This window comes from Chrysoperla carnea (assembly GCF_905475395.1).
Source record: "Chrysoperla carnea chromosome X unlocalized genomic scaffold, inChrCarn1.1 SUPER_X_unloc_4, whole genome shotgun sequence".
NCBI lineage: Eukaryota > Metazoa > Arthropoda > Insecta > Neuroptera > Chrysopidae > Chrysoperla > Chrysoperla carnea.
Window position 1 is genome coordinate 131,490 of NW_025408167.1, and position 72,089 is coordinate 203,578.

Consider the following 72,089-nt stretch of genomic DNA (forward strand, 5'->3'; position numbering starts at 1 on the left):
TTAGAAAATTTATAATATTATTTATATAATTGACATAAAATCTTATAAATTGAAATTTTATTAATATGTATCAAAAGAAGAGAGTAACGTATTGATATAATATCAAAGGATACTGATTATTTAAATAACGAATACGTCATATATTGTTTGTGTAACGAAGTTCACTTGGCCATCTAGTTTAAAATAACATTTTCAATAGAAAGTTTATATGCTTTGTTTTTTTTTTTTTTTTAATTATTAAAAAAATAAATTGAAATTTAATTCAATCAAATTTTATAATAATTTTAAAAAAATTTTTCCTTTTAAAAAATATTTTGTGATGTTGTGATAATATGTATTAATACAAGTGCATCCTGATACTTTTATCTCTAGTAAAGGTATGAGTATCATGAACAGTTTTGTTATCTAATGATATTATTTTGATAATATTTTGTGTATATTCTTATAATATTTTGTCTAAATATCATCATAATACAATATTATTTTGATAATATTTTATGAATATTCTTATAATATGTTACCTAAATGTCATCATAATATGATGAATTATTTCCATAATAACATATAAAAAAAGAAAAAAAAAAAAAGAATCATTAATTTATAATTATTTAAATTGATTCTTTAAAAAAATATTATAATATATTATTTATAAAAATAATTTTTACTCTTATTTTAAATAAATTTGTGGCCTTTTATTAAAAGGCCTATGATCGATGTATTATTATTATAAAAATTAATGCAATGTTTTTAATTTATGCTTTCTTTTCAGTTTTCTTTGGTAATAACACTGCTTGAATGTTTGGTAATACACCACCTTGAGCAATTGTTACACCAGATAATAATTTATTTAATTCTTCATCATTACGAATTGCCAATTGTAAATGACGTGGAATGATACGTGTTTTTTTGTTATCACGGGCAGCATTACCAGCTAACTCGAGAACTTCTGCAGCCAAATATTCCATAACAGCAGCCAAATATACTGGGGCACCAGCACCTACTCGTTCAGCATAATTTCCTTTTCGTAATAATCTGTGAATTCTTCCAACAGGAAATTGTAATCCTGCTCGGCTTGATCTTGACTTTGCCTTTCCCTTTACTTTACCACCTTTACCTCGTCCAGACATAGCGAATAAATTTATTTAATTAATATTTTTTTTTGTAAATATAATCACACAGATGTGTACGTTACGGGGATTGTAACATAAATGTTTAAAATGTTATTTGGGTATTTTAATTTATAATATTTATAAAATATAAAACTTTAAAAATAAACCAATCACCTTATAGTATTATTTTTAGCCAATCAGAGAGTAGTATTCATTTTTATTGTTATATCCATCTTCGCGTATATAATACGCTAGTTGTATACACGACACGCTCATACATATACTGACTGGTGTTCTGTAACTATCTGTGTATATTAATTGTTTGTAACAATGCCACCAAAAACAAGTGGAAAAGCAGCAAAAAAAGCTGGCAAAGCTCAAAAAAATATATCAAAGAGTGATAAGAAAAAGAAGAGGAAGCGCAAGGAATCATATGCAATTTACATTTACAAAGTATTAAAACAAGTGCATCCTGATACTGGTATCTCTAGTAAAGCTATGAGTATCATGAACAGTTTTGTTAATGATATTTTTGAACGTATTGCTGCTGAAGCATCACGTTTAGCACATTATAATAAACGTTCAACAATCACAAGTCGGGAAATTCAAACCGCAGTTCGATTATTATTACCTGGTGAATTGGCAAAGCACGCTGTTAGTGAAGGTACTAAAGCTGTTACAAAATATACAAGTTCAAAATAAATAAATCGAAAATATTATTTAATTGATAACATAAAAATACATCAACATATAAAAACGGCTCTCTTTTTAAGAGAGCCATCAAATTTTTTAAATAAGAGTAAATTATTTTTATATATACAAAAAAATAAAATAAACAATTATTAATATCATATTTAATATAAAATTTTATATATTAATAGCTTGAATATATCTATTATTAGTATATCAATATTATTAATTTTAAATATAATAAAGGATATCGCGGAATATATATCGTAAATCAGTGTAATGCAAATGCATTACATTACCTTTATTATTTTCATTTTACATTTACTACTTGTTTATGTACGCTTATAATTATTAGAAAAATATTTTTAATAATTTTAAAAAATAAATGAAATAATAAAAATTTAATAATAAATTATTTATTGAAAGTATAAAAAATGGTATAGCAAAATCTTTATTTTCTTTGATTAAGGCGAAATGTTTTATTAGTTATAAATTCGATAATCTCCTATCGATACTTGTTACTCTTAACTTGTATATATAAAAAATATAATAGTATATTAATTTATAATAAAATTTTTTCAAAAATTCAATAAGTTATTGTAAAATAAAATAGATAATATACAAATTATAATTTATTATTGCAGATATATTACAATAAAAAAAAAAAAAATAAATAAAAATATTTGGTAATGTATGTTATAAACAAAATAATTTGTTGTAAACAAATTATATAATATGTTATATTTATTAACAAATTTATTTACTCTTATATAAATAAAATTAGTGGCTTCCCAAAAAGGAAAGCCTGTTTAAATTTATCGGATGTATTAAATATTCTTTAATAAATTTACTAAATATTTTAAGTAAATTATTATATTTTCTTAACCTCCAAAACCATACAAAGTACGACCTTGTCGTTTTAATGCATATACAACATCCATAGCTGTAACTGTTTTACGTTTTGCGTGTTCAGTATATGTAACAGCATCCCGAATAACATTTTCCAGGAATACTTTAAGTACACCACGTGTTTCTTCATAAATTAAACCAGAGATACGTTTTACTCCACCTCGTCGTGCTAAACGACGAATTGCAGGTTTTGTAATACCTTGGATATTATCACGCAAAACTTTTCTATGACGTTTTGCACCCCCTTTTCCAAGACCCTTTCCACCTTTTCCTCTGCCAGTCATTTTAATAAAAAATTATTTACAATATTTTAACGAACGGATAACACGTGTGTTAACCTCACAAGTATTGTAATGTATGTGAGCGCCGGTACAATTGTGCCTTTTTATATAAAGCATTAAAGATTTTTTAAGCCATGCCTATACAATTTGATTAGTCCATACTCTGATAGCTATCCAATAGGATATGACAACAAAAATTTTGAAATTTCATATAAATATAAATACAACACATTTATTTCGCATTTAAACATTTGACTTTGTAGTATCAAATTGTCGAATATAATTTTAAAAATTGTGTGTTTTTTTGTAAAAACATTATTATTTGAAAATGGCTAGAACCAAGCAAACTGCACGTAAATCAACTGGTGGTAAAGCACCAAGAAAACAATTAGCAACGAAAGCTGCACGTAAAAGTGCACCAGCAACTGGTGGAGTAAAAAAACCACACAGATATCGTCCTGGTACAGTAGCTTTACGAGAAATTCGTCGTTATCAAAAAAGTACTGAATTGTTAATTCGTAAATTACCATTCCAACGTTTAGTACGTGAAATTGCACAAGATTTTAAAACCGATTTACGTTTCCAAAGTTCAGCTGTTATGGCATTACAAGAAGCTAGTGAAGCCTATTTAGTAGGTTTATTTGAAGATACCAATTTATGCGCAATTCATGCAAAGCGTGTTACAATTATGCCTAAGGATATACAATTGGCAAGACGTATTCGTGGAGAACGTGCATAAGCGTTTTAAATGACAATTTAAAAAAAAAAAAAACAAATAAGAAATATTTTCGGTCCTATATATAGGACCAACATATATTATTAAATAAGAGTATTATTTTTTATTAAAAAATATATATATATATATATATATAAATTATTGAAATAAAATTAAACATTATTAAAATTTTGTTATAATTATAAGCGATTGCTATTTCTAAAAATAAATAAATTTCATAAAATTTATATTATTTTATATTCATTTGAAATATTAAAAAAACTTCTCGCTTTAAAGTAACCATGATATGAGTTATAAATGCAATAAAATTTTATACAAAAAATAATATTTATTTGTTGACGAATAATATAAAAGGTTTACATTTCTAAATAACATATATTTATATATGGTGTGTAAAAAAAAAGAAAAGAAGAAAAATAATTTATATTTTTAATATAAAAAGGCAACCGCACACAGTGTTCCCAAGCGGTCACCCATCCAAGTACTGACTGTGCCCAATGTTGCTTAACTTCGGTGATCGGACGAGAACCAAATTTCAAAAACAGTTTATTAATCAACATTTAAAAATACAATACATTACATACATAACATATATTACAAAACTTTTATTTACTATTATAGGTTATTAGCCTTAAAAGGCTTTCATCCTAACTTATTTTTCTTTCATGCAGATTGCTGTGTCGCAATTATGCTTATGATATTTAATTTATTTGTTTGAGCAGGTATATGTTAAGTTAATTTTTGTTGATATGCTCTTTACAGGAAAATTTTTAAAAACCTGTTTTATGTTTTAGGCAATAGCTGTGGCAAACTTATATTGCCCATTGCCTATGTGTTTTTGCATGTAAAATTAGATTTAAAAAGAAAAGAAAAAAGAAAAAATTTAATGCCTTGCGTGGGACTTGAACGCCTGGGACGAGAACCGGTGTTTTCAACGTGGTATGGCTGTTGCCAGTAATAAATGAAAATTTTTACAAATATATATTTTTCATAAATATCATTAATATTAAAGTATATTATTAAAATTTTCAATGAAGTAATCAATTTAAATATATACTTATTTATTATACCATATATTTTAAATAAAAATGCAACCGCACACAGTATTCTCAAGTGGCCACCCATCCGTGGTACTGACTGTGGCAAATGTTTCTTAACTATTATTTTATAAAATATTTATACAAAAAATAATTTACTCTTATCAAATATTAATTTGTGGCCTGTATTAAGGCCTATGTTATTTTCATTTTTTAGCAAAAATAATGAAATATTTCAATATATTATTAAAGTAACAGATCATTTCTTTTTTGGTGCTGCTTTTTTAATTTTTGTAGGAGATGATTTGGCAACAGAAGCTTTCTTAGCTTTTGGTGCTTTCGGTTTACGAGCAGGGCTACTTTTGGCAGCGGATTTTGTACTTTTTGCTGGTTTTGCTTTAACTGGTGCTTTTTTTGATGCCGCTGATGATTTTGCAGTAACTTTTTTAGCAGCAGTTGATGATGATGGAGTCGCTTTTTTTGCTTTAGGCTTTTTGGCTGCCAATGATGTAGTTGTGGCTTTCTTTTCTTTTGGTGCCCGTTTACTTTTAGCACTCTTTGCTGAACCTTTTGCTCCACTTTCTTTTTTGGATACTTTTGATTTAGCTGAAGAATTAGATGAAGCGGAAGCAGCCAATTTGAATGAACCAGATGCACCTTTACCTTTAGTTTGTACCAAGGCTCCCTCAGTTACAGCAGCTTTTAAATATTTTTTAATAAATGGTGAAATTTTATCAGAATCCACTTTATAATTTGCAGCTAAATATTTTTTAATTGCTTGTAATGATGAACCACCACGTTCTTTTAAATTTTTAATTGCGTTAACAACCATTTCTGATGTACGTGGATGTGTTGGTTTTGAATGTTGTTTTGTACGTTTAGCACCAGAAGCTGTTGCTTTTTTTGTTGGTGTTGTAGAAGCAGCAGTAACCGCAGTTGCTGCAACAGCTGTAGAATTTTCTTCGGCCATATTTTTTTACTTTATAAAAATAATGTATTTATTATAAATATTTAAATGATAAAATATAATAATTCTATCAAATAAAAAATAAAGGTTTTCAATTATATCATTATTCACAATAATATAAGTCCCTATGTAAGTCAAAGTACCATGTAGAAAACACATAAAAATTAAATAGTATTTCTAATTTACTGTCGTAGTAAACATGATTTATTTTTTCAATTTCTATAATATATAAAATAATAAATTATAAATTTAATAATAATATTTATTTTATAAATTAAAATATATTTAATTTTTTTATTAACAATTATTAATAAACATAGTTTAATATTAATTATTTCAATCATACAAAACAATAATATTTTTAAGGTAAACTTAAAAAGTATATATTTTTATTTTTTATTTAATATCGATTTATTATAAATTATTAGTATATAAATAATTAAAAAATTTAATATATAAATATATATATTATAGTATAAGATTTCATTTTTAGAAAAACTTTTTTTGTCAATAATGAAAACGTATTATTATGAAATGTGTTAATCGAACATTGACAAAATATATTTCATTAGAAAATACTTTTATTTATGCATTAATATCAATAATTAACTATTAAATTAATTTTTTCATAATTATATAAAGAAATTTTATACTGATATAAGTATTTATATATTATAATATTTATTTTAAATATAAAAAAATTTATGACAAAATATATTATTAGAGTATTTGTTGAGATTAATATAAGATTATTTTAAATAAGAATTAATTTATATAATTATTAAAATATTATTAATTTTATGTTATGTAATTTTAATAAAAATAAATAATAATAATAATAAATATACAAATTTTTTAACAATTTAAATTTTATATGATCTAAATAATTTTGTTAAGTACGATATGAGAAATCATTGTAAGCTTCGTTAAGAAACTTTGTAATATAAAATAATAATAATAATATTAAATATATAAATAAATAAAATAAATTTGATATATATTTTTAGTTCATTCTGTGTATAAATCAAAGGATACCGAATAATTGGTAACGGATGCGATATATTATAGTATCGAGTATTAAAACATAATATATAAATTTATCTTGTTATTCAAATTTTTTGTTACTTAACTTATGTATTTAGAAAATTTATAATATTATTTATATAATTGACATAAAATCTTATAAATTGAAATTTTATTAATATGTATCAAAAGAAGAGAGTAACGTATTGATATAATATCAAAGGATACTGATTATTTAAATAACGAATACGTCATATATTGTTTGTGTAACGAAGTTCACTTGGCCATCTAGTTTAAAATAACATTTTCAATAGAAAGTTTATATGCTTTTTTTTTTTTTTTTCTTTAATTATTAAAAAAATAAATTGAAATTTAATTCAATCAAATTTTATAATAATTTTAAAAAAATTTTTCCTTTTAAAAAATATTTTGTGATGTTGTGATAATATGTATTAATACAAGTGCATCCTGATACTTTTATCTCTAGTAAAGGTATGAGTATCATGAACAGTTTTGTTATCTAATGATATTATTTTGATAATATTTTGTGTATATTCTTATAATATTTTGTCTAAATATCATCATAATACAATATTATTTTGATAATATTTTATGAATATTCTTATAATATGTTACCTAAATGTCATCATAATATGATGAATTATTTCCATAATAACATATAAAAAAAGAAAAAAAAAAAAAGAATCATTAATTTATAATTATTTAAATTGATTCTTTAAAAAAATATTATAATATATTATTTATAAAAATAATTTTTACTCTTATTTTAAATAAATTTGTGGCCTTTTATTAAAAGGCCTATGATCGATGTATTATTATTATAAAAATTAATGCAATGTTTTTAATTTATGCTTTCTTTTCAGTTTTCTTTGGTAATAACACTGCTTGAATGTTTGGTAATACACCACCTTGAGCAATTGTTACACCAGATAATAATTTATTTAATTCTTCATCATTACGAATTGCCAATTGTAAATGACGTGGAATGATACGTGTTTTTTTGTTATCACGGGCAGCATTACCAGCTAACTCGAGAACTTCTGCAGCCAAATATTCCATAACAGCAGCCAAATATACTGGGGCACCAGCACCTACTCGTTCAGCATAATTTCCTTTTCGTAATAATCTGTGAATTCTTCCAACAGGAAATTGTAATCCTGCTCGGCTTGATCTTGACTTTGCCTTTCCCTTTACTTTACCACCTTTACCTCGTCCAGACATAGCGAATAAATTTATTTAATTAATATTTTTTTTTGTAAATATAATCACACAGATGTGTACGTTACGGGGATTGTAACATAAATGTTTAAAATGTTATTTGGGTATTTTAATTTATAATATTTATAAAATATAAAACTTTAAAAATAAACCAATCACCTTATAGTATAATTTTTAGCCAATCAGAGAGTAGTATTCATTTTTATTGTTATATCCATCTTCGCGTATATAATACGCTAGTTGTATACACGACACGCTCATACATATACTGACTGGTGTTCTGTAACTATCTGTGTATATTAATTGTTTGTAACAATGCCACCAAAAACAAGTGGAAAAGCAGCAAAAAAAGCTGGCAAAGCTCAAAAAAATATATCAAAGAGTGATAAGAAAAAGAAGAGGAAGCGCAAGGAATCATATGCAATTTACATTTACAAAGTATTAAAACAAGTGCATCCTGATACTGGTATCTCTAGTAAAGCTATGAGTATCATGAACAGTTTTGTTAATGATATTTTTGAACGTATTGCTGCTGAAGCATCACGTTTAGCACATTATAATAAACGTTCAACAATCACAAGTCGGGAAATTCAAACCGCAGTTCGATTATTATTACCTGGTGAATTGGCAAAGCACGCTGTTAGTGAAGGTACTAAAGCTGTTACAAAATATACAAGTTCAAAATAAATAAATCGAAAATATTATTTAATTGATAACATAAAAATACATCAACATATAAAAATGGCTCTCTTTTTAAGAGAGCCATCAAATTTTTTAAATAAGAGTAAATTATTTTTATATATACAAAAAAATAAAATAAACAATTATTAATATCATATTTAATATAAAATTTTATATATTAATAGCTTGAATATATCTATTATTAGTATATCAATATTATTAATTTTAAATATAATAAAGGATATCGCGGAATATATATCGTAAATCAGTGTAATGCAAATGCATTACATTACCTTTATTATTTTCATTTTACATTTACTACTTGTTTATGTACGCTTATAATTATTAGAAAAATATTTTTAATAATTTTAAAAAATAAATGAAATAATAAAAATTTAATAATAAATTATTTATTGAAAGTATAAAAAATGGTATAGCAAAATCTTTATTTTCTTTGATTAAGGCGAAATGTTTTATTAGTTATAAATTCGATAATCTCCTATCGATACTTGTTACTCTTAACTTGTATATATAAAAAATATAATAGTATATTAATTTATAATAAAATTTTTTCAAAAATTCAATAAGTTATTGTAAAATAAAATAGATAATATACAAATTATAATTTATTATTGCAGATATATTACAATAAAAAAAAAAAAATAAATAAAAATATTTGGTAATGTATGTTATAAACAAAATAATTTGTTGTAAACAAATTATATAATATGTTATATTTATTAACAAATTTATTTACTCTTATATAAATAAAATTAGTGGCTTCCCAAAAAGGAAAGCCTGTTTAAATTTATCGGATGTATTAAATATTCTTTAATAAATTTACTAAATATTTTAAGTAAATTATTATATTTTCTTAACCTCCAAAACCATACAAAGTACGACCTTGTCGTTTTAATGCATATACAACATCCATAGCTGTAACTGTTTTACGTTTTGCGTGTTCAGTATATGTAACAGCATCCCGAATAACATTTTCAAGGAATACTTTAAGTACACCACGTGTTTCTTCATAAATTAAACCAGAGATACGTTTTACTCCACCTCGTCGTGCTAAACGACGAATTGCAGGTTTTGTAATACCTTGGATATTATCACGCAAAACTTTTCTATGACGTTTTGCACCCCCTTTTCCAAGACCCTTTCCACCTTTTCCTCTGCCAGTCATTTTAATAAAAAATTATTTACAATATTTTAACGAACGGATAACACGTGTGTTAACCTCACAAGTATTGTAATGTATGTGAGCGCCGGTACAATTGTGCCTTTTTATATAAAGCATTAAAGATTTTTTAAGCCACGCCTATACAATTTGATTAGTCCATACTCTGATAGCTATCCAATAGGATATGACAACAAAAATTTTGAAATTTCATATAAATATAAATACAACACATTTATTTCGCATTTAAACATTTGACTTTGTAGTATCAAATTGTCGAATATAATTTTTAAAATTGTGTGTTTTTTTGTAAAAACATTATTATTTGAAAATGGCTAGAACCAAGCAAACTGCACGTAAATCAACTGGTGGTAAAGCACCAAGAAAACAATTAGCAACGAAAGCTGCACGTAAAAGTGCACCAGCAACTGGTGGAGTAAAAAAACCACACAGATATCGTCCTGGTACAGTAGCTTTACGAGAAATTCGTCGTTATCAAAAAAGTACTGAATTGTTAATTCGTAAATTACCATTCCAACGTTTAGTACGTGAAATTGCACAAGATTTTAAAACCGATTTACGTTTCCAAAGTTCAGCTGTTATGGCATTACAAGAAGCTAGTGAAGCCTATTTAGTAGGTTTATTTGAAGATACCAATTTATGCGCAATTCATGCAAAGCGTGTTACAATTATGCCTAAGGATATACAATTGGCAAGACGTATTCGTGGAGAACGTGCATAAGCGTTTTAAATGACAATTTAAAAAAAAAAAAACAAATAAGAAATATTTTCGGTCCTATATATAGGACCAACATATATTATTAAATAAGAGTATATTATTTTTATTAAAAAATATATATATATATATATATATAAATTATTGAAATAAAATTAAACATTATTAAAATTTTGTTATAATTATAAGCGATTGCTATTTCTAAAAATAAATAAATTTCATAAAATTTATATTATTTTATATTCATTTGAAATATTAAAAAAACTTCTCGCTTTAAAGTAACCATGATATGAGTTATAAATGCAATAAAATTTTATACAAAAAATAATATTTATTTGTTGACGAATAATATAAAAGGTTTACATTTCTAAATAACATATATTTATATATGGTGTGTAAAAAAAAAGAAAAGAAGAAAAATAATTTATATTTTTAATATAAAAAGGCAACCGCACACAGTGTTCCCAAGCGGTCACCCATCCAAGTACTGACTGTGCCCAATGTTGCTTAACTTCGGTGATCGGACGAGAACCGGTGTTTTCAACGTGGTATGGCTGTTGCCAGTAATAAATGAAAATTTTTACAAATATATATTTTTCATAAATATCATTAATATTAAAGTATATTATTAAAATTTTCAATGAAGTAATCAATTTAAATATATACTTATTTATTATACCATATATTTTAAATAAAAATGCAACCGCACACAGTATTCTCAAGTGGCCACCCATCCGTGGTACTGACTGTGGCAAATGTTTCTTAACTATTATTTTATAAAATATTTATACAAAAAATAATTTACTCTTATCAAATATTAATTTGTGGCCTGTATTAAGGCCTATGTTATTTTCATTTTTTAGCAAAAATAATGAAATATTTCAATATATTATTAAAGTAACAGATCATTTCTTTTTTGGTGCTGCTTTTTTAATTTTTGTAGGAGATGATTTGGCAACAGAAGCTTTCTTAGCTTTTGGTGCTTTCGGTTTACGAGCAGGGCTACTTTTGGCAGCGGATTTTGTACTTTTTGCTGGTTTTGCTTTAACTGGTGCTTTTTTTGATGCCGCTGATGATTTTGCAGTAACTTTTTTAGCAGCAGTTGATGATGATGGAGTCGCTTTTTTTGCTTTAGGCTTTTTGGCTGCCAATGATGTAGTTGTGGCTTTCTTTTCTTTTGGTGCCCGTTTACTTTTAGCACTCTTTGCTGAACCTTTTGCTCCACTTTCTTTTTTGGATACTTTTGATTTAGCTGAAGAATTAGATGAAGCGGAAGCAGCCAATTTGAATGAACCAGATGCACCTTTACCTTTAGTTTGTACCAAGGCTCCCTCAGTTACAGCAGCTTTTAAATATTTTTTAATAAATGGTGAAATTTTATCAGAATCCACTTTATAATTTGCAGCTAAATATTTTTTAATTGCTTGTAATGATGAACCACCACGTTCTTTTAAATTTTTAATTGCGTTAACAACCATTTCTGATGTACGTGGATGTGTTGGTTTTGAATGTTGTTTTGTACGTTTAGCACCAGAAGCTGTTGCTTTTTTTGTTGGTGTTGTAGAAGCAGCAGTAACCGCAGTTGCTGCAACAGCTGTAGAATTTTCTTCGGCCATATTTTTTTACTTTATAAAAATAATGTATTTATTATAAATATTTAAATGATAAAATATAATAATTCTATCAAATAAAAAATAAAGGTTTTCAATTATATCATTATTCACAATAATATAAGTCCCTATGTAAGTCAAAGTACCATGTAGAAAACACATAAAAATTAAATAGTATTTCTAATTTACTGTCGTAGTAAACATGATTTATTTTTTCAATTTCTATAATATATAAAATAATAAATTATAAATTTAATAATAATATTTATTTTATAAATTAAAATATATTTAATTTTTTTATTAACAATTATTAATAAACATAGTTTAATATTAATTATTTCAATCATACAAAACAATAATATTTTTAAGGTAAACTTAAAAAGTATATATTTTTATTTTTTATTTAATATCGATTTATTATAAATTATTAGTATATAAATAATTAAAAAATTTAATATATAAATATATATATTATAGTATAAGATTTCATTTTTAGAAAAACTTTTTTTGTCAATAATGAAAACGTATTATTATGAAATGTGTTAATCGAACATTGACAAAATATATTTCATTAGAAAATACTTTTATTTATGCATTAATATCAATAATTAACTATTAAATTAATTTTTTCATAATTATATAAAGAAATTTTATACTGATATAAGTATTTATATATTATAATATTTATTTTAAATATAAAAAAATTTATGACAAAATATATTATTAGAGTATTTGTTGAGATTAATATAAGATTATTTTAAATAAGAATTAATTTATATAATTATTAAAATATTATTAATTTTATGTTATGTAATTTTAATAAAAATAAATAATAATAATAATAAATATACAAATTTTTTAACAATTTAAATTTTATATGATCTAAATAATTTTGTTAAGTACGATATGAGAAATCATTGTAAGCTTCGTTAAGAAACTTTGTAATATAAAATAATAATAATAATATTAAATATATAAATAAATAAAATAAATTTGATATATATTTTTAGTTCATTCTGTGTATAAATCAAAGGATACCGAATAATTGGTAACGGATGCGATATATTATAGTATCGAGTATTAAAACATAATATATAAATTTATCTTGTTATTCAAATTTTTTGTTACTTAACTTATGTATTTAGAAAATTTATAATATTATTTATATAATTGACATAAAATCTTATAAATTGAAATTTTATTAATATGTATCAAAAGAAGAGAGTAACGTATTGATATAATATCAAAGGATACTGATTATTTAAATAACGAATACGTCATATATTGTTTGTGTAACGAAGTTCACTTGGCCATCTAGTTTAAAATAACATTTTCAATAGAAAGTTTATATGCTTTTTTTTTTTTTTTTCTTTAATTATTAAAAAAATAAATTGAAATTTAATTCAATCAAATTTTATAATAATTTTAAAAAAATTTTTCCTTTTAAAAAATATTTTGTGATGTTGTGATAATATGTATTAATACAAGTGCATCCTGATACTTTTATCTCTAGTAAAGGTATGAGTATCATGAACAGTTTTGTTATCTAATGATATTATTTTGATAATATTTTGTGTATATTCTTATAATATTTTGTCTAAATATCATCATAATACAATATTATTTTGATAATATTTTATGAATATTCTTATAATATGTTACCTAAATGTCATCATAATATGATGAATTATTTCCATAATAACATATAAAAAAAGAAAAAAAAAAAAAGAATCATTAATTTATAATTATTTAAATTGATTCTTTAAAAAAATATTATAATATATTATTTATAAAAATAATTTTTACTCTTATTTTAAATAAATTTGTGGCCTTTTATTAAAAGGCCTATGATCGATGTATTATTATTATAAAAATTAATGCAATGTTTTTAATTTATGCTTTCTTTTCAGTTTTCTTTGGTAATAACACTGCTTGAATGTTTGGTAATACACCACCTTGAGCAATTGTTACACCAAATAATAATTTATTTAATTCTTCATCATTACGAATTGCCAATTGTAAATGACGTGGAATGATACGTGTTTTTTTGTTATCACGGGCAGCATTACCAGCTAACTCGAGAACTTCTGCAGCCAAATATTCCATAACAGCAGCCAAATATACTGGGGCACCAGCACCTACTCGTTCAGCATAATTTCCTTTTCGTAATAATCTGTGAATTCTTCCAACAGGAAATTGTAATCCTGCTCGGCTTGATCTTGACTTTGCCTTTCCCTTTACTTTACCACCTTTACCTCGTCCAGACATAGCGAATAAATTTATTTAATTAATATTTTTTTTTGTAAATATAATCACACAGATGTGTACGTTACGGGGATTGTAACATAAATGTTTAAAATGTTATTTGGGTATTTTAATTTATAATATTTATAAAATATAAAACTTTAAAAATAAACCAATCACCTTATAGTATTATTTTTAGCCAATCAGAGAGTAGTATTCATTTTTATTGTTATATCCATCTTCGCGTATATAATACGCTAGTTGTATACACGACACGCTCATACATATACTGACTGGTGTTCTGTAACTATCTGTGTATATTAATTGTTTGTAACAATGCCACCAAAAACAAGTGGAAAAGCAGCAAAAAAAGCTGGCAAAGCTCAAAAAAATATATCAAAGAGTGATAAGAAAAAGAAGAGGAAGCGCAAGGAATCATATGCAATTTACATTTACAAAGTATTAAAACAAGTGCATCCTGATACTGGTATCTCTAGTAAAGCTATGAGTATCATGAACAGTTTTGTTAATGATATTTTTGAACGTATTGCTGCTGAAGCATCACGTTTAGCACATTATAATAAACGTTCAACAATCACAAGTCGGGAAATTCAAACCGCAGTTCGATTATTATTACCTGGTGAATTGGCAAAGCACGCTGTTAGTGAAGGTACTAAAGCTGTTACAAAATATACAAGTTCAAAATAAATAAATCGAAAATATTATTTAATTGATAACATAAAAATACATCAACATATAAAAATGGCTCTCTTTTTAAGAGAGCCATCAAATTTTTTAAATAAGAGTAAATTATTTTTATATATACAAAAAAATAAAATAAACAATTATTAATATCATATTTAATATAAAATTTTATATATTAATAGCTTGAATATATCTATTATTAGTATATCAATATTATTAATTTTAAATATAATAAAGGATATCGCGGAATATATATCGTAAATCAATGTAATGCATTTGCATTACATTACCTTTATTATTTTCATTTTACATTTACTACTTGTTTATGTACGCTTATAATTATTAGAAAAATATTTTTAATAATTTTAAAAAATAAATGAAATAATAAAAATTTAATAATAAATTATTTATTGAAAGTATAAAAAATGGTATAGCAAAATCTTTATTTTCTTTGATTAAGGCGAAATGTTTTATTAGTTATAAATTCGATAATCTCCTATCGATACTTGTTACTCTTAACTTGTATATATAAAAAATATAATAGTATATTAATTTATAATAAAATTTTTTCAAAAATTCAATAAGTTATTGTAAAATAAAATAGATAATATACAAATTATAATTTATTATTGCAGATATATTACAATAAAAAAAAAAAAAATAAATAAAAATATTTGGTAATGTATGTTATAAACAAAATAATTTGTTGTAAACAAATTATATATATGTTATATTTATTAACAAATTTATTTACTCTTATATAAATAAAATTAGTGGCTTCCCAAAAAGGAAAGCCTGTTTAAATTTATCGGATGTATTAAATATTCTTTAATAAATTTACTAAATATTTTAAGTAAATTATTATATTTTCTTAACCTCCAAAACCATACAAAGTACGACCTTGTCGTTTTAATGCATATACAACATCCATAGCTGTAACTGTTTTACGTTTTGCGTGTTCAGTATATGTAACAGCATCCCGAATAACATTTTCAAGGAATACTTTAAGTACACCACGTGTTTCTTCATAAATTAAACCAGAGATACGTTTTACTCCACCTCGTCGTGCTAAACGACGAATTGCAGGTTTTGTAATACCTTGGATATTATCACGCAAAACTTTTCTATGACGTTTTGCACCCCCTTTTCCAAGACCCTTTCCACCTTTTCCTCTGCCAGTCATTTTAATAAAAAATTATTTACAATATTTTAACGAACGGATAACACGTGTGTTAACCTCACAAGTATTGTAATGTATGTGAGCGCCGGTACAATTGTGCCTTTTTATATAAAGCATTAAAGATTTTTTAAGCCACGCCTATACAATTTGATTAGTCCATACTCTGATAGCTATCCAATAGGATATGACAACAAAAATTTTGAAATTTCATATAAATATAAATACAACACATTTATTTCGCATTTAAACATTTGACTTTGTAGTATCAAATTGTCGAATATAATTTTAAAAATTGTGTGTTTTTTTGTAAAAACATTATTATTTGAAAATGGCTAGAACCAAGCAAACTGCACGTAAATCAACTGGTGGTAAAGCACCAAGAAAACAATTAGCAACGAAAGCTGCACGTAAAAGTGCACCAGCAACTGGTGGAGTAAAAAAACCACACAGATATCGTCCTGGTACAGTAGCTTTACGAGAAATTCGTCGTTATCAAAAAAGTACTGAATTGTTAATTCGTAAATTACCATTCCAACGTTTAGTACGTGAAATTGCACAAGATTTTAAAACCGATTTACGTTTCCAAAGTTCAGCTGTTATGGCATTACAAGAAGCTAGTGAAGCCTATTTAGTAGGTTTATTTGAAGATACCAATTTATGCGCAATTCATGCAAAGCGTGTTACAATTATGCCTAAGGATATACAATTGGCAAGACGTATTCGTGGAGAACGTGCATAAGCGTTTTAAATGACAATTTAAAAAAAAAAAAAACAAATAAGAAATATTTTCGGTCCTATATATAGGACCAACATATATTATTAAATAAGAGTATATTATTTTTATTAAAAAATATATATATATATATATATATATATATTATTGAAATAAAATTAAACATTATTAAAATTTTGTTATAATTATAAGCGATTGCTATTTCTAAAAATAAATAAATTTCATAAAATTTATATTATTTTATATTCATTTGAAATATTAAAAAAACTTCTCGCTTTAAAGTAACCATGATATGAGTTATAAATGCAATAAAATTTTATACAAAAAATAATATTTATTTGTTGACGAATAATATAAAAGGTTTACATTTCTAAATAACATATATTTATATATGGTGTGTAAAAAAAAAGAAAAGAAGAAAAATAATTTATATTTTTAATATAAAAAGGCAACCGCACACAGTGTTCCCAAGCGGTCACCCATCCAAGTACTGACTGTGCCCAATGTTGCTTAACTTCGGTGATCGGACGAGAACCGGTGTTTTCAACGTGGTATGGCTGTTGCCAGTAATAAATGAAAATTTTTACAAATATATATTTTTCATAAATATCATTAATATTAAAGTATATTATTAAAATTTTCAATGAAGTAATCAATTTAAATATATACTTATTTATTATACCATATATTTTAAATAAAAATGCAACCGCACACAGTATTCTCAAGTGGCCACCCATCCGTGGTACTGACTGTGGCAAATGTTTCTTAACTATTATTTTATAAAATATTTATACAAAAAATAATTTACTCTTATCAAATATTAATTTGTGGCCTGTATTAAGGCCTATGTTATTTTCATTTTTTAGCAAAAATAATGAAATATTTCAATATATTATTAAAGTAACAGATCATTTCTTTTTTGGTGCTGCTTTTTTAATTTTTGTAGGAGATGATTTGGCAACAGAAGCTTTCTTAGCTTTTGGTGCTTTCGGTTTACGAGCAGGGCTACTTTTGGCAGCGGATTTTGTACTTTTTGCTGGTTTTGCTTTAACTGGTGCTTTTTTTGATGCCGCTGATGATTTTGCAGTAACTTTTTTAGCAGCAGTTGATGATGATGGAGTCGCTTTTTTTGCTTTAGGCTTTTTGGCTGCCAATGATGTAGTTGTGGCTTTCTTTTCTTTTGGTGCCCGTTTACTTTTAGCACTCTTTGCTGAACCTTTTGCTCCACTTTCTTTTTTGGATACTTTTGATTTAGCTGAAGAATTAGATGAAGCGGAAGCAGCCAATTTGAATGAACCAGATGCACCTTTACCTTTAGTTTGTACCAAGGCTCCCTCAGTTACAGCAGCTTTTAAATATTTTTTAATAAATGGTGAAATTTTATCAGAATCCACTTTATAATTTGCAGCTAAATATTTTTTAATTGCTTGTAATGATGAACCACCACGTTCTTTTAAATTTTTAATTGCGTTAACAACCATTTCTGATGTACGTGGATGTGTTGGTTTTGAATGTTGTTTTGTACGTTTAGCACCAGAAGCTGTTGCTTTTTTTGTTGGTGTTGTAGAAGCAGCAGTAACCGCAGTTGCTGCAACAGCTGTAGAATTTTCTTCGGCCATATTTTTTTACTTTATAAAAATAATGTATTTATTATAAATATTTAAATGATAAAATATAATAATTCTATCAAATAAAAAATAAAGGTTTTCAATTATATCATTATTCACAATAATATAAGTCCCTATGTAAGTCAAAGTACCATGTAGAAAACACATAAAAATTAAATAGTATTTCTAATTTACTGTCGTAGTAAACATGATTTATTTTTTCAATTTCTATAATATATAAAATAATAAATTATAAATTTAATAATAATATTTATTTTATAAATTAAAATATATTTAATTTTTTTATTAACAATTATTAATAAACATAGTTTAATATTAATTATTTCAATCATACAAAACAATAATATTTTTAAGGTAAACTTAAAAAGTATATATTTTTATTTTTTATTTAATATCGATTTATTATAAATTATTAGTATATAAATAATTAAAAAATTTAATATATAAATATATATATTATAGTATAAGATTTCATTTTTAGAAAAACTTTTTTTGTCAATAATGAAAACGTATTATTATGAAATGTGTTAATCGAACATTGACAAAATATATTTCATTAGAAAATACTTTTATTTATGCATTAATATCAATAATTAACTATTAAATTAATTTTTTCATAATTATATAAAGAAATTTTATACTGATATAAGTATTTATATATTATAATATTTATTTTAAATATAAAAAAATTTATGACAAAATATATTATTAGAGTATTTGTTGAGATTAATATAAGATTATTTTAAATAAGAATTAATTTATATAATTATTAAAATATTATTAATTTTATGTTATGTAATTTTAATAAAAATAAATAATAATAATAATAAATATACAAATTTTTTAACAATTTAAATTTTATATGATCTAAATAATTTTGTTAAGTACGATATGAGAAATCATTGTAAGCTTCGTTAAGAAACTTTGTAATATAAAATAATAATAATAATATTAAATATATAAATAAATAAAATAAATTTGATATATATTTTTAGTTCATTCTGTGTATAAATCAAAGGATACCGAATAATTGGTAACGGATGCGATATATTATAGTATCGAGTATTAAAACATAATATATAAATTTATCTTGTTATTCAAATTTTTTGTTACTTAACTTATGTATTTAGAAAATTTATAATATTATTTATATAATTGACATAAAATCTTATAAATTGAAATTTTATTAATATGTTATCAAAAGAAGAGAGTAACGTATTGATATAATATCAAAGGATACTGATTATTTAAATAACGAATACGTCATATATTGTTTGTGTAACGAAGTTCACTTGGCCATCTAGTTTAAAATAACATTTTCAATAGAAAGTTTATATGCTTTGTTTTTTTTTTTTTTTTTAATTATTAAAAAAATAAATTGAAATTTAATTCAATCAAATTTTATAATAATTTTAAAAAAATTTTTCCTTTTAAAAAATATTTTGTGATGTTGTGATAATATGTATTAATACAAGTGCATCCTGATACTTTTATCTCTAGTAAAGGTATGAGTATCATGAACAGTTTTGTTATCTAATGATATTATTTTGATAATATTTTGTGTATATTCTTATAATATTTTGTCTAAATATCATCATAATACAATATTATTTTGATAATATTTTATGAATATTCTTATAATATGTTACCTAAATGTCATCATAATATGATGAATTATTTCCATAATAACATATAAAAAAAGAAAAAAAAAAAAAGAATCATTAATTTATAATTATTTAAATTGATTCTTTAAAAAAATATTATAATATATTATTTATAAAAATAATTTTTACTCTTATTTTAAATAAATTTGTGGCCTTTTATTAAAAGGCCTATGATCGATGTATTATTATTATAAAAATTAATGCAATGTTTTTAATTTATGCTTTCTTTTCAGTTTTCTTTGGTAATAACACTGCTTGAATGTTTGGTAATACACCACCTTGAGCAATTGTTACACCAGATAATAATTTATTTAATTCTTCATCATTACGAATTGCCAATTGTAAATGACGTGGAATGATACGTGTTTTTTTGTTATCACGGGCAGCATTACCAGCTAACTCGAGAACTTCTGCAGCCAAATATTCCATAACAGCAGCCAAATATACTGGGGCACCAGCACCTACTCGTTCAGCATAATTTCCTTTTCGTAATAATCTGTGAATTCTTCCAACAGGAAATTGTAATCCTGCTCGGCTTGATCTTGACTTTGCCTTTCCCTTTACTTTACCACCTTTACCTCGTCCAGACATAGCGAATAAATTTATTTAATTAATATTTTTTTTTGTAAATATAATCACACAGATGTGTACGTTACGGGGATTGTAACATAAATGTTTAAAATGTTATTTGGGTATTTTAATTTATAATATTTATAAAATATAAAACTTTAAAAATAAACCAATCACCTTATAGTATTATTTTTAGCCAATCAGAGAGTAGTATTCATTTTTATTGTTATATCCATCTTCGCGTATATAATACGCTAGTTGTATACACGACACGCTCATACATATACTGACTGGTGTTCTGTAACTATCTGTGTATATTAATTGTTTGTAACAATGCCACCAAAAACAAGTGGAAAAGCAGCAAAAAAAGCTGGCAAAGCTCAAAAAAATATATCAAAGAGTGATAAGAAAAAGAAGAGGAAGCGCAAGGAATCATATGCAATTTACATTTACAAAGTATTAAAACAAGTGCATCCTGATACTGGTATCTCTAGTAAAGCTATGAGTATCATGAACAGTTTTGTTAATGATATTTTTGAACGTATTGCTGCTGAAGCATCACGTTTAGCACATTATAATAAACGTTCAACAATCACAAGTCGGGAAATTCAAACCGCAGTTCGATTATTATTACCTGGTGAATTGGCAAAGCACGCTGTTAGTGAAGGTACTAAAGCTGTTACAAAATATACAAGTTCAAAATAAATAAATCGAAAATATTATTTAATTGATAACATAAAAATACATCAACATATAAAAACGGCTCTCTTTTTAAGAGAGCCATCAAATTTTTTAAATAAGAGTAAATTATTTTTATATATACAAAAAAATAAAATAAACAATTATTAATATCATATTTAATATAAAATTTTATATATTAATAGCTTGAATATATCTATTATTAGTATATCAATATTATTAATTTTAAATATAATAAAGGATATCGCGGAATATATATCGTAAATCAGTGTAATGCAAATGCATTACATTACCTTTATTATTTTCATTTTACATTTACTACTTGTTTATGTACGCTTATAATTATTAGAAAAATATTTTTAATAATTTTAAAAAATAAATGAAATAATAAAAATTTAATAATAAATTATTTATTAAAAGTATAAAAAATGGTATAGCAAAATCTTTATTTTCTTTGATTAAGGCGAAATGTTTTATTAGTTATAAATTCGATAATCTCCTATCGATACTTGTTACTCTTAACTTGTATATATAAAAAATATAATAGTATATTAATTTATAATAAAATTCTTTCAAAAATTCAATAAGTTATTGTAAAATAAAATAGATAATATACAAATTATAATTTATTATTGCAGATATATTACAATAAAAAAAAAAAAAATAAATAAAAATATTTGGTAATGTATGTTATAAACAAAATAATTTGTTGTAAACAAATTATATAATATGTTATATTTATTAACAAATTTATTTACTCTTATATAAATAAAATTAGTGGCTTCCCAAAAAGGAAAGCCTGTTTAAATTTATCGGATGTATTAAATATTCTTTAATAAATTTACTAAATATTTTAAGTAAATTATTATATTTTCTTAACCTCCAAAACCATACAAAGTACGACCTTGTCGTTTTAATGCATATACAACATCCATAGCTGTAACTGTTTTACGTTTTGCGTGTTCAGTATATGTAACAGCATCCCGAATAACATTTTCAAGGAATACTTTAAGTACACCACGTGTGTTTCTTCATAAATTAAACCAGAGATACGTTTTACTCCACCTCGTCGTGCTAAACGACGAATTGCAGGTTTTGTAATACCTTGGATATTATCACGCAAAACTTTTCTATGACGTTTTGCACCCCCTTTTCCAAGACCCTTTCCACCTTTTCCTCTGCCAGTCATTTTAATAAAAAATTATTTACAATATTTTAACGAACGGATAACACGTGTGTTAACCTCACAAGTATTGTAATGTATGTGAGCGCCGGTACAATTGTGCCTTTTTATATAAAGCATTAAAGATTTTTTAAGCCACGCCTATACAATTTGATTAGTCCATACTCTGATAGCTATCCAATAGGATATGACAACAAAAATTTTGAAATTTCATATAAATATAAATACAACACATTTATTTCGCATTTAAACATTTGACTTTGTAGTATCAAATTGTCGAATATAATTTTTAAAATTGTGTGTTTTTTTGTAAAAACATTATTATTTGAAAATGGCTAGAACCAAGCAAACTGCACGTAAATCAACTGGTGGTAAAGCACCAAGAAAACAATTAGCAACGAAAGCTGCACGTAAAAGTGCACCAGCAACTGGTGGAGTAAAAAAACCACACAGATATCGTCCTGGTACAGTAGCTTTACGAGAAATTCGTCGTTATCAAAAAAGTACTGAATTGTTAATTCGTAAATTACCATTCCAACGTTTAGTACGTGAAATTGCACAAGATTTTAAAACCGATTTACGTTTCCAAAGTTCAGCTGTTATGGCATTACAAGAAGCTAGTGAAGCCTATTTAGTAGGTTTATTTGAAGATACCAATTTATGCGCAATTCATGCAAAGCGTGTTACAATTATGCCTAAGGATATACAATTGGCAAGACGTATTCGTGGAGAACGTGCATAAGCGTTTTAAATGACAATTTAAAAAAAAAAAAAACAAATAAGAAATATTTTCGGTCCTATATATAGGACCAACATATATTATTAAATAAGAGTATATTATTTTTATTAAAAAATATATATATATATATATATATATATAAATTATTGAAATAAAATTAAACATTATTAAAATTTTGTTATAATTATAAGCGATTGCTATTTCTAAAAATAAATAAATTTCATAAAATTTATATTATTTTATATTCATTTGAAATATTAAAAAAACTTCTCGCTTTAAAGTAACCATGATATGAGTTATAAATGCAATAAAATTTTATACAAAAAATAATATTTATTTGTTGACGAATAATATAAAAGGTTTACATTTCTAAATAACATATATTTATATATGGTGTGTAAAAAAAAAGAAAAGAAGAAAAATAATTTATATTTTTAATATAAAAAGGCAACCGCACACAGTGTTCCCAAGCGGTCACCCATCCAAGTACTGACTGTGCCCAATGTTGCTTAACTTCGGTGATCGGACGAGAACCGGTGTTTTCAACGTGGTATGGCTGTTGCCAGTAATAAATGAAAATTTTTACAAATATATATTTTTCATAAATATCATTAATATTAAAGTATATTATTAAAATTTTCAATGAAGTAATCAATTTAAATATATACTTATTTATTATACCATATATTTTAAATAAAAATGCAACCGCACACAGTATTCTCAAGTGGCCACCCATCCGTGGTACTGACTGTGGCAAATGTTTCTTAACTATTATTTTATAAAATATTTATACAAAAAATAATTTACTCTTATCAAATATTAATTTGTGGCCTGTATTAAGGCCTATGTTATTTTCATTTTTTAGCAAAAATAATGAAATATTTCAATATATTATTAAAGTAACAGATCATTTCTTTTTTGGTGCTGCTTTTTTAATTTTTGTAGGAGATGATTTGGCAACAGAAGCTTTCTTAGCTTTTGGTGCTTTCGGTTTGAGCAGGGCTACTTTTGGCAGCGGATTTTGTACTTTTTGCTGGTTTTGCTTTAACTGGTGCTTTTTTTGATGCCGCTGATGATTTTGCAGTAACTTTTTTAGCAGCAGTTGATGATGATGGAGTCGCTTTTTTTGCTTTAGGCTTTTTGGCTGCCAATGATGTAGTTGTGGCTTTCTTTTCTTTTGGTGCCCGTTTACTTTTAGCACTCTTTGCTGAACCTTTTGCTCCACTTTCTTTTTTGGATACTTTTGATTTAGCTGAAGAATTAGATGAAGCGGAAGCAGCCAATTTGAATGAACCAGATGCACCTTTACCTTTAGTTTGTACCAAGGCTCCCTCAGTTACAGCAGCTTTTAAATATTTTTTAATAAATGGTGAAATTTTATCAGAATCCACTTTATAATTTGCAGCTAAATATTTTTTAATTGCTTGTAATGATGAACCACCACGTTCTTTTAAATTTTTAATTGCGTTAACAACCATTTCTGATGTACGTGGATGTGTTGGTTTTGAATGTTGTTTTGTACGTTTAGCACCAGAAGCTGTTGCTTTTTTTGTTGGTGTTGTAGAAGCAGCAGTAACCGCAGTTGCTGCAACAGCTGTAGAATTTTCTTCGGCCATATTTTTTTACTTTATAAAAATAATGTATTTATTATAAATATTTAAATGATAAAATATAATAATTCTATCAAATAAAAAATAAAGGTTTTCAATTATATCATTATTCACAATAATATAAGTCCCTATGTAAGTCAAAGTACCATGTAGAAAACACATAAAAATTAAATAGTATTTCTAATTTACTGTCGTAGTAAACATGATTTATTTTTTCAATTTCTATAATATATAAAATAATAAATTATAAATTTAATAATAATATTTATTTTATAAATTAAAATATATTTAATTTTTTTATTAACAATTATTAATAAACATAGTTTAATATTAATTATTTCAATCATACAAAACAATAATATTTTTAAGGTAAACTTAAAAAGTATATATTTTTATTTTTTATTTAATATCGATTTATTATAAATTATTAGTATATAAATAATTAAAAAATTTAATATATAAATATATATATTATAGTATAAGATTTCATTTTTAGAAAAACTTTTTTTGTCAATAATGAAAACGTATTATTATGAAATGTGTTAATCGAACATTGACAAAATATATTTCATTAGAAAATACTTTTATTTATGCATTAATATCAATAATTAACTATTAAATTAATTTTTTCATAATTATATAAAGAAATTTTATACTGATATAAGTATTTATATATTATAATATTTATTTTAAATATAAAAAAATTTATGACAAAATATATTATTAGAGTATTTGTTGAGATTAATATAAGATTATTTTAAATAAGAATTAATTTATATAATTATTAAAATATTATTAATTTTATGTTATGTAATTTTAATAAAAATAAATAATAATAATAATAAATATACAAATTTTTTAACAATTTAAATTTTATATGATCTAAATAATTTTGTTAAGTACGATATGAGAAATCATTGTAAGCTTCGTTAAGAAACTTTGTAATATAAAATAATAATAATAATATTAAATATATAAATAAATAAAATAAATTTGATATATATTTTTAGTTCATTCTGTGTATAAATCAAAGGATACCGAATAATTGGTAACGGATGCGATATATTATAGTATCGAGTATTAAAACATAATATATAAATTTATCTTGTTATTCAAATTTTTTGTTACTTAACTTATGTATTTAGAAAATTTATAATATTATTTATATAATTGACATAAAATCTTATAAATTGAAATTTTATTAATATGTATCAAAAGAAGAGAGTAACGTATTGATATAATATCAAAGGATACTGATTATTTAAATAACGAATACGTCATATATTGTTTGTGTAACGAAGTTCACTTGGCCATCTAGTTTAAAATAACATTTTCAATAGAAAGTTTATATGCTTTGTTTTTTTTTTTTTTTTAATTATTAAAAAAATAAATTGAAATTTAATTCAATCAAATTTTATAATAATTTTAAAAAAATTTTTCCTTTTAAAAAATATTTTGTGATGTTGTGATAATATGTATTAATACAAGTGCATCCTGATACTTTTATCTCTAGTAAAGGTATGAGTATCATGAACAGTTTTGTTATCTAATGATATTATTTTGATAATATTTTGTGTATATTCTTATAATATTTTGTCTAAATATCATCATAATACAATATTATTTTGATAATATTTTATGAATATTCTTATAATATGTTACCTAAATGTCATCATAATATGATGAATTATTTCCATAATAACATATAAAAAAAGAAAAAAAAAAAAAGAATCATTAATTTATAATTATTTAAATTGATTCTTTAAAAAAATATTATAATATATTATTTATAAAAATAATTTTTACTCTTATTTTAAATAAATTTGTGGCCTTTTATTAAAAGGCCTATGATCGATGTATTATTATTATAAAAATTAATGCAATGTTTTTAATTTATGCTTTCTTTTCAGTTTTCTTTGGTAATAACACTGCTTGAATGTTTGGTAATACACCACCTTGAGCAATTGTTACACCAGATAATAATTTATTTAATTCTTCATCATTACGAATTGCCAATTGTAAATGACGTGGAATGATACGTGTTTTTTTGTTATCACGGGCAGCATTACCAGCTAACTCGAGAACTTCTGCAGCCAAATATTCCATAACAGCAGCCAAATATACTGGGGCACCAGCACCTACTCGTTCAGCATAATTTCCTTTTCGTAATAATCTGTGAATTCTTCCAACAGGAAATTGTAATCCTGCTCGGCTTGATCTTGACTTTGCCTTTCCCTTTACTTTACCACCTTTACCTCGTCCAGACATAGCGCATAAATTTATTTAATTAATATTTTTTTTTGTAAATATAATCACACAGATGTGTACGTTACGGGGATTGTAACATAAATGTTTAAAATGTTATTTGGGTATTTTAATTTATAATATTTATAAAATATAAAACTTTAAAAATAAACCAATCACCTTATAGTATTATTTTTAGCCAATCAGAGAGTAGTATTCATTTTTATTGTTATATCCATCTTCGCGTATATAATACGCTAGTTGTATACACGACACGCTCATACATATACTGACTGGTGTTCTGTAACTATCTGTGTATATTAATTGTTTGTAACAATGCCACCAAAAACAAGTGGAAAAGCAGCAAAAAAAGCTGGCAAAGCTCAAAAAAATATATCAAAGAGTGATAAGAAAAAGAAGAGGAAGCGCAAGGAATCATATGCAATTTACATTTACAAAGTATTAAAACAAGTGCATCCTGATACTGGTATCTCTAGTAAAGCTATGAGTATCATGAACAGTTTTGTTAATGATATTTTTGAACGTATTGCTGCTGAAGCATCACGTTTAGCACATTATAATAAACGTTCAACAATCACAAGTCGGGAAATTCAAACCGCAGTTCGATTATTATTACCTGGTGAATTGGCAAAGCACGCTGTTAGTGAAGGTACTAAAGCTGTTACAAAATATACAAGTTCAAAATAAATAAATCGAAAATATTATTTAATTGATAACATAAAAATACATCAACATATAAAAACGGCTCTCTTTTTAAGAGAGCCATCAAATTTTTTAAATAAGAGTAAATTATTTTTATATATACAAAAAAATAAAATAAACAATTATTAATATCATATTTAATATAAAATTTTATATATTAATAGCTTGAATATATCTATTATTAGTATATCAATATTATTAATTTTAAATATAATAAAGGATATCGCGGAATATATATCGTAAATCAGTGTAATGCATTTGCATTACATTACCTTTATTATTTTCATTTTACATTTACTACTTGTTTATGTACGCTTATAATTATTAGAAAAATATTTTTAATAATTTTAAAAAATAAATGAAATAATAAAAATTTAATAATAAATTATTTATTGAAAGTATAAAAAATGGTATAGCAAAATCTTTATTTTCTTTGATTAAGGCGAAATGTTTTATTAGTTATAAATTCGATAATCTCCTATCGATACTTGTTACTCTTAACTTATATATATAAAAAATATAATAGTATATTAATTTATAATAAAATTTTTTCAAAAATTCAATAAGTTATTGTAAAATAAAATAGATAATATACAAATTATAATTTATTATTGCAGATATATTACAATAAAAAAAAAAAAAATAAATAAAAATATTTGGTAATGTATGTTATAAACAAAATAATTTGTTGTAAACAAATTATATAATATGTTATATTTATTAACAAATTTATTTACTCTTATATAAATAAAATTAGTGGCTTCCCAAAAAGGAAAGCCTGTTTAAATTTATCGGATGTATTAAATATTCTTTAATAAATTTACTAAATATTTTAAGTAAATTATTATATTTTCTTAACCTCCAAAACCATACAACGTACGACCTTGTCGTTTTAATGCATATACAACATCCATAGCTGTAACTGTTTTACGTTTTGCGTGTTCAGTATATGTAACAGCATCCCGAATAACATTTTCAAGGAATACTTTAAGTACACCACGTGTTTCTTCATAAATTAAACCAGAGATACGTTTTACTCCACCTCGTCGTGCTAAACGACGAATTGCAGGTTTTGTAATACCTTGGATATTATCACGCAAAACTTTTCTATGACGTTTTGCACCCCCTTTTCCAAGACCCTTTCCACCTTTTCCTCTGCCAGTCATTTTAATAAAAAATTATTTACAATATTTTAACGAACGGATAACACGTGTGTTAACCTCACAAGTATTGTAATGTATGTGAGCGCCGGTACAATTGTGCCTTTTTATATAAAGCATTAAAGATTTTTTAAGCCACGCCTATACAATTTGATTAGTCCATACTCTGATAGCTATCCAATAGGATATGACAACAAAAATTTTGAAATTTCATATAAATATAAATACAACACATTTATTTCGCATTTAAACATTTGACTTTGTAGTATCAAATTGTCGAATATAATTTTAAAAATTGTGTGTTTTTTTGTAAAAACATTATTATTTGAAAATGGCTAGAACCAAGCAAACTGCACGTAAATCAACTGGTGGTAAAGCACCAAGAAAACAATTAGCAACGAAAGCTGCACGTAAAAGTGCACCAGCAACTGGTGGAGTAAAAAAACCACACAGATATCGTCCTGGTACAGTAGCTTTACGAGAAATTCGTCGTTATCAAAAAAGTACTGAATTGTTAATTCGTAAATTACCATTCCAACGTTTAGTACGTGAAATTGCACAAGATTTTAAAACCGATTTACGTTTTCAAAGTTCAGCTGTTATGGCATTACAAGAAGCTAGTGAAGCCTATTTAGTAGGTTTATTTGAAGATACCAATTTATGCGCAATTCATGCAAAGCGTGTTACAATTATGCCTAAGGATATACAATTGGCAAGACGTATTCGTGGAGAACGTGCATAAGCGTTTTAAATGACAATTTAAAAAAAAAAAAAACAAATAAGAAATATTTTAGGTCCTATATATAGGACCAACATATATTATTAAATAAGAGTATATTATTTTTATTAAAAAATATATATATATATATATATATATAAATTATTGAAATAAAATTAAACATTATTAAAATTTTGTTATAATTATAAGCGATTGCTATTTCTAAAAATAAATAAATTTCATAAAATTTATATTATTTTATATTCATTTGAAATATTAAAAAAACTTCTCGCTTTAAAGTAACCATGATATGAGTTATAAATGCAATAAAATTTTATACAAAAAATAATATTTATTTGTTGACGAATAATATAAAAGGTTTACATTTCTAAATAACATATATTTATATATGGTGTGTAAAAAAAAAGAAAAGAAGAAAAATAATTTATATTTTTAATATAAAAAGGCAACCGCACACAGTGTTCCCAAGCGGTCACCCATCCAAGTACTGACTGTGCCCAATGTTGCTTAACTTCGGTGATCGGACGAGAACCGGTGTTTTCAACGTGGTATGGCTGTTGCCAGTAATAAATGAAAATTTTTACAAATATATATTTTTCATAAATATCATTAATATTAAAGTATATTATTAAAATTTTCAATGAAGTAATCAATTTAAATATATACTTATTTATTATACCATATATTTTAAATAAAAATGCAACCGCACACAGTATTCTCAAGTGGCCACCCATCCGTGGTACTGACTGTGGCAAATGTTTCTTAACTATTATTTTATAAAATATTTATACAAAAAATAATTTACTCTTATCAAATATTAATTTGTGGCCTGTATTAAGGCCTATGTTATTTTCATTTTTTAGCAAAAATAATGAAATATTTCAATATATTATTAAAGTAACAGATCATTTCTTTTTTGGTGCTGCTTTTTTAATTTTTGTAGGAGATGATTTGGCAACAGAAGCTTTCTTAGCTTTTGGTGCTTTCGGTTTACGAGCAGGGCTACTTTTGGCAGCGGATTTTGTACTTTTTGCTGGTTTTGCTTTAACTGGTGCTTTTTTTGATGCCGCTGATGATTTTGCAGTAACTTTTTTAGCAGCAGTTGATGATGATGGAGTCGCTTTTTTTGCTTTAGGCTTTTTGGCTGCCAATGATGTAGTTGTGGCTTTCTTTTCTTTTGGTGCCCGTTTACTTTTAGCACTCTTTGCTGAACCTTTTGCTCCACTTTCTTTTTTGGATACTTTTGATTTAGCTGAAGAATTAGATGAAGCGGAAGCAGCCAATTTGAATGAACCAGATGCACCTTTACCTTTAGTTTGTACCAAGGCTCCCTCAGTTACAGCAGCTTTTAAATATTTTTTAATAAATGGTGAAATTTTATCAGAATCCACTTTATAATTTGCAGCTAAATATTTTTTAATTGCTTGTAATGATGAACCACCACGTTCTTTTAAATTTTTAATTGCGTTAACAACCATTTCTGATGTACGTGGATGTGTTGGTTTTGAATGTTGTTTTGTACGTTTAGCACCAGAAGCTGTTGCTTTTTTTGTTGGTGTTGTAGAAGCAGCAGTAACCGCAGTTGCTGCAACAGCTGTAGAATTTTCTTCGGCCATATTTTTTTACTTTATAAAAATAATGTATTTATTATAAATATTTAAATGATAAAATATAATAATTCTATCAAATAAAAAATAAAGGTTTTCAATTATATCATTATTCACAATAATATAAGTCCCTATGTAAGTCAAAGTACCATGTAGAAAACACATAAAAATTAAATAGTATTTCTAATTTACTGTCGTAGTAAACATGATTTATTTTTTCAATTTCTATAATATATAAAATAATAAATTATAAATTTAATAATAATATTTATTTTATAAATTAAAATATATTTAATTTTTTTATTAACAATTATTAATAAACATAGTTTAATATTAATTATTTCAATCATACAAAACAATAATATTTTTAAGGTAAACTTAAAAAGTATATATTTTTATTTTTTATTTAATATCGATTTATTATAAATTATTAGTATATAAATAATTAAAAAATTTAATATATAAATATATATATTATAGTATAAGATTTCATTTTTAGAAAAACTTTTTTTGTCAATAATGAAAACGTATTATTATGAAATGTGTTAATCGAACATTGACAAAATATATTTCATTAGAAAATACTTTTATTTATGCATTAATATCAATAATTAACTATTAAATTAATTTTTTCATAATTATATAAAGAAATTTTATACTGATATAAGTATTTATATATTATAATATTTATTTTAAATATAAAAAAATTTATGACAAAATATATTATTAGAGTATTTGTTGAGATTAATATAAGATTATTTTAAATAAGAATTAATTTATATAATTATTAAAATATTATTAATTTTATGTTATGTAATTTTAATAAAAATAAATAATAATAATAATAAATATACAAATTTTTTAACAATTTAAATTTTATATGATCTAAATAATTTTGTTAAGTACGATATGAGAAATCATTGTAAGCTTCGTTAAGAAACTTTGTAATATAAAATAATAATAATAATATTAAATATATAAATAAATAAAATAAATTTGATATATATTTTTAGTTCATTCTGTGTATAAATCAAAGGATACCGAATAATTGGTAACGGATGCGATATATTATAGTATCGAGTATTAAAACATAATATATAAATTTATCTTGTTATTCAAATTTTTTGTTACTTAACTTATGTATTTAGAAAATTTATAATATTATTTATATAATTGACATAAAATCTTATAAATTGAAATTTTATTAATATGTATCAAAAGAAGAGAGTAACGTATTGATATAATATCAAAGGATACTGATTATTTAAATAACGAATACGTCATATATTGTTTGTGTAACGAAGTTCACTTGGCCATCTAGTTTAAAATAACATTTTCAATAGAAAGTTTATATGCTTTGTTTTTTTTTTTTTTTTAATTATTAAAAAAATAAATTGAAATTTAATTCAATCAAATTTTATAATAATTTTAAAAAAATTTTTCCTTTTAAAAAATATTTTGTGATGTTGTGATAATATGTATTAATACAAGTGCATCCTGATACTTTTATCTCTAGTAAAGGTATGAGTATCATGAACAGTTTTGTTATCTAATGATATTATTTTGATAATATTTTGTGTATATTCTTATAATATTTTGTCTAAATATCATCATAATACAATATTATTTTGATAATATTTTATGAATATTCTTATAATATGTTACCTAAATGTCATCATAATATGATGAATTATTTCCATAATAACATATAAAAAAAGAAAAAAAAAAAAAGAATCATTAATTTATAATTATTTAAATTGATTCTTTAAAAAAATATTATAATATATTATTTATAAAAATAATTTTTACTCTTATTTTAAATAAATTTGTGGCCTTTTAATAAAAGGCCTATGATCGATGTATTATTATTATAAAAATTAATGCAATGTTTTTAATTTATGCTTTCTTTTCAGTTTTCTTTGGTAATAACACTGCTTGAATGTTTGGTAATACACCACCTTGAGCAATTGTTACACCAGATAATAATTTATTTAATTCTTCATCATTACGAATTGCCAATTGTAAATGACGTGGAATGATACGTGTTTTTTTGTTATCACGGGCAGCATTACCAGCTAACTCGAGAACTTCTGCAGCCAAATATTCCATAACAGCAGCCAAATATAACTGGGGCACCAGCACCTACTCGTTCAGCATAATTTCCTTTTCGTAATAATCTGTGAATTCTTCCAACAGGAAATTGTAATCCTGCTCGGCTTGATCTTGACTTTGCCTTTCCCTTTACTTTACCACCTTTACCTCGTCCAGACATAGCGAATAAATTTATTTAATTAATATTTTTTTTTGTAAATATAATCACACAGATGTGTACGTTACGGGGATTGTAACATAAATGTTTAAAATGTTATTTGGGTATTTTAATTTATAATATTTATAAAATATAAAACTTTAAAAATAAACCAATCACCTTATAGTATTATTTTTAGCCAATCAGAGAGTAGTATTCATTTTTATTGTTATATCCATCTTCGCGTATATAATACGCTAGTTGTATACACGACACGCTCATACATATACTGACTGGTGTTCTGTAACTATCTGTGTATATTAATTGTTTGTAACAATGCCACCAAAAACAAGTGGAAAAGCAGCAAAAAAAGCTGGCAAAGCTCAAAAAAATATATCAAAGAGTGATAAGAAAAAGAAGAGGAAGCGCAAGGAATCATATGCAATTTACATTTACAAAGTATTAAAACAAGTGCATCCTGATACTGGTATCTCTAGTAAAGCTATGAGTATCATGAACAGTTTTGTTAATGATATTTTTGAACGTATTGCTGCTGAAGCATCACGTTTAGCACATTATAATAAACGTTCAACAATCACAAGTCGGGAAATTCAAACCGCAGTTCGATTATTATTACCTGGTGAATTGGCAAAGCACGCTGTTAGTGAAGGTACTAAAGCTGTTACAAAATATACAAGTTCAAAATAAATAAATCGAAAATATTATTTAATTGATAACATAAAAATACATCAACATATAAAAATGGCTCTCTTTTTAAGAGAGCCATCAAATTTTTTAAATAAGAGTAAATTATTTTTATATATACAAAAAAATAAAATAAACAATTATTAATATCATATTTAATATAAAATTTTATATATTAATAGCTTGAATATATCTATTATTAGTATATCAATATTATTAATTTTAAATATAATAAAGGATATCGCGGCATATATATCGTAAATCAGTGTAATGCAAATGCATTACATTACCTTTATTATTTTCATTTTACATTTACTACTTGTTTTTGTACGCTTATAATTATTAGAAAAATATTTTTAATAATTTTAAAAAATAAATGAAATAATAAAAATTTAATAATAAATTATTTATTGAAAGTATAAAAAATGGTATAGCAAAATCTTTATTTTCTTTGATTAAGGCGAAATGTTTTATTAGTTATAAATTCGATAATCTCCTATCGATACTTGTTACTCTTAACTTGTATATATAAAAAATATAATAGTATATTAATTTATAATAAAATTTTTTCAAAAATTCAATAAGTTATTGTAAAATAAAATAGATAATATACAAATTATAATTTATTATTGCAGATATATTACAATAAAAAAAAAAAAAATAAATAAAAATATTTGGTAATGTATGTTATAAACAAAATAATTTGTTGTAAACAAATTATATAATATGTTATATTTATTAACAAATTTATTTACTCTTATATAAATAAAATTAGTGGCTTCCCAAAAAGGAAAGCCTGTTTAAATTTATCGGATGTATTAAATATTCTTTAATAAATTTACTAAATATTTTAAGTAAATTATTATATTTTCTTAACCTCCAAAACCATACAAAGTACGACCTTGTCGTTTTAATGCATATACAACATCCATAGCTGTAACTGTTTTACGTTTTGCGTGTTCAGTATATGTAACAGCATCCCGAATAACATTTTCAAGGAATACTTTAAGTACACCACGTGTTTCTTCATAAATTAAACCAGAGATACGTTTTACTCCACCTCGTCGTGCTAAACGACGAATTGCAGGTTTTGTAATACCTTGGATATTATCACGCAAAACTTTTCTATGACGTTTTGCACCCCCTTTTCCAAGACCCTTTCCACCTTTTCCTCTGCCAGTCATTTTAATAAAAAATTATTTACAATATTTTAACGAACGGATAACACGTGTGTTAACCTCACAAGTATTGTAATGTATGTGAGCGCCGGTACAATTGTGCCTTTTTATATAAAGCATTAAAGATTTTTTAAGCCACGCCTATACAATTTGATTAGTCCATACTCTGATAGCTATCCAATAGGATATGACAACAAAAATTTTGAAATTTCATATAAATATAAATACAACACATTTATTTCGCATTTAAACATTTGACTTTGTAGTATCAAATTGTCGAATATAATTTTAAAAATTGTGTGTTTTTTTGTAAAAACATTATTATTTGAAAATGGCTAGAACCAAGCAAACTGCACGTAAATCAACTGGTGGTAAAGCACCAAGAAAACAATTAGCAACGAAAGCTGCACGTAAAAGTGCACCAGCAACTGGTGGAGTAAAAAAACCACACAGATATCGTCCTGGTACAGTAGCTTTACGAGAAATTCGTCGTTATCAAAAAAGTACTGAATTGTTAATTCGTAAATTACCATTCCAACGTTTAGTACGTGAAATTGCACAAGATTTTAAAACCGATTTACGTTTCCAAAGTTCAGCTGTTATGGCATTACAAGAAGCTAGTGAAGCCTATTTAGTAGGTTTATTTGAAGATACCAATTTATGCGCAATTCATGCAAAGCGTGTTACAATTATGCCTAAGGATATACAATTGGCAAGACGTATTCGTGGAGAACGTGCATAAGCGTTTTAAATGACAATTTAAAAAAAAAAAAAACAAATAAGAAATATTTTCGGTCCTATATATAGGACCAACATATATTATTAAATAAGAGTATATTATTTTTATTAAAAAATATATATATATATATATATATATAAATTATTGAAATAAAATTAAACATTATTAAAATTTTGTTATAATTATAAGCGATTGCTATTTCTAAAAATAAATAAATTTCATAAAATTTATATTATTTTATATTCATTTGAAATATTAAAAAAACTTCTCGCTTTAAAGTAACCATGATATGAGTTATAAATGCAATAAAATTTTATACAAAAAATAATATTTATTTGTTGACGAATAATATAAAAGGTTTACATTTCTAAATAACATATATTTATATATGGTGTGTAAAAAAAAAGAAAAGAAGAAAAATAATTTATATTTTTAATATAAAAAGGCAACCGCACACAGTGTTCCCAAGCGGTCACCCATCCAAGTACTGACTGTGCCCAATGTTGCTTAACTTCGGTGATCGGACGAGAACCGGTGTTTTCAACGTGGTATGGCTGTTGCCAGTAATAAATGAAAATTTTTACAAATATATATTTTTCATAAATATCATTAATATTAAAGTATATTATTAAAATTTTCAATGAAGTAATCAATTTAAATATATACTTATTTATTATACCATATATTTTAAATAAAAATGCAACCGCACACAGTATTCTCAAGTGGCCACCCATCCGTGGTACTGACTGTGGCAAATGTTTCTTAACTATTATTTTATAAAATATTTATACAAAAAATAATTTACTCTTATCAAATATTAATTTGTGGCCTGTATTAAGGCCTATGTTATTTTCATTTTTTAGCAAAAATAATGAAATATTTCAATATATTATTAAAGTAACAGATCATTTCTTTTTTGGTGCTGCTTTTTTAATTTTTGTAGGAGATGATTTGGCAACAGAAGCTTTCTTAGCTTTTGGTGCTTTCGGTTTACGAGCAGGGCTACTTTTGGCAGCGGATTTTGTACTTTTTGCTGGTTTTGCTTTAACTGGTGCTTTTTTTGATGCCGCTGATGATTTTGCAGTAACTTTTTTAGCAGCAGTTGATGATGATGGAGTCGCTTTTTTTGCTTTAGGCTTTTTGGCTGCCAATGATGTAGTTGTGGCTTTCTTTTCTTTTGGTGCCCGTTTACTTTTAGCACTCTTTGCTGAACCTTTTGCTCCACTTTCTTTTTTGGATACTTTTGATTTAGCTGAAGAATTAGATGAAGCGGAAGCAGCCAATTTGAATGAACCAGATGCACCTTTACCTTTAGTTTGTACCAAGGCTCCCTCAGTTACAGCAGCTTTTAAATATTTTTTAATAAATGGTGAAATTTTATCAGAATCCACTTTATAATTTGCAGCTAAATATTTTTTAATTGCTTGTAATGATGAACCACCACGTTCTTTTAAATTTTTAATTGCGTTAACAACCATTTCTGATGTACGTGGATGTGTTGGTTTTGAATGTTGTTTTGTACGTTTAGCACCAGAAGCTGTTGCTTTTTTTGTTGGTGTTGTAGAAGCAGCAGTAACCGCAGTTGCTGCAACAGCTGTAGAATTTTCTTCGGCCATATTTTTTTACTTTATAAAAATAATGTATTTATTATAAATATTTAAATGATAAAATATAATAATTCTATCAAATAAAAAATAAAGGTTTTCAATTATATCATTATTCACAATAATATAAGTCCCTATGTAAGTCAAAGTACCATGTAGAAAACACATAAAAATTAAATAGTATTTCTAATTTACTGTCGTAGTAAACATGATTTATTTTTTCAATTTCTATAATATATAAAATAATAAATTATAAATTTAATAATAATATTTATTTTATAAATTAAAATATATTTAATTTTTTTATTAACAATTATTAATAAACATAGTTTAATATTAATTATTTCAATCATACAAAACAATAATATTTTTAAGGTAAACTTAAAAAGTATATATTTTTATTTTTTATTTAATATCGATTTATTATAAATTATTAGTATATAAATAATTAAAAAATTTAATATATAAATATATATATTATAGTATAAGATTTCATTTTTAGAAAAACTTTTTTTGTCAATAATGAAAACGTATTATTATGAAATGTGTTAATCGAACATTGACAAAATATATTTCATTAGAAAATACTTTTATTTATGCATTAATATCAATAATTAACTATTAAATTAATTTTTTTATAATTATATAAAGAAATTTTATACTGATATAAGTATTTATATATTATAATATTTATTTTAAATATAAAAAAATTTATGACAAAATATATTATTAGAGTATTTGTTGAGATTAATATAAGATTATTTTAAATAAGAATTAATTTATATAATTATTAAAATATTATTAATTTTATGTTATGTAATTTTAATAAAAATAAATAATAATAATAATAAATATACAAATTTTTTAACAATTTAAATTTTATATGATCTAAATAATTTTGTTAAGTACGATATGAGAAATCATTGTAAGCTTCGTTAAGAAACTTTGTAATATAAAATAATAATAATAATATTAAATATATAAATAAATAAAATAAATTTGATATATATTTTTAGTTCATTCTGTGTATAAATCAAAGGATACCGAATAATTGGTAACGGATGCGATATATTATAGTATCGAGTATTAAAACATAATATATAAATTTATCTTGTTATTCAAATTTTTGGTTACTTAACTTATGTATTTAGAAAATTTATAATATTATTTATATAATTGACATAAAATCTTATAAATTGAAATTTTATTAATATGTATCAAAAGAAGAGAGTAACGTATTGATATAATATCAAAGGATACTGATTATTTAAATAACGAATACGTCATATATTGTTTGTGTAACGAAGTTCACTTGGCCATCTAGTTTAAAATAACATTTTCAATAGAAAGTTTATATGCTTTGTTTTTTTTTTTTTTTTAATTATTAAAAAAATAAATTGAAATTTAATTCAATCAAATTTTATAATAATTTTAAAAAAATTTTTCCTTTTAAAAAATATTTTGTGATGTTGTGATAATATGTATTAATACAAGTGCATCCTGATACTTTTATCTCTAGTAAAGGTATGAGTATCATGAACAGTTTTGTTATCTAATGATATTATTTTGATAATATTTTGTGTATATTCTTATAATATTTTGTCTAAATATCATCATAATACAATATTATTTTGATAATATTTTATGAATATTCTTATAATATGTTACCTAAATGTCATCATAATATGATGAATTATTTCCATAATAACATATAAAAAAAGAAAAAAAAAAAAAGAATCATTAATTTATAATTATTTAAATTGATTCTTTAAAAAAATATTATAATATATTATTTATAAAAATAATTTTTACTCTTATTTTAAATAAATTTGTGGCCTTTTATTAAAAGGCCTATGATCGATGTATTATTATTATAAAAATTAATGCAATGTTTTTAATTTATGCTTTCTTTTCAGTTTTCTTTGGTAATAACACTGCTTGAATGTTTGGTAATACACCACCTTGAGCAATTGTTACACCAGATAATAATTTATTTAATTCTTCATCATTACGAATTGCCAATTGTAAATGACGTGGAATGATACGTGTTTTTTTGTTATCACGGGCAGCATTACCAGCTAACTCAAGAACTTCTGCAGCCAAATATTCCATAACAGCAGCCAAATATACTGGGGCACCAGCACCTACTCGTTCAGCATAATTTCCTTTTCGTAATAATCTGTGAATTCTTCCAACAGGAAATTGTAATCCTGCTCGGCTTGATCTTGACTTTGCCTTTCCCTTTACTTTACCACCTTTACCTCGTCCAGACATAGCGAATAAATTTATTTAATTAATATTTTTTTTTGTAAATATAATCACACAGATGTGTACGTTACGGGGATTGTAACATAAATGTTTAAAATGTTATTTGGGTATTTTAATTTATAATATTTATAAAATATAAAACTTTAAAAATAAACCAATCACCTTATAGTATTATTTTTAGCCAATCAGAGAGTAGTATTCATTTTTATTGTTATATCCATCTTCGCGTATATAATACGCTAGTTATATACACGACACGCTCATACATATACTGACTGGTGTTCTGTAACTATCTGTGTATATTAATTGTTTGTAACAATGCCACCAAAAACAAGTGGAAAAGCAGCAAAAAAAGCTGGCAAAGCTCAAAAAAATATATCAAAGAGTGATAAGAAAAAGAAGAGGAAGCGCAAGGAATCATATGCAATTTACATTTACAAAGTATTAAAACAAGTGCATCCTGATACTGGTATCTCTAGTAAAGCTATGAGTATCATGAACAGTTTTGTTAATGATATTTTTGAACGTATTGCTGCTGAAGCATCACGTTTAGCACATTATAATAAACGTTCAACAATCACAAGTCGGGAAATTCAAACCGCAGTTCGATTATTATTACCTGGTGAATTGGCAAAGCACGCTGTTAGTGAAGGTACTAAAGCTGTTACAAAATATACAAGTTCAAAATAAATAAATCGAAAATATTATTTAATTGATAACATAAAAATACATCAACATATAAAAACGGCTCTCTTTTTAAGAGAGCCATCAAATTTTTTAAATAAGAGTAAATTATTTTTATATATACAAAAAAATAAAATAAACAATTATTAATATCATATTTAATATAAAATTTTATATATTAATAGCTTGAATATATCTATTATTAGTATATCAATATTATTAATTTTAAATATAATAAAGGATATCGCGGAATATATATCGTAAATCAGTGTAATGCAAATGCATTACATTACCTTTATTATTTTCATTTTACATTTACTACTTGTTTATGTACGCTTATAATTATTAGAAAAATATTTTTAATAATTTTAAAAAATAAATGAAATAATAAAAATTTAATAATAAATTATTTATTGAAAGTATAAAAAATGGTATAGCAAAATCTTTATTTTCTTTGATTAAGGCGAAATGTTTTATTAGTTATAAATTCGATAATCTCCTATCGATACTTGTTACTCTTAACTTGTATATATAAAAAATATAATAGTATATTAATTTATAATAAAATTTTTTCAAAAATTCAATAAGTTATTGTAAAATAAAATAGATAATATACAAATTATAATTTATTATTGCAGATATATTACAATAAAAAAAAAAAAAATAAATAAAAATATTTGGTAATGTATGTTATAAACAAAATAATTTGTTGTAAACAAATTATATAATATGTTATATTTATTAACAAATTTATTTACTCTTATATAAATAAAATTAGTGGCTTCCCAAAAAGGAAAGCCTGTTTAAATTTATCGGATGTATTAAATATTCTTTAATAAATTTACTAAATATTTTAAGTAAATTATTATATTTTCTTAACCTCCAAAACCATACAAAGTACGACCTTGTCGTTTTAATGCATATACAACATCCATAGCTGTAACTGTTTTACGTTTTGCGTGTTCAGTATATGTAACAGCATCCCGAATAACATTTTCAAGGAATACTTTAAGTACACCACGTGTTTCTTCATAAATTAAACCAGAGATACGTTTTACTCCACCTCGTCGTGCTAAACGACGAATTGCAGGTTTTGTAATACCTTGGATATTATCACGCAAAACTTTTCTATGACGTTTTGCACCCCCTTTTCCAAGACCCTTTCCACCTTTTCCTCTGCCAGTCATTTTAATAAAAAATTATTTACAATATTTTAACGAACGGATAACACGTGTGTTAACCTCACAAGTATTGTAATGTATGTGAGCGCCGGTACAATTGTGCCTTTTTATATAAAGCATTAAAGATTTTTTAAGCCACGCCTATACAATTTGATTAGTCCATACTCTGATAGCTATCCAATAGGATATGACAACAAAAATTTTGAAATTTCATATAAATATAAATACAACACATTTATTTCGCATTTAAACATTTGACTTTGTAGTATCAAATTGTCGAATATAATTTTTAAAATTGTGTGTTTTTTTGTAAAAACATTATTATTTGAAAATGGCTAGAACCAAGCAAACTGCACGTAAATCAACTGGTGGTAAAGCACCAAGAAAACAATTAGCAACGAAAGCTGCACGTAAAAGTGCACCAGCAACTGGTGGAGTAAAAAAACCACACAGATATCGTCCTGGTACAGTAGCTTTACGAGAAATTCGTCGTTATCAAAAAAGTACTGAATTGTTAATTCGTAAATTACCATTCCAACGTTTAGTACGTGAAATTGCACAAGATTTTAAAACCGATTTACGTTTCCAAAGTTCAGCTGTTATGGCATTACAAGAAGCTAGTGAAGCCTATTTAGTAGGTTTATTTGAAGATACCAATTTATGCGCAATTCATGCAAAGCGTGTTACAATTATGCCTAAGGATATACAATTGGCAAGACGTATTCGTGGAGAACGTGCATAAGCGTTTTAAATGACAATTTAAAAAAAAAAAAAACAAATAAGAAATATTTTCGGTCCTATATATAGGACCAACATATATTATTAAATAAGAGTATATTATTTTTATTAAAAAATATATATATATATATATATATATAAATTATTGAAATAAAATTAAACATTATTAAAATTTTGTTATAATTATAAGCGATTGCTATTTCTAAAAATAAATAAATTTCATAAAATTTATATTATTTTATATTCATTTGAAATATTAAAAAAACTTCTCGCTTTAAAGTAACCATGATATGAGTTATAAATGCAATAAAATTTTATACAAAAAATAATATTTATTTGTTGACGAATAATATAAAAGGTTTACATTTCTAAATAACATATATTTATATATGGTGTGTAAAAAAAAAGAAAAGAAGAAAAATAATTTATATTTTTAATATAAAAAGGCAACCGCACACAGTGTTCCCAAGCGGTCACCCATCCAAGTACTGACTGTGCCCAATGTTGCTTAACTTCGGTGATCGGACGAGAACCGGTGTTTTCAACGTGGTATGGCTGTTGCCAGTAATAAATGTAAATTTTTACAAATATATATTTTTCATAAATATCATTAATATTAAAGTATATTATTAAAATTTTCAATGAAGTAATCAATTTAAATATATACTTATTTATTATACCATATATTTTAAATAAAAATGCAACCGCACACAGTATTCTCAAGTGGCCACCCATCCGTGGTACTGACTGTGGCAAATGTTTCTTAACTATTATTTTATAAAATATTTATACAAAAAATAATTTACTCTTATCAAATATTAATTTGTGGCCTGTATTAAGGCCTATGTTATTTTCATTTTTTAGCAAAAATAATGAAATATTTCAATATATTATTAAAGTAACAGATCATTTCTTTTTTGGTGCTGCTTTTTTAATTTTTGTAGGAGATGATTTGGCAACAGAAGCTTTCTTAGCTTTTGGTGCTTTCGGTTTACGAGCAGGGCTACTTTTGGCAGCGGATTTTGTACTTTTTGCTGGTTTTGCTTTAACTGGTGCTTTTTTTGATGCCGCTGATGATTTTGCAGTAACTTTTTTAGCAGCAGTTGATGATGATGGAGTCGCTTTTTTTGCTTTAGGCTTTTTGGCTGCCAATGATGTAGTTGTGGCTTTCTTTTCTTTTGGTGCCCGTTTACTTTTAGCACTCTTTGCTGAACCTTTTGCTCCACTTTCTTTTTTGGATACTTTTGATTTAGCTGAAGAATTAGATGAAGCGGAAGCAGCCAATTGAATGAACCAGATGCACCTTTACCTTTAGTTTGTACCAAGGCTCCCTCAGTTACAGCAGCTTTTAAATATTTTTTAATAAATGGTGAAATTTTATCAGAATCCACTTTATAATTTGCAGCTAAATATTTTTTAATTGCTTGTAATGATGAACCACCACGTTCTTTTAAATTTTTAATTGCGTTAACAACCATTTCTGATGTACGTGGATGTGTTGGTTTTGAATGTTGTTTTGTACGTTTAGCACCAGAAGCTGTTGCTTTTTTTGTTGGTGTTGTAGAAGCAGCAGTAACCGCAGTTGCTGCAACAGCTGTAGAATTTTCTTCGGCCATATTTTTTACTTTATAAAAATAATGTATTTATTATAAATATTTAAATGATAAAATATAATAATTCTATCAAATAAAAAATAAAGGTTTTCAATTATATCATTATTCACAATAATATAAGTCCCTATGTAAGTCAAAGTACCATGTAGAAAACACATAAAAATTAAATAGTATTTCTAATTTACTGTCGTAGTAAACATGATTTATTTTTTCAATTTCTATAATATATAAAATAATAAATTATAAATTTAATAATAATATTTATTTTATAAATTAAAATATATTTAATTTTTTTATTAACAATTATTAATAAACATAGTTTAATATTAATTATTTCAATCATACAAAACAATAATATTTTTAAGGTAAACTTAAAAAGTATATATTTTTATTTTTTATTTAATATCGATTTATTATAAATTATTAGTATATAAATAATTAAAAAATTTAATATATAAATATATATATTATAGTATAAGATTTCATTTTTAGAAAAACTTTTTTTGTCAATAATGAAAACGTATTATTATGAAATGTGTTAATCGAACATTGACAAAATATATTTCATTAGAAAATACTTTTATTTATGCATTAATATCAATAATTAACTATTAAATTAATTTTTTCATAATTATATAAAGAAATTTTATACTGATATAAGTATTTATATATTATAATATTTATTTTAAATATAAAAAAATTTATGACAAAATATATTATTAGAGTATTTGTTGAGATTAATATAAGATTATTTTAAATAAGAATTAATTTATATAATTATTAAAATATTATTAATTTTATGTTATGTAATTTTAATAAAAATAAATAATAATAATAAATATACAAATTTTTTAACAATTTAAATTTTATATGATCTAAATAATTTTGTTAAGTACGATATGAGAAATCATTGTAAGCTTCGTTAAGAAACTTTGTAATATAAAATAATAATAATAATATTAAATATATAAATAAATAAAATAAATTTGATATATATTTTTAGTTCATTCTGTGTATAAATCAAAGGATACCGAATAATTGGTAACGGATGCGATATATTATAGTATCGAGTATTAAAACATCATATATAAATTTATCTTGTTATTCAAATTTTTTGTTAATTAACTTATGTATTTAGAAAATTTATAATATTATTTATATAATTGACATAAAATCTTATAAATTGAAATTTTATTAATATGTATCAAAAGAAGAGAGTAACGTATTGATATAATATCAAAGGATACTGATTATTTAAATAACGAATACGTCATATATTGTTTGTGTAACGAAGTTCACTTGGCCATCTAGTTTAAAATAACATTTTCAATAGAAAGTTTATATGCTTTTTTTTTCTTTTTTTTCTTTAATTATTAAAAAAATAAATTGAAATTTAATTCAATCAAATTTTATAATAATTTTAAAAAAATTTTTCCTTTTAAAAAATATTTTGTGATGTTGTGATAATATGTATTAATACAAGTGCATCCTGATACTTTTATCTCTAGTAAAGGTATGAGTATCATGAACAGTTTTGTTATCTAATGATATTATTTTGATAATATTTTGTGTATATTCTTATAATATTTTGTCTAAATATCATCATAATACAATATTATTTTGATAATATTTTATGAATATTCTTATAATATGTTACCTAAATGTCATCATAATATGATGAATTATTTCCATAATAACATATAAAAAAAGAAAAAAAAAAAAAAGAATCATTAATTTATAATTATTTAAATTGATTCTTTAAAAAAATATTATAATATATTATTTACAAAAATAATTTTTACTCTTATTTTAAATAAATTTGTGGCCTTTTATTAAAAGGCCTATGATCGATGTATTATTATTATAAAAATTAATGCAATGTTTTTAATTTATGCTTTCTTTTCAGTTTTCTTTGGTAATAACACTGCTTGAATGTTTGGTAATACACCACCTTGAGCAATTGTTACACCAGATAATAATTTATTTAATTCTTCATCATTACGAATTGCCAATTGTAAATGACGTGGAATGATACGTGTTTTTTTGTTATCACGGGCAGCATTACCAGCTAACTCGAGAACTTCTGCAGCCAAATATTCCATAACAGCAGCCAAATATACTGGGGCACCAGCACCTACTCGTTCAGCATAATTTCCTTTTCGTAATAATCTGTGAATTCTTCCAACAGGAAATTGTAATCCTGCTCGGCTTGATCTTGACTTTGCCTTTCCCTTTACTTTACCACCTTTACCTCGTCCAGACATAGCGAATAAATTTATTTAATTAATATTTTTTTTTGTAAATATAATCACACAGATGTGTACGTTACGGGGATTGTAACATAAATGTTTAAAATGTTATTTGGGTATTTTAATTTATAATATTTATAAAATATAAAACTTTAAAAATAAACCAATCACCTTATAGTATTATTTTCAGCCAATCAGAGAGTAGTATTCATTTTTATTGTTATATCCATCTTCGCGTATATAATACGCTAGTTGTATACACGACACGCTCATACATATACTGACTGGTGTTCTGTAACTATCTGTGTATATTAATTGTTTGTAACAATGCCACCAAAAACAAGTGGAAAAGCAGCAAAAAAAGCTGGCAAAGCTCAAAAAAATATATCAAAGAGTGATAAGAAAAAGAAGAGGAAGCGCAAGGAATCATATGCAATTTACATTTACAAAGTATTAAAACAAGTGCATCCTGATACTGGTATCTCTAGTAAAGCTATGAGTATCATGAACAGTTTTGTTAATGATATTTTTGAACGTATTGCTGCTGAAGCATCACGTTTAGCACATTATAATAAACGTTCAACAATCACAAGTCGGGAAATTCAAACCGCAGTTCGATTATTATTACCTGGTGAATTGGCAAAGCACGCTGTTAGTGAAGGTACTAAAGCTGTTACAAAATATACAAGTTCAAAATAAATAAATCGAAAATATTATTTAATTGATAACATAAAAATACATCAACATATAAAAACGGCTCTCTTTTTAAGAGAGCCATCAAATTTTTTAAATAAGAGTAAATTATTTTTATATATACAAAAAAATTAAATAAACAATTATTAATATCATATTTAATATAAAATTTTATATATTAATAGCTTGAATATATCTATTATTAGTATATCAATATTATTAATTTTAAATATAATAAAGGATATCGGAATATATATCGTAAATCAGTGTAATGCAAATGCATTACATTACCTTTATTATTTTCATTTTACATTTACTACTTGTTTATGTACGCTTATAATTATTAGAAAAATATTTTTAATAATTTTAAAAAATAAATGAAATAATAAAAATTTAATAATAAATTATTTATTGAAAGTATAACAAATGGTATAGCAAAATATTTATTTTCTTTGATTAAGGCGAAATGTTTTATTAGTTATAAATTCGATAATCTCCTATCGATACTTGTTACTCTTAACTTGTATATATAAAAAATATAATAGTATATTAATTTATAATAAAATTTTTTCAAAAATTCAATAAGTTATTGTAAAATAAAATAGATAATATACAAATTATAATTTATTATTGCAGATATATTACAAAAAAAAAAAAAAAAAAAAAAAATTTGGTAATGTATGTTATAAACAAAATAATTTGTTGTAAACAAATTATATAATATGTTATATTTATTAACAAATTTATTTACTCTTATATAAATAAAATTAGTGGCTTCCCAAAAAGGAAAGCCTGTTTAAATTTATCGGATGTATTAAATATTCTTTAATAAATTTACTAAATATTTTAAGTAAATTATTATATTTTCTTAACCTCCAAAACCATACAAAGTACGACCTTGTCGTTTTAATGCATATACAACATCCATAGCGGTAACTGTTTTACGTTTTGCGTGTTCAGTATATGTAACAGCATCCCGAATAACATTTTCAAGGAATACTTTAAGTACACCACGTGTTTCTTCATAAATTAAACCAGAGATACGTTTTCCTCCACCTCGTCGTGCTAAACGACGAATTGCAGGTTTTGTAATACCTTGGATATTATCACGCAAAACTTTTCTATGACGTTTTGCACCCCCTTTTCCAAGACCCTTTCCACCTTTTCCTCTGCCAGTCATTTTAATAAAAAATTATTTACAATATTTTAACGAACGGATAACACGTGTGTTAACCTCACAAGTATTGTAATGTATGTGAGCGCCGGTACAATTGTGCCTTTTTATATAAAGCATTAAAGATTTTTTAAGCCACGCCTATACAATTTGATTAGTCCATACTCTGATAGCTATCCAATAGGATATAACAACAAAAATTTTGAAATTTCATATAAATATAAATACAACACATTTATTTCGCATTTAAACATTTGACTTTGTAGTATCAAATTGTCGAATATAATTTTAAAAATTGTGTGTTTTTTTGTAAAAACATTATTATTTGAAAATGGCTAGAACCAAGCAAACTGCACGTAAATCAACTGGTGGTAAAGCACCAAGAAAACAATTAGCAACGAAAGCTGCACGTAAAAGTGCACCAGCAACTGGTGGAGTAAAAAAACCACACAGATATCGTCCTGGTACAGTAGCTTTACGAGAAATTCGTCGTTATCAAAAAAGTACTGAATTGTTAATTCGTAAATTACCATTCCAACGTTTAGTACGTGAAATTGCACAAGATTTTAAAACCGATTTACGTTTTCAAAGTTCAGCTGTTATGGCATTACAAGAAGCTAGTGAAGCCTATTTAGTAGGTTTATTTGAAGATACCAATTTATGCGCAATTCATGCAAAGCGTGTTACAATTATGCCTAAGGATATACAATTGGCAAGACGTATTCGTGGAGAACGTGCATAAGCGTTTTAAATGACAATTTAAAAAAAAAAAAAACAAATAAGAAATATTTTCGGTCCTATATATAGGACCAACATATATTATTAAATAAGAGTATATTATTTTTATTAAAAAATATATATATAAATTATTGAAATAAAATTAAACATTATTAAAATTTTGTTATAATTATAAGCGATTGCTATTTCTAAAAATAAATAAATTTCATAAAATTTATATTATTTTATATTCATTTGAAATATTAAAAAAACTTCTCGCTTTAAAGTAACCATGATATGAGTTATAAATGCAATAAAATTTTATACAAAAAATAATATTTATTTGTTGACGAATAATATAAAAGGTTTACATTTATAAATAACATATATTTATATATGGTGTGTAAAAAAAAAAAACAGAAGAAAAATAATTTATATTTTTAATATAAAAAGGCAACCGCACACAGTGTTCCCAAGCGGTCACCCATCCAAGTACTGACTGTGCCCAATGTTGCTTAACTTCGGTGATCGGACGAGAACCAATTCAAATTCAAATTCAAAAACAGTTTATTAATCAACATTTAAAAATACAATACATTACATACATAACATATATTACAAAACTTTTATTTACTATTATAGGTTATTAGCCTTAAAAGGCTTTCATCCTAACTTATTTTTCTTTCATGCAGATTGCTGTGTCGCAATTATGCTTATGATATTTAATTTATTTGTTTGAGCAGGTATATGTTAAGTTAATTTTTGTTGATATGCTCTTTACAGGAAAATTTTTAAAAACCTGTTTTATGTTTTAGGCAATAGCTGTGGCAAACTTATATTGCCCATTGCCTATGTGTTTTTGCATGTAAAATTAGATTTAAAAAGAAAAGAAAAAAAGAAAAAATTTAATGCCTTGCGTGGGACTTGAACGCCTGCTTTCGGAGTGCCAGTCGGGAACGCTGGCACGACGCCACAGGCTCTTGTAAGGAATGGGTATTTTATCTTTATTATTTACTGTAAAATATTTTGTTATACATTATTTAAATATTTTGTATATATTTGTTTGTGTTTTTTGGTTAGTGAGTTTGACTTCACCATATTTTTGGTTAAGTAGCTGTTTTTAATCAACTTAGTGTAGAAAGAATGCGTTACATGTTTGGTATAGTCTTTGATTGTCGGTATGTCTGTCTCTCTATGTATGTCTTGTATTCTAGCGTATCTATCTTTGTTTAGTGTAAGTCGGAGGCATTTGTTCTGTATACGTTGCAGTCTTAGATATGTCGTGTCTGAAACGCTGTTCCACACAGGGGCTCCGTAGGTTATAGTTGGTCTTATTATTGCAGTGTATAACATTTTTTTATTTTTGGTGCTGAGTTTGCTGTATTTGTTCAGGAGTGGGTAAAGTTGTCGTATACACCCATTTCCTTTACTGATCAGGTGGTTGATATGTGGGACAAACGATAATGTTTTGTCAAGGTACACACCTAGGTACTTTACTTTGTGCTTGGCAGGGACTATGGCTACGCCGTCTACCTTAAGTGGATCGTAGATTTTGATATTTGTAAATTTTTTGCTAAAAATTATATGTTCAGTTTTGTTGTTATTTATTTTGATTTTCCAGTCCCTGGCAAACTTCAGTATCATATCCAGGTGTATTTGTAGTTGTTTTGTTGCCACCTGAGCATTAAAGGAGTGGGCGTACACGGCAGTGTCATCCGCGTATATCGCAGTTTTTGTTTTGGCAAATTTTGGGATATCATTAATAAAGTAGGTGAACAATATGGGCCCAAGTACCGATCCTTGTGGCACACCTGCTTTTGGGTGTCGGAGTTCCGATGTGCTGTTGTTTATTTTTACATAGAATCCCCTTCCTCTGAGGTAACTGTCCAGTAGTGCTATTAGCCATCTTGGGAAGTCATAATTTATTAGTTTGTAAATCAGTCCATCAATATATACCGTGTCAAAGGCTTTCTCAATATCCAGAAGGGCCATGGCCGTGACGTTACTTTTGTTAAAATTTTGTATTATGTCACTTGCTATTCTGGCAACTTGCATGCAAGTGCCATGACCTCTTCTGAATCCGAATTGTTCGTGTATTATTATATTTTTGGACTGACTTATCTTGTTTATTCTTTCCAAAATGACTTTTTCCGCTATCTTGGACAGCGTGCTCAGGAGGCTTATTGGTCTGTAATTTTTGGGATTACTATGATCCTTGTTAGGTTTCGGTACTGGGATCACTATTGCCGTTCTCCAGGACTCAGGGAAGTATCCTATCCTCAGGATTGCATTTATTATGTACTGAAGTTGTACTATAGCTTTGGTGGTAAAGTTTTTGATTATTTTGGTGTCTATCCCGTCTTGTCCTGGGGCTTTGTTATTTGGGAGGGTTTTAATTATGTTTTTAATTTCTTGGGGGGTTGTGAGCTTTATTTTGGTGTTGTTTTGTGGTGTTTGTGTGGTATGAAAGAATTCACGTATTCTTCGTTTTATGTCCTCTTCTAGTGGAGTAGTCTGTTCGTTAGTCTGGATCTCCTCTAAAGTTTCACTTATTATGTCAGCTTTGTCTTTGTCCGTCATGTAATTATTATCGTTCGTGGTGATTGTGGGGATTTGTTGTCTCGGTTTTTTAAACGTCTTCGTTATTCGCCACATTGTTCTGTCACCGGGTCGTAAGTCCGTTAGTGTTTTTTCCCACTGTTCATTGATCTTGTTTTTAATGTTCCTCCTGATCATTTTCGTGATTTTGTTTATATCTGCTTTGAGGCCTGGTATAAATCTTTTTTGGTACAGTTTCCTCATCGCATTTTTATATTTGATTAAGTTTTTTGTGTTGTCATCAGGGAGATACCTGTTATCAACTATCACGACCCGTCGGCTGTGAGCTTTTTGGACTTGTTGCACCCCTTTTGTGAAGTTATCTATTTCCTGATCAACTTCTTGGGCATTGTTTATTTTATTATTGATTTTTATTGTTGAATTTAATTTTTTTCTAAACTCTGCCCAATCGGTTGATTTATAGGAAGTGACAATGTGTTTGGTGTTGTCTTTATTTAAGTTTGTAATATTAAATATTACCGGGTTGTGGTCTGATGATAACTCTGGTATTGAGGTTGGGTGCGTGATGTTGTTAACATTTTTATTAATCACAAGATCAATGAAGGTGGGTGTCATTCCGTTAGTTGGAAAATGTGTGGGGTTGTCTGTGTGTTGGATGACGATGTTGTTGTCGTTAGTGAATTTATGTAATGTTCGTCCGTTTGTGTTTGATACATGATTCTTCCATGCCGTATGGCGAGCATTAAGATCACCTATTACTAATATTTTGTTACCCATCCTGAACAATTTTGCTAGATCCTCCATGGGGAACTTGTTAGCGGGAGTGTTATACACTGCAATAATTTTTATATTATTTAATAGTTCGATTCCGACGCATTCTATGGATACGGAACCATTGATTTCAAATGTGCGAAACGGAATGCTATTTTTTATTATTATTGCTACACCTCCGCCTTGTGTTGTTCTATCTTTCCTAATTATATTAAAATTTCTAATTTTTATTTTATGTTCTCCTGATAATTTGGTTTCATTTATCATCATAATGTCCACCTTTTGTTCTCTGATGAACGATCTAAGTTCACCAAGGTTTTGGCGTAGCCCATTAGCATTCCATGTCGCACATTTTACGGCGGACATTGGCTAAAATTTTTTGTGCAAAAGTTGTTGAAAACCATGAATTTCTCTAATTCGTTTTTGCATTTCATAAGGTCATGGTTTAGGTCTTTTACATATTTTAGCATTCTTTCTACATCTATTAATTTGTTTAATGTGTCAAACTCACTTACCAAATTGTTTATGTTAGTAGTAGTAGATATGGATGTTGTTTGTGTTGGTGCTTGGCTGTGTACATGAGCGTACACTTGGGTGGGTCTATCATTTTGAGTGAATGGGTTTCTCATTGCCCAGGGATTTGTTGGAGGTAGTGGTGCTGTCACGAATTTTTGTTGATTTCTTACAGGGACCGTGTTTGTTTTTCTTCTCCTTTCTATCTGCTCGATTTTGTTGATATAAATTCGGCATTCTGTAGAGTTTGCCGGGTGGTTATTTTCACAGTTTGCACATTTTAAAAGTTTTTTATTTTCTTCCGTTTTTTCTTTTATTGTACAGTCACGGCTCCAGTGAGGTCCTGCGCATTTTAGGCACTTTGGGTTCATTCTACAGTTCGTAGTGGCATGTGACCAGGCCTGACATCTGTGACACTGGATAATTAGTTTGGCGTTCCTGTGCCTTTCCCAGGTAATTTTTACGTTGTACACATATTTAACTTCTTGGGTTAGTTGTTTTAGGGACGTGCTTTGTCCGGTGATCACAAGATATAGAGATCTGTAGGAGGATCTCATTGGATATACTTTAATAATGTTTGTTTTGAGGCATTTCTCTATGTCTTGCTTAATTTCCTCTTCGTCGATTCCTCTTGGTAGCCCGACCAATACGAAGGCGTGGTGTTTTTCTGTCCTTTCCGTGTATGTATGGAACTCCATGTTTTCGTTGTCTAGAATTTTGACGTAGTTTTTATATTCATTTGAGTCATGGATGAATAGATTCGTTTTTTTGAACGTGTATTTCACATGGAATCCCTTTTTCACATGTTCCTTTATTTGCTCCATGAACTCCTTATGGTTATTTGGAGTGCTGTGTATAACAATTGGAGGTGGTTTATTCTTACCTCCTTGTGTCCTTTCTGTGTTTTTGTCATTTTCATTAATTTCTTTTGGGTCTGTGCCTTCTTGTTCCACATCTTCCTCTGTTTGACCTTCTTCAGTGGTTAGGGGATTAAATCTGTTTTTGTGGGCACTTGCACTTGCACTTCTGTTTGTTTTTTGAAAATGTTTTGTATATTGTTTTTGTTTTGGTTTTCCATTCTTGGAGGCACTGCACTTGTGTTCTCGCTATTTTCACTAACTATTTTTTCTATTTTGTTGGCTTCTTCTTCGGTGCTTTGTTGTATTCCGACGTCATCGGGTTGCACTTTTAAAATTTTAGTGATAGCAGGGGAGCGACTAGGTCGCCCCCTTTTTTTTGTTTGGCTACGCCCGTCACTTATTTTATAGTTTGTTTTTATACTTTTTTATATTTGATTTAACTTGTTCTGTAGGTGTGTGTATGAAATTGTTTTCGCTTTGAATGTAATTATACAATAATTTGCTTCAACAATTCACTGTACTGTACGGTATGAACGCTGTACAGATAATGGACGAGAACCGGTGTTTTCAACGTGGTATGGCTGTTGCCAGTAATAAATGAAAATTTTTACAAATATATATTTTTCATAAATATCATTAATATTAAAGTATATTATTAAAATTTTCAATGAAGTAATCAATTTAAATATATACTTATTTATTATACCATATATTTTAAATAAAAATGCAACCGCACACAGTATTCTCAAGTGGCCACCCATCCGTGGTACTGACTGTGGCAAATGTTTCTAAACTATTATTTTATAAAATATTTATACAAAAAATAATTTACTCTTATCAAATATTAATTTGTGGCCTGTATTAAGGCCTATGTTATTTTCATTTTTTAGCAAAAATAATGAAATATTTCAATATATTATTAAAGTAACAGATCATTTCTTTTTTGGTGCTGCTTTTTTAATTTTTGTAGGAGATGATTTGGCAACAGAAGCTTTCTTAGCTTTTGGTGCTTTCGGTTTACGAGCAGGGCTACTTTTGGCAGCGGATTTTGTACTTTTTGCTGGTTTTGCTTTAACTGGTGCTTTTTTTGATGCCGCTGATGATTTTGCAGTAACTTTTTTAGCAGCAGTTGATGATGATGGAGTCGCTTTTTTTGCTTTAGGCTTTTTGGCTGCCAATGATGTAGTTGTGGCTTTCTTTTCTTTTGGTGCCCGTTTACTTTTAGCACTCTTTGCTGAACCTTTTGCTCCACTTTCTTTTTTGGAAACTTTTGATTTAGCTGAAGAATTAGATGAAGCGGAAGCAGCCAATTTGAATGAACCAGATGCACCTTTACCTTTAGTTTGTACCAAGGCTCCCTCAGTTACAGCAGCTTTTAAATATTTTTTAATAAATGGTGAAATTTTATCAGAATCCACTTTATAATTTGCAGCTAAATATTTTTTAATTGCTTGTAATGATGAACCACCACGTTCTTTTAAATTTTTAATTGCGTTAACAACCATTTCTGATGTACGTGGATGTGTTGGTTTTGAATGTTGTTTTGTACGTTTAGCACCAGAAGCTGTTGCTTTTTTTTGTTGGTGTTGTAGAAGCAGCAGTAACCGCAGTTGCTGCAACAGCTGTAGAATTTTCTTCGGCCATATTTTTTACTTTATAAAAATAATGTATTTATTATAAATATTTAAATGATAAAATATAATAATTCTATCAAATAAAAAATAAAGGTTTTCAATTATATCATTATTCACAATAATATAAGTCCCTATGTAAGTCAAAGTACCATGTAGAAAACACATAAAAATTAAATAGTATTTCTAATTTACTGTCGTAGTAAACATGATTTATTTTTTCAATTTCTATAATATATAAAATAATAAATTATAAATTTAATAATAATATTTATTTTATAAATTAAAATATATTTAATTTTTTTATTAACAATTATTAATAAACATAGTTTAATATTAATTATTTCAATCATACAAAACAATAATATTTTTAAGGTAAACTTAAAAAGTATATATTTTTATTTTTTATTTAATATCGATTTATTATAAATTATTAGTATATAAATAATTAAAAAATTTAATATATAAATATATATATTATAGTATAAGATTTCATTTTTAGAAAAACTTTTTTTGTCAATAATGAAAACGTATTATTATGAAATGTGTTAATCGAACATTGACAAAATATATTTCATTAGAAAATACTTTTATTTATGCATTAATATCAATAATTAACTATTAAATTAATTTTTTCATAATTATATAAAGAAATTTTATACTGATATAAGTATTTATATATTATAATATTTATTTTAAATATAAAAAAATTTATGACAAAATATATTATTAGAGTATTTGTTGAGATTAATATAAGATTATTTTAAATAAGAATTAATTTATATAATTATTAAAATATTATTAATTTTATGTTATGTAATTTTAATAAAAATAAATAATAATAATAAATATAAAAATTTTTTAACAATTTAAATTTTATATGATCTAAATAATTTTGTTAAGTACGATATGAGAAATCATTGTAAGCTTCGTTAAGAAACTTTGTAATATAAAATAATAATAATAATATTAAATATATAAATAAATAAAATAAATTTGATATATATTTTTAGTTCATTCTGTGTATAAATCAAAGGATACCGAATAATTGGTAACGGATGCGATATATTATAGTATCGAGTATTAAAACATCATATATAAATTTATCTTGTTATTCAAATTTTTTGTTAATTAACTTATGTATTTAGAAAATTTATAATATTATTTATATAATTGACATAAAATCTTATAAATTGAAATTTTATTAATATGTATCAAAAGAAGAGAGTAACGTATTGATATAATATCAAAGGATACTGATTATTTAAATAACGAATACGTCATATATTGTTTGTGTAACGAAGTTCACTTGGCCATCTAGTTTAAAATAACATTTTCAATAGAAAGTTTATATGCTTTTTTTTTCTTTTTTTTCTTTAATTATTAAAAAAATAAATTGAAATTTAATTCAATCAAATTTTATAATAATTTTAAAAAAATTTTTCCTTTTAAAAAATATTTTGTGATGTTGTGATAATATGTATTAATACAAGTGCATCCTGATACTTTTATCTCTAGTAAAGGTATGAGTATCATGAACAGTTTTGTTATCTAATGATATTATTTTGATAATATTTTGTGTATATTCTTATAATATTTTGTCTAAATATCATCATAATACAATATTATTTTGATAATATTTTATGAATATTCTTATAATATGTTACCTAAATGTCATCATAATATGATGAATTATTTCCATAATAACATATAAAAAAAGAAAAAAAAAAAAAAAAATAATTAATTTATAATTATTTAAATTGATTCTTTAAAAAAATATTATAATATATTATTTATAAAAATAATTTTTACTCTTATTTTAAATAAATTTGTGGCCTTTTATTAAAAGGCCTATGATCGATGTATTATTATTATAAAAATTAATGCAATGTTTTTAATTTATGCTTTCTTTTCAGTTTTCTTTGGTAATAACACTGCTTGAATGTTTGGTAATACACCACCTTGAGCAATTGTTACACCAGATAATAATTTATTTAATTCTTCATCATTACGAATTGCCAATTGTAAATGACGTGGAATGATACGTGTTTTTTTGTTATCACGGGCAGCATTACCAGCTAACTCGAGAACTTCTGCAGCCAAATATTCCATAACAGCAGCCAAATATACTGGGGCACCAGCACCTACTCGTTCAGCATAATTTCCTTTTCGTAATAATCTGTGAATTCTTCCAACAGGAAATTGTAATCCTGCTCGGCTTGATCTTGACTTTGCCTTTCCCTTTACTTTACCACCTTTACCTCGTCCAGACATAGCGAATAAATTTATTTAATTAATATTTTTTTTTGTAAATATAATCACACAGATGTGTACGTTACGGGGATTGTAACATAAATGTTTAAAATGTTATTTGGGTATTTTAATTTATAATATTTATAAAATATAAAACTTTAAAAATAAACCAATCACCTTATAGTATTATTTTCAGCCAATCAGAGAGTAGTATTCATTTTTATTGTTATATCCATCTTTGCGTATATAATACGCTAGTTGTATACACGACACGCTCATACATATACTGACTGGTGTTCTGTAACTATCTGTGTATATTAATTGTTTGTAACAATGCCACCAAAAACAAGTGGAAAAGCAGCAAAAAAAGCTGGCAAAGCTCAAAAAAATATATCAAAGAGTGATAAGAAAAAGAAGAGGAAGCGCAAGGAATCATATGCAATTTACATTTACAAAGTATTAAAACAAGTGCATCCTGATACTGGTATCTCTAGTAAAGCTATGAGTATCATGAACAGTTTTGTTAATGATATTTTTGAACGTATTGCTGCTGAAGCATCACGTTTAGCACATTATAATAAACGTTCAACAATCACAAGTCGGGAAATTCAAACCGCAGTTCGATTATTATTACCTGGTGAATTGGCAAAGCACGCTGTTAGTGAAGGTACTAAAGCTGTTACAAAATATACAAGTTCAAAATAAATAAATCGAAAATATTATTTAATTGATAACATAAAAATACATCAACATATAAAAACGGCTCTCTTTTTAAGAGAGCCATCAAATTTTTTAAATAAGAGTAAATTATTTTTATATATACAAAAAAATAAAATAAACAATTATTAATATCATATTTAATATAAAATTTTATATATTAATAGCTTGAATATATCTATTATTAGTATATCAATATTATTAATTTTAAATATAATAAAGGATATCGGAATATATATCGTAAATCAGTGTAATGCAAATGCATTACATTACCTTTATTATTTTCATTTTACATTTACTACTTGTTTATGTACGCTTATAATTATTAGAAAAATATTTTTAATAATTTTAAAAAATAAATGAAATAATAAAAATTTAATAATAAATTATTTATTGAAAGTATAACAAATGGTATAGCAAAATATTTATTTTCTTTGATTAAGGCGAAATGTTTTATCATATAGCACAGCAGTGCGAATCGTAGATTAGTTTAAAATGGAAAATCGAAAATTGAAAGTGTAATGTATGATGATGTATATGTGAATGTATATGTGAAATGTGTATGCTTTTGCTGTGACTATATATACAGGACGTCAAATAGCCCTTTTTCACACCCTTATATCTCAGAAACTACTTGAGCTATAATGTTGCGCTTTTCAACTTAAGGAGATATATACCCTGGGACGCCGTAAATCAAAGCTCACGTTCACGGCTCTCATCGTTTCCGAGCAATAACGCGTCAAAAAACGGCCACGCCCCGAAATTTTGTCACTCACTGACATAAATTCACAGCAAAACTGAGAAATGGTATAAAGATGCGGTTTTCATTAAAATAAATTAGAGAAAAATCATACCCCAGAAAAACTTCCAAATATCAAAATTTTTAACGGGAAATGGGAAATTTCGCTAATTAAAAGTGCATTTTTAGCCCTATTAAAAATACATGGGAAAATATGAACCAATCAGAAGGCTAGTTTTTTTTCCTATACAATTTGTATGGGAAAACTAAAATACGCTTAAAAATTTGTTATTTATATAATTTTAATTAAATATTGATTAAATTTGAATAAATATTAAATAAATATTCAAAAATTAATTGTGTATTTCAATATTTCCAACTTAAAATATTATAAAAATTAAATAAAATATATCTTATTACTAAGACCCTATGAAATTCAAAGTACCATGTAGAAAACATATTAAAATTATTATGTTACATTAATTAGGAAAATTTTAATTTGCTTTTATAGCGAAAACTGTAAGAGATAGAACAAAAGTTTAAATGCAAAAAATGTTCCTTGCATAAAATTAAACAATTCTGTATGAAAAATTTTGTTGTAAAGGTAATTGTTTTCCCGTGAAAAGCAAATAAAGAAAAAAAATTAAATTGCAATTTTCGGAAAAACGGTAAGAGATAGAACAAAAGTTTAAATGTAAAAAATGTTCCTTACATAAAAATAAACAACTTTTGTTTGAAACATTTTTTCGAAAAAACAATCATTTTCCCTCGAGAAAGTAAATAACCAGTCCTGTTTTTTTCGTTAATGCAAAATCCAACTTTTTTTGTCCTTAAATTTAAAAAAAGTATAAATATAATTTCACAAGAAGTTTTAAGCCATTTTGCTTGTATGTCTTGTAGTGTTCACTACTAACGGTTGCTATGACAACGAATTTTATTTTCTTTAAAACAATGGTATTGTTATGTTCAACAATAAATAATCTTGCAACCCAATTTTGAAGCCGACACCCTCAATCGATTACGTTGAAATTTTGTAAGCACGCTGACTTTGAATGACATTGAATTTTTATGGTTGACTTGATCAAATTTTCTCTTCGCTTCCGCCATATTTTGTTAAATGGGGGGGGGGATGTTATTACTCAATTTTAAAGCAGATATCTTCAACCGATTGAGTTGAAATTTTGTATACACGTTTAGATTTGATAACAAAACATGGTAAGGTTAGTGGCGTTATTATTTTTCCATCACTTCCACTATAATTGATTTATCTATAAATGATTCAGCTATACCGATTCTAAGGGACTTCTAAATTATAGAAAGATGCGATTTTGGACATTCGACAGAGACTTGCTTGAATTGAGGGTCAACCTATGCGCAGTACTATTACATGTAATCCTCGTGTGCGCACAAGCAATTTTTAAGGCCTACATGTGCGCAGTAACAAAATATAAATTTAGCGTATGCGCAGTTGCAAGATTCAGGATAAATGCATGCGCACAACTATAATTATTGATTAATCTGTGGGCACTTCCCGGATATAATACCCAAATATGCGCACTAACAAAATATAAAGTCCCTGTATGTGCAGTTGTAATATTCAGGATCAACCCATGCGCAGTATTATTACATGTAATCCACATGTGCGCACATGCAATATATAAGGCCTACATATGCGCAGTAGCAAAATATTAACCAAGCTAATACGCAGTTCTAAGATTCAGGTAAAATGCATGCGCAGAACTATCATTTGTGATTAATTTATGCGCATTTTCAATATTTAAGGACCAAATATGCCCATTTACAAAATATAGGGTTCCCGTTTGCGCAGTTGTAATATTTAGAATCAACCCATGCGCAGTACTACATCATGTAATCCACATGCGTGTACTAGCAATATATAAGGCCTATATACGCGCAGAAACAAAATATAAATTCAGCGTATGCGTAGTTGTAAGATTCAGGATAAATGCATACGCACAACTATAATTATTGATTAATCTGTGCGCACTTGCCGGATATAATACTCAAATATGCGCACTAACAATATATAAAGTCCCTGTATGCGCAGTTGTAATATTCAGGATCAACCCATGCGCAGTACTATTACATGTAATCCACATGTGCGCACTAGCAATATATAAGGCCAACATATGCGCAGTAGCAAAATATTAATGAAGCTAATGCGCAGTTCTAAGATTCAGGTAAAATGCATGCGCAGAACTATAATTTGAGATTAATTTATGCGCATTTTCAATATTTAAGGACCAAATATGCCCATTTACAAAATATAAGGTCCCTGTTTGCGCAGTTGTAATATTTAGAATCAACCCATGCGCAGTAATATTTCATGTAATCCACATGCGTGCACTAGCAATGTATTAGGCCTACATACGCGCAGTAACAAAATATAAATTCAGCGTATGCGTAGTTGTAAGATTTAGGATAAATGCATGGGCCGAACTATAATTTGTGATTAATCTGTACGTACTTCCAATATATAAGACCCAAATATGCACACTTACAAAATTTAAGGTCAATGTGTGCGCAGTTGTTGTATTCCAGATTATCCCATGCGCAGAACAAATTTATGGGATCAAAGTGTGCGCAATACCAATATATAAGACCCAAATATGCGCACTTACAAAATATAAGGCCCCTGTATGAGCCGTTGTAATATTCAGGATCAATCCATGTGCAGAACTATTTTATGAAATCAAGCTGTGCGTATTACCCATAAATAAGGCCTAAATATTTGCAGTTACATAATATCTGTCTGTCCATATGCACATCTATCTGCCAACACGATAACTCAAAAACGAAAAGAGATATTAAGATGAAATTTTTATAGCGTACTCAGGACGTAAAAAGTGAGGTCAAGTTCGTAAATGATCATTATACGTCAATTGATTTCTGGGTCTGTGGAACCCATCTTGTAAACCGTTAGAGATATAACAAAAATTTTAATGTAAAAATAATTTTTTAAATAAGAGTAAATTATTTTTATATATACAAAAAAATAAAATAAACAATTATTAATATCATATTTAATATAAAATTTTATATATTAATAGCTTGAATATATCTATTATTAGTATATCAATATTATTAATTTTAAATATAATAAAGGATATCGGAATATATATCGTAAATCAGTGTAATGCAAATGCATTACATTACCTTTATTATTTTCATTTTACATTTACTACTTGTTTATGTACGCTTATAATTATTAGAAAAATATTTTTAATAATTTTAAAAAATAAATGAAATAATAAAAATTTAATAATAAATTATTTATTGAAAGTATAACAAATGGTATAGCAAAATATTTATTTTCTTTGATTAAGGCGAAATGTTTTATCATATAGCACAGCAGTGCGAATCGTAGATTAGTTTAAAATGGAAAATCGAAAATTGAAAGTGTAATGTATGATGATGTATATGTGAATGTATATGTGAAATGTGTATGCTTTTGCTGTGACTATATATACAGGACGTCAAATAGCCCTTTTTCACACCCTTATATCTCAGAAACTACTTGAGCTATAATGTTGCGCTTTTCAACTTAAGGAGATATATACCCTGGGACGCCGTAAATCAAAGCTCACGTTCACGGCTCTCATCGTTTCCGAGCAATAACGCGTCAAAAAACGGCCACGCCCCGAAATTTTGTCACTCACTGACATAAATTCACAGCAAAACTGAGAAATGGTATAAAGATGCGGTTTTCATTAAAATAAATTAGAGAAAAATCATACCCCAGAAAAACTTCCAAATATCAAAATTTTTAACGGGAAATGGGAAATTTCGCTAATTAAAAGTGCATTTTTAGCCCTATTAAAAATACATGGGAAAATATGAACCAATCAGAAGGCTAGTTTTTTTTCCTATACAATTTGTATGGGAAAACTAAAATACGCTTAAAAATTTGTTATTTATATAATTTTAATTAAATATTGATTAAATTTGAATAAATATTAAATAAATATTCAAAAATTAATTGTGTATTTCAATATTTCCAACTTAAAATATTATAAAAATTAAATAAAATATATCTTATTACTAAGACCCTATGAAATTCAAAGTACCATGTAGAAAACATATTAAAATTATTATGTTACATTAATTAGGAAAATTTTAATTTGCTTTTATAGCGAAAACTGTAAGAGATAGAACAAAAGTTTAAATGCAAAAAATGTTCCTTGCATAAAATTAAACAATTCTGTATGAAAAATTTTGTTGTAAAGGTAATTGTTTTCCCGTGAAAAGCAAATAAAGAAAAAAAATTAAATTGCAATTTTCGGAAAAACGGTAAGAGATAGAACAAAAGTTTAAATGTAAAAAATGTTCCTTACATAAAAATAAACAACTTTTGTTTGAAACATTTTTTCGAAAAAACAATCATTTTCCCTCGAGAAAGTAAATAACCAGTCCTGTTTTTTTCGTTAATGCAAAATCCAACTTTTTTTGTCCTTAAATTTAAAAAAAGTATAAATATAATTTCACAAGAAGTTTTAAGCCATTTTGCTTGTATGTCTTGTAGTGTTCACTACTAACGGTTGCTATGACAACGAATTTTATTTTCTTTAAAACAATGGTATTGTTATGTTCAACAATAAATAATCTTGCAACCCAATTTTGAAGCCGACACCCTCAATCGATTACGTTGAAATTTTGTAAGCACGCTGACTTTGAATGACATTGAATTTTTATGGTTGACTTGATCAAATTTTCTCTTCGCTTCCGCCATATTTTGTTAAATGGGGGGGGGATGTTATTACTCAATTTTAAAGCAGATATCTTCAACCGATTGAGTTGAAATTTTGTATACACGTTTAGATTTGATAACAAAACATGGTAAGGTTAGTGGCGTTATTATTTTTCCATCACTTCCACTATAATTGATTTATCTATAAATGATTCAGCTATACCGATTCTAAGGGACTTCTAAATTATAGAAAGATGCGATTTTGGACATTCGACAGAGACTTGCTTGAATTGAGGGTCAACCTATGCGCAGTACTATTACATGTAATCCTCGTGTGCGCACAAGCAATTTTTAAGGCCTACATGTGCGCAGTAACAAAATATAAATTTAGCGTATGCGCAGTTGCAAGATTCAGGATAAATGCATGCGCACAACTATAATTATTGATTAATCTGTGGGCACTTCCCGGATATAATACCCAAATATGCGCACTAACAAAATATAAAGTCCCTGTATGTGCAGTTGTAATATTCAGGATCAACCCATGCGCAGTATTATTACATGTAATCCACATGTGCGCACATGCAATATATAAGGCCTACATATGCGCAGTAGCAAAATATTAACCAAGCTAATACGCAGTTCTAAGATTCAGGTAAAATGCATGCGCAGAACTATCATTTGTGATTAATTTATGCGCATTTTCAATATTTAAGGACCAAATATGCCCATTTACAAAATATAGGGTTCCCGTTTGCGCAGTTGTAATATTTAGAATCAACCCATGCGCAGTACTACATCATGTAATCCACATGCGTGTACTAGCAATATATAAGGCCTATATACGCGCAGTAACAAAATATAAATTCAGCGTATGCGTAGTTGTAAGATTCAGGATAAATGCATACGCACAACTATAATTATTGATTAATCTGTGCGCACTTGCCGGATATAATACTCAAATATGCGCACTAACAATATATAAAGTCCCTGTATGCGCAGTTGTAATATTCAGGATCAACCCATGCGCAGTACTATTACATGTAATCCACATGTGCGCACTAGCAATATATAAGGCCAACATATGCGCAGTAGCAAAATATTAATGAAGCTAATGCGCAGTTCTAAGATTCAGGTAAAATGCATGCGCAGAACTATAATTTGAGATTAATTTATGCGCATTTTCAATATTTAAGGACCAAATATGCCCATTTACAAAATATAAGGTCCCTGTTTGCGCAGTTGTAATATTTAGAATCAACCCATGCGCAGTAATATTTCATGTAATCCACATGCGTGCACTAGCAATGTATTAGGCCTACATACGCGCAGTAACAAAATATAAATTCAGCGTATGCGTAGTTGTAAGATTTAGGATAAATGCATGGGCCGAACTATAATTTGTGATTAATCTGTACGTACTTCCAATATATAAGACCCAAATATGCACACTTACAAAATTTAAGGTCAATGTGTGCGCAGTTGTTGTATTCCAGATTATCCCATGCGCAGAACAAATTTATGGGATCAAAGTGTGCGCAATACCAATATATAAGACCCAAATATGCGCACTTACAAAATATAAGGCCCCTGTATGAGCCGTTGTAATATTCAGGATCAATCCATGTGCAGAACTATTTTATGAAATCAAGCTGTGCGTATTACCCATAAATAAGGCCTAAATATTTGCAGTTACATAATATCTGTCTGTCCATATGCACATCTATCTGCCAACACGATAACTCAAAAACGAAAAGAGATATTAAGATGAAATTTTTATAGCGTACTCAGGACGTAAAAAGTGAGGTCAAGTTCGTAAATGATCATTATACGTCAATTGATTTCTGGGTCTGTGGAACCCATCTTGTAAACCGTTAGAGATATAACAAAAATTTTAATGTAAAAAATATTCCTTATAAAGAAATAACCAACTTTTGCATAAAACATTTTTTCGAAAACATGACTGTTTACCCATGCGGACGCAAATTAGGCGTAAATTATATAGAATGCATTATATAATAATCAATATCAGTTATATGAAAAGGAAATTTTCATTATAATATTTATAAATAACACTATTTTGATGACATCTTGTTCGGCATATTTCTTGACGTACGAGGCTCAGTATTCAACAGTAATTCAATGTATGCATAATGGTGAGTTAAAATTGTTACAAACACTTTCAACTTAAATACTATTGCCTGGCAAAAAGAAGTGATATCCCACCAAAAACATAAATGTGTAAAAAGGCGTAGATGAATTCCAATAAACTCAATTACGTCAGCCCAAAAAAGTTGTGAAATCCCGTAGAGAAAAAAATTATTCGAAAAAAAATTATAAAAATGGCATAAATTTATTGAGTAACTTTTCCGTAAAGAAACATTAAAGTATTACATTAGCAACTTTTCGGTGACTTCATACCTACACGCACCTGTATAGGAGAACAAAAGATAATCGTTAACCCCCTACTATCTCCCTCCTCCCCTCTAATGTTATGACGTTATAATTTTTTCACAACTTTTATTAAACATCAAAATTTAAATTTAAACAATCAAAGTATTCTTTAGATTAAAGTCAAGCACCTACTTAACAAAGGCCTAATTTTTTTACTAAAGTACGAAAATTGTTGGTTTAAATTTCTTGTGTAAGTTTCTCCTTAGTACGTATTTATTTAATATTTTACTTCGCAAGTTTTTTATTTTTAGATTCGTTTTTTGTATTCCGAAAACTTGCGAAGTAAAATATTAAATAAATACGTACTAAGGAGAAACTTACACAAGAAATTTAAACCAACAATTTTCGTACTTTAGTAAAAAAATTAGGCCTTTGTTAAGTAGGTGCTTGACTTTAATCTAAAGAATACTTTGATTGTTTAAATTTAAATTTTGATGTTTAATAAAAGTTGTGAAAAAATTATAACGTCATAACATTAGAGGGGAGGAGGGAGATAGTAGGGGGTTAACGATTATCTTTTGTTCTCCTATACAGGTGCGTGTAGGTATGAAGTCACCGAAAAGTTGCTAATGTAATACTTTAATGTTTCTTTACGGAAAAGTTACTCAATAAATTTATGCCATTTTTATAATTTTTTTTCGAATAATTTTTTTCTCTACGGGATTTCACAACTTTTTTGGGCTGACGTAATTGAGTTTATTGGAATTCATCTACGCCTTTTTACACATTTATGTTTTTGGTGGGATAAATTTATTCGCTATGTCTGGACGAGGTAAAGGTGGTAAAGTAAAGGGAAAGGCAAAGTCAAGATCAAGCCGAGCAGGATTACAATTTCCTGTTGGAAGAATTCACAGATTATTACGAAAAGGAAATTATGCTGAACGAGTAGGTGCTGGTGCCCCAGTATATTTGGCTGCTGTTATGGAATATTTGGCTGCAGAAGTTCTCGAGTTAGCTGGTAATGCTGCCCGTGATAACAAAAAAACACGTATCATTCCACGTCATTTACAATTGGCAATTCGTAATGATGAAGAATTAAATAAATTATTATCTGGTGTAACAATTGCTCAAGGTGGTGTATTACCAAACATTCAAGCAGTGTTATTACCAAAGAAAACTGAAAAGAAAGCATAAATTAAAAACATTGCATTAATTTTTATAATAATAATACATCGATCATAGGCCTTTTAATAAAAGGCCACAAATTTATTTAAAATAAGAGTAAAAATTATTTTTATAAATAATATATTATAATATTTTTTTAAAGAATCAATTTAAATAATTATAAATTAATGATTCTTTTTTTTTTTTTTTTTTTTTTATATGTTATTATGGAAATAATTCATCATATTATGATGACATTTAGGTAACATATTATAAGAATATTCATAAAATATTATCAAAATAATATTGTATTATGATGATATTTAGACAAAATATTATAAGAATATACACAAAATATTATCAAAATAATATCATTAGATAACAAAACTGTTCATGATACTCATACCTTTACTAGAGATAAAAGTATCAGGATGCACTTGTATTAATACATATTATCACAACATCACAAAATATTTTTTAAAAGGAAAAATTTTTTTAAAATTATTATAAAATTTGATTGAATTAAATTTCAATTTATTTTTTTAATAATTAAAGAAAAAAAAGAAAAAAAAAGCATATAAACTTTCTATTGAAAATGTTATTTTAAACTAGATGGCCAAGTGAACTTCGTTACACAAACAATATATGACGTATTCGTTATTTAAATAATCAGTATCCTTTGATATTATATCAATACGTTACTCTCTTCTTTTGATACATATTAATAAAATTTCAATTTATAAGATTTTATGTCAATTATATAAATAATATTATAAATTTTCTAAATACATAAGTTAATTAACAAAAAATTTGAATAACAAGATAAATTTATATATGATGTTTTAATACTCGATACTATAATATATCGCATCCGTTACCAATTATTCGGTATCCTTTGATTTATACACAGAATGAACTAAAAATATATATCAAATTTATTTTATTTATTTATATATTTAATATTATTATTATTATTTTATATTACAAAGTTTCTTAACGAAGCTTACAATGATTTCTCATATCGTACTTAACAAAATTATTTAGATCATATAAAATTTAAATTGTTAAAAAATTTGTATATTTATTATTATTATTTATTTTTATTAAAATTACATAACATAAAATTAATAATATTTTAATAATTATATAAATTAATTCTTATTTAAAATAATCTTATATTAATCTCAACAAATACTCTAATAATATATTTTGTCATAAATTTTTTTATATTTAAAATAAATATTATAATATATAAATACTTATATCAGTATAAAATTTCTTTATATAATTATGAAAAAATTAATTTAATAGTTAATTATTGATATTAATGCATAAATAAAAGTATTTTCTAATGAAATATATTTTGTCAATGTTCGATTAACACATTTCATAATAATACGTTTTCATTATTGACAAAAAAAGTTTTTCTAAAAATGAAATCTTATACTATAATATATATATTTATATATTAAATTTTTTAATTATTTATATACTAATAATTTATAATAAATCGATATTAAATAAAAAATAAAAATATATACTTTTTAAGTTTACCTTAAAAATATTATTGTTTTGTATGATTGAAATAATTAATATTAAACTATGTTTATTAATAATTGTTAATAAAAAAATTAAATATATTTTAATTTATAAAATAAATATTATTATTAAATTTATAATTTATTATTTTATATATTATAGAAATTGAAAAAATAAATCATGTTTACTACGACAGTAAATTAGAAATACTATTTAATTTTTATGTGTTTTCTACATGGTACTTTGACTTACATAGGGACTTATATTATTGTGAATAATGATATAATTGAAAACCTTTATTTTTTATTTGATAGAATTATTATATTTTATCATTTAAATATTTATAATAAATACATTATTTTTATAAAGTAAAAAATATGGCCGAAGAAAATTCTACAGCTGTTGCAGCAACTGCGGTTACTGCTGCTTCTACAACACCAACAAAAAAAGCAACAGCTTCTGGTGCTAAACGTACAAAACAACATTCAAAACCAACACATCCACGTACATCAGAAATGGTTGTTAACGCAATTAAAAATTTAAAAGAACGTGGTGGTTCATCATTACAAGCAATTAAAAAATATTTAGCTGCAAATTATAAAGTGGATTCTGATAAAATTTCACCATTTATTAAAAAATATTTAAAAGCTGCTGTAACTGAGGGAGCCTTGGTACAAACTAAAGGTAAAGGTGCATCTGGTTCATTCAAATTGGCTGCTTCCGCTTCATCTAATTCTTCAGCTAAATCAAAAGTTTCCAAAAAAGAAAGTGGAGCAAAAGGTTCAGCAAAGAGTGCTAAAAGTAAACGGGCACCAAAAGAAAAGAAAGCCACAACTACATCATTGGCAGCCAAAAAGCCTAAAGCAAAAAAAGCGACTCCATCATCATCAACTGCTGCTAAAAAAGTTACTGCAAAATCATCAGCGGCATCAAAAAAAGCACCAGTTAAAGCAAAACCAGCAAAAAGTACAAAATCCGCTGCCAAAAGTAGCCCTGCTCGTAAACCGAAAGCACCAAAAGCTAAGAAAGCTTCTGTTGCCAAATCATCTCCTACAAAAATTAAAAAAGCAGCACCAAAAAAGAAATGATCTGTTACTTTAATAATATATTGAAATATTTCATTATTTTTGCTAAAAAATGAAAATAACATAGGCCTTAATACAGGCCACAAATTAATATTTGATAAGAGTAAATTATTTTTTGTATAAATATTTTATAAAATAATAGTTTAGAAACATTTGCCACAGTCAGTACCACGGATGGGTGGCCACTTGAGAATACTGTGTGCGGGTGCATTTTTATTTAAAATATATGGTATAATAAATAAGTATATATTTAAATTGATTACTTCATTGAAAATTTTAATAATATACTTTAATATTAATGATATTTATGAAAAATATATATTTGTAAAAATTTTCATTTATTACTGGCAACAGCCATACCACGTTGAAAACACCGGTTCTCGTCCGATCACCGAAGTTAAGCAACATTGGGCACAGTCAGTACTTGGATGGGTGACCGCTTGGGAACACTGTGTGCGGTTGCCTTTTTATATTAAAAATATAAATTATTTTTCTTCTTTTCTTTTTTTTTACACACCATATATAAATATATGTTATTTATAAATGTAAACCTTTTATATTATTCGTCAACAAATAAATATTATTTTTTGTATAAAATTTTATTGCATTTATAACTCATATCATGGTTACTTTAAAGCGAGAAGTTTTTTTAATATTTCAAATGAATATAAAATAATATAAATTTTATGAAATTTATTTATTTTTAGAAATAGCAATCGCTTATAATTATAACAAAATTTTAATAATGTTTAATTTTATTTCAATAATTTATATATATATTTTTTAATAAAAATAATATACTCTTATTTAATAATATATGTTGGTCCTATATATAGGACCGAAAATATTTCTTATTTGTTTTTTTTTTTTTTAAATTGTCATTTAAAACGCTTATGCACGTTCTCCACGAATACGTCTTGCCAATTGTATATCCTTAGGCATAATTGTAACACGCTTTGCATGAATTGCGCATAAATTGGTATCTTCAAATAAACCTACTAAATAGGCTTCACTAGCTTCTTGTAATGCCATAACAGCTGAACTTTGGAAACGTAAATCGGTTTTAAAATCTTGTGCAATTTCACGTACTAAACGTTGGAATGGTAATTTACGAATTAACAATTCAGTACTTTTTTGATAACGACGAATTTCTCGTAAAGCTACTGTACCAGGACGATATCTGTGTGGTTTTTTTACTCCACCAGTTGCTGGTGCACTTTTACGTGCAGCTTTCGTTGCTAATTGTTTTCTTGGTGCTTTACCACCAGTTGATTTACGTGCAGTTTGCTTGGTTCTAGCCATTTTCAAATAATAATGTTTTTACAAAAAAACACACAATTTTAAAAATTATATTCGACAATTTGATACTACAAAGTCAAATGTTTAAATGCGAAATAAATGTGTTGTATTTATATTTATATGAAATTTCAAAATTTTTGTTGTTATATCCTATTGGATAGCTATCAGAGTATGGACTAATCAAATTGTATAGGCGTGGCTTAAAAAATCTTTAATGCTTTATATAAAAAGGCACAATTGTACCGGCGCTCACATACATTACAATACTTGTGAGGTTAACACACGTGTTATCCGTTCGTTAAAATATTGTAAATAATTTTTTATTAAAATGACTGGCAGAGGAAAATGTGGAAAGGGTCTTGGAAAAGGGGGTGCAAAACGTCATAGAAAAGTTTTGCGTGATAATATCCAAGGTATTACAAAACCTGCAATTCGTCGTT

At 25.7% G+C, this 72,089-nt stretch overlaps 7 non-coding genes across 7 annotated transcripts; 1 reads left to right on the plus strand and 6 right to left on the minus strand.

Moving 5' to 3' along the window:
* Positions 1-11,031: 11,031 nt before the first annotated feature.
* LOC123304316 lies at positions 11,032-11,150 on the minus strand. The gene has a single exon (XR_006536347.1). It is a non-coding gene; the product is annotated as a 5S ribosomal RNA (ribosomal RNA).
* Positions 11,151-17,506: 6,356 nt separating this feature from the next.
* On the minus strand, positions 17,507-17,625 carry LOC123304317. Its single transcript, XR_006536348.1, has one exon. It is a non-coding gene; the product is annotated as a 5S ribosomal RNA (ribosomal RNA).
* A 6,363-nt stretch (positions 17,626-23,988) lies between these two features.
* On the minus strand, positions 23,989-24,107 carry LOC123304318. Its single transcript, XR_006536349.1, has one exon. It is a non-coding gene; the product is annotated as a 5S ribosomal RNA (ribosomal RNA).
* Positions 24,108-30,462: 6,355 nt separating this feature from the next.
* On the minus strand, positions 30,463-30,581 carry LOC123304320. The gene has a single exon (XR_006536351.1). It is a non-coding gene; the product is annotated as a 5S ribosomal RNA (ribosomal RNA).
* A 6,358-nt stretch (positions 30,582-36,939) lies between these two features.
* LOC123304321 lies at positions 36,940-37,058 on the minus strand. Its single transcript, XR_006536352.1, has one exon. It is a non-coding gene; the product is annotated as a 5S ribosomal RNA (ribosomal RNA).
* A 6,357-nt stretch (positions 37,059-43,415) lies between these two features.
* Positions 43,416-43,534, minus strand: LOC123304322. Its single transcript, XR_006536353.1, has one exon. It is a non-coding gene; the product is annotated as a 5S ribosomal RNA (ribosomal RNA).
* Positions 43,535-70,696: 27,162 nt separating this feature from the next.
* On the plus strand, positions 70,697-70,815 carry LOC123304323. The gene has a single exon (XR_006536354.1). It is a non-coding gene; the product is annotated as a 5S ribosomal RNA (ribosomal RNA).
* The last annotated feature ends 1,274 nt before the right edge of the window (positions 70,816-72,089 follow it).